Source organism: Anas acuta, chromosome 5 (genome assembly GCF_963932015.1).
Source record: "Anas acuta chromosome 5, bAnaAcu1.1, whole genome shotgun sequence".
Classification (NCBI taxonomy): Eukaryota; Metazoa; Chordata; class Aves; order Anseriformes; family Anatidae; genus Anas; species Anas acuta.
In genome coordinates, this window is record NC_088983.1 from 52,335,718 (window position 1) to 52,404,053 (window position 68,336).

Here is a 68,336-nt window from a genome sequence, read left to right on the forward strand (position 1 = left end):
GTGGCAGAGGTGCAGCATGCTCGGCTTCGCGCTCCTTGCTTTCGCTTCAGAGCATCCTGGCAGAGAAGGGTTAAAATATTTTGCTGTCCATCAGGTGCTTGGCCCATCAGTGGGATGCTGAGACTAGGAAGGAAAGGAGAAAGGCTGGTGAGAAGTGGTGCCATGGGCTACCTGTACGTTGGTCTCAGTGCCAGAAGGAAAGGAAGGTTACACGGCAGAGCTTAGGCACATCCCGGTGTCCTGGACAATTAAGGTCTGGTAATTTGGCGATTAATATTTTAGTGTTTAACAGCTTTGGTGGAGTGTTTTTTCTCTTTGGCTTTCTAGCAAGTACGCTTTTACACCCAGCTGTCCTGCGACAAGGAATCCCACAGCTTAGCTCTAGGCTGGATGAAGAAGTCTCTCTGTTTTCAGCCTGTCACTATCTGGCTTTGCCCAAGTCCCTTCCATTCTTGGAACAGAAAATTTGGTGAATGACCCAGGCAGCCGTTATTTGGTGGGCAAACAGGACAATTATTTATTGTCCTGTGTTCCCTCAGGCTTCTCTTTACAGGCAGCTGAGGTTACAACCTCAACTGGTGGTAAACCAAGGGGCCCTAACTCAGTACGTGTGTGTACCTTCCTGGCCTACACACACTCTAATTTTTGTTTTTCCTCCTTGGCATCCTTCTCATTCTAAATTAAAAGCCATCTTGAACAGAAACGAGGTGATTGCACTTTCCATGACATGATGAAGTTCAAAAGACACCATCTCTTTCTTGTTTTGGGAAGCAGGTACCCAGACCTGGTCTGGTCAAAGGCCCAGTGCTCCATGTGGTGGTGCTTCTCACTTCAAGATGAGCCAGGTCTGAGACAGATATCTGTCTGTGGTCAAAACTTGGTTTTTACCAGACAAGATGTTGAGGGATACACAGCAGGCAGAAGGAAATAATCATGTTGTCCCAAAGGGATCCTTAACACATGGAGGCTCAGACAAGGAGATCAGGTTTTGGGAATAAAGCCTGGGAGAATGCTGGCAGGGAAGGGCGTGCAGACATCTGTACCATGTGGCTGACAGACCAGAGACGAGCCAGGTCCAGAAAAGAGCAAAAAACTCACTATAAAGTTTAAAATAAAATCTGTGAAGGCCAGGAAAGGATTCCACTTTCCGACTCTCTGGGGATCTTTTTCAGTGAGTGCTCAAGACCCTTCCAGATCTTGAACCTCTCTTTGATATCTGGTGGAAACTAAAACCACTCAACACAGAAATTAGCATTAGGAAGAATAGTCCAAAGTGTTGGCATCCATTTCCCAAATGCAACTGGAAAACAACTATACACCTCTAAAGAGGGTGAAACCCCTCTAAGGGTCTGGTTTGCATGGCAGTGTTGCCTGCTGGACACAATCCTGGGAAGCTGGTAACTTTGTGCCACTTTTATCTGCCCCTTTCCATGTGGTCTTCTTGGTGTGTGGAGCCCTGAGACCAGGTGTCACCACGGGATGAGGTGCTCGGTGGTGGGAGAAGCCCCCAGGAGCTGCGTGGCTTCACAGGCAGCTAGGCCCAAATCGGAGTCAAATCGGAAAAAGGAGGTGTGCAACAGGCAGCAGATGACTCGGATAAGGTTTCTGGCTCACGATTTACCCACCCTTAGTGACAGCTGTTGGTTAACACTAGCGATAACCCTGGTGTCGTAATAAGTACTGAGGAGGCTTCCTGCAGGGGGAACAGGCTGCATGCAGCTAGGACAGGAGCCCTGACAGCGCAGCCACAGGGCTTCAATTACAGCAGATCTGAAAATGTGGGGTTTGTATCTGTCTCTTTGGTTTTAGCGTTAAAAAATGTTAACGCTTCATCTGAACTATTTTTAACGCTCTAAATGATCCTCTTTTTATGTTGCATATTTATGTCATTGCCTTACCTCACGGGAGCTGCCATGAAAGCTCTTCACGCTCCCACTCAAAGCTGCAGAGGAAAACCAGGGATAAAACTACAGATCCCATGATGCCTACACCACATTACGTGGTGCTACATAACTGCAGACATTGGCTCTTAAAAGTAAAGACTGACTTATGCCTAAAATTCCTATTGCTTTTTTCTTTTTTTTTTTTTTTTTTTCTTTTGAGACAAAATACCATTTTTTTTTATCTGAAAACCCCAAATTTAATTTTTCAGGAATTTTCTTTTCTAAAGGAAATTTGAAAATGTCCTAGAAATTACAGGCAATATTTTTAAGGACAGCTAGTATCTGCTAGGAAATAAATTAATATAAGGAAAAAAAAAAATGAAAGCCTACAAACATAGAAGCCCTTCCTCAGACAAGCACACATTTTTTGCACTCCCCCCAAAAAATTTTACTTTATAAAAGATTTCCTAATTTGAGCAATGTTATATTTTGACAGTTGTAATTATAATGGCCTGCAACCTTTGACTTTCCCTTCATGGAGCCTTTGCTGTTAATGCAGAACTGATTTAGGGACTGGGGTCCCTAACAGCAGCTGACTCTTATTAGGGCTTTCCTCCAGCAGTCGGAGAGTGAGGTGAACGGCCAGGTAGCCCAAGACAAGGCGGAGGAAACTCCTTGACCCGTGGCTATAGCATGGAGGAGGAGGATTACTCAGGACAGCTTGACGGACATGGGAATGCAGACATTGTCCTGGCTTTCCAAAGTGCCACGGATGCAGGCACCATGGGCGTTATAAGACAGAAATGAAGGTGGTGGCTTGTGTCCCCCAGCTTTGGAGCCTTCTGAGATCAGTTTGGTCCTTGCTGCTGGGTAAGGTCATGGTCACGAGGGCCGTGCCTCACCCACTTTGCTGTTATCACAGCAAGACATGGCAGCAGGGAATGGCAGAGGAAACAAGCCTCCTGCGGTACGTAATTTACCTTTCCTCCTCCTCTTTTGTTTTGAACCCCACTTCTATGGACTGTGAGCTCCCTTAGGGTAGCGTGGGAGTTCCCACGTTAGGCAGAGGAAGGAAGGTGACTGAATACTGACATTAGGTGGCTTTGCCCTTTGCAAGCAGGGTTTGTCCTGAGCTGTTAGCACTGAGCTCTGCCACTGACCAACACCAGGAGCAGGGGAGCTCTCTGGCCTCAGGGTCTGGTTCATGCCCATCCCTACAGATAACCTGAATGCTGATATTTTCTCACTGGGGCGCAGAAAAAGGAGGTTTCCGTACCCTCCTGGGCTGAAGCATTTCAGACTTTAATGACTCAAGTCTGTGGAACAGAAGCAATAAAGATGTGGGAGAGAAGGAGGGGAAGCAAACTCTCTCTCAAAGGTACCAAAGTGTGTAACACCTCGTAAAGCAGTGGGAACTGGAGCTCGGAAAGTTATTGGAATCAAGACTTTCATCTCCTGTCAATAAAGCGTTATCAGCACCGAGCCCAATTTTCGGCTCTTAATTCCAGATGTGCGCACTGGAACTTCGTGCCTCTTCTCATGCTGAAACCTGCAGCTAAGTTCAGGCCCCGGGGCAAATGGAAGGCAAACTAGAAAACAGACAAGTTCCTTCCACTTGTGTCCAAATATGGGAGTGTTAGAGTATGCGCAAGATTTAATCCCCATTTTCCTGGGTTCCAGTCAGGAGGAAAGGCTGTGACCTTGCAATGTTCCCTTATTGAGGGTGAAGTACACGGATGAAATAATAGGAAAGGCCACGGCTTCTCTGAGGTCTAAAAAAGAGGAGCCATTCAATATCTGGGATAATCTAAAGCCTTTCACTTGGAAAAAAATATTTGGACAAAGGCATCTGGCTACATCTTTTCTCCAAAAGGACCATAGTATGGACAGAAATGAAAGCACACAGAAGTATAATATTCTGCCATGACGCAGAAGAGGTGAAGGCAACAACATACAGTCTTTACTGCCTCTTATTCATCCCCATCACCTGTTAGTGGAATCACAACCATGCCACCTAGAAGTGTGTCTTTGCTCTTCCCTGCAAATCTCAGCCTTGCTCCTCAGTGCCGAGAAGCCAAATGTCAGAAACCATCACGAGTGAGTAGGAACCTTTATACCAGAAGGTGAACGTGGTCACCACAGGAATACCAGTGAGCACAGACACAGAGAATGGTCCATTGCTGCTCAATCAGAGGGCTGCAGTTAATATCTGATCCCCGTTGCCTGTGAAAGCAGGTGATTCACTGAACTGCCTGATTTTATTCACCCACATTAGGCCATACTTTTCCGTGAGAGTGAGCTGAGGGAAGGGCACAGCAGCGAGAAGGGCACCTCACCTGCTCATGTCCTGCCCTGCTTTAAGGTCTTGAGAGACAATGGAGTAAGCTGGAAGTCACACAACACTCGAGTTCACTGGCAAAAATTAGAATTTGACTCTTGTTTTTTTTTTCATTTTTACAAAATGTCCCCGCTGCCTGTGCCTGAGGAGAACTTGGGGCATACTTTGGCTCTCCATTGAGGTCTGTGCTTTGAGATCTGTGTTTGAAGTCACAACAAACGCAGACAAAATCACAGCAGGCAAGGGGTAAGAGTTGCACCAGGCAGTTCTGGCAGCCACTATACACAGTAAAATAATTAAATATGGTGGGTTTTGGTGTAGATGAAAGAGCAGTGCTCTTTTTTTAATCTCAAATATATATTTCCCAGGGAACAATCAGAGAACAGGCAGCCCTTTCAGTGGCAGACAGCCACACTTTTTAGAACCAAGAGCGCAGGGAGCTGAAGATATTCCCATACAAAATCCACGGTAAATTCTTTGGGAATCAGAGAATACAGAAGAAAAGAGGCACAGGGAGAAAGGATAAGGAAAAGGACAGGGAAATCCCTTGTGTGTTGCAGTAAGTCTTCATGTTCAAAGCGAAAGCAATAGAAACACTAAACATTTTATAGTGCAGCTTCATTTGTTTAGGCTTCCCTATTGAGCATTAAATTTTATGGCACTTTAAAGAGCTCTTGATAGTTTTGTAAAGCCCTGCATTAAACGCACACATACACACGCACATGCGCATGCGCGCACACCGAGCTGTAACAGTCCCAGTAACAGTGGCCCAGTCCATCCCAGTTTTACACCACGACCTTAATGCAAAACATCAGAAAACACCTTGCTGGGAGAGAAGTGTTTGATGCTCAAAAGGAGAGAGGGGCAGAAGGAGAGGCTTCAGCAGGAGGCAGACGAGGGTGAGGGATCCCACTCCAGCCCTGCCTCCTGGGCAGTCTCAGGGGGACCAGGTCCCATTGGTGAAGCATCCAGCCTGGCTTCCCCTGCCCCCAGATGTAACTGGATTTGGTGGAAGGTACCAGAACCTTTCAAAGACTCCTTTTCATGTGCCCTGTGTCACACACCCCCCTATGCCTTCTGCCAACGCTGAGATGGACATCTCGTGATGGGGCAGAATAATGAGGTAGGCCTTAAGCAGGTCTGAAACGCCAAAAGCTTCAAGGAAATGCTGGGGGCACTGAGGGACTGTGCTTCCTTGGAAACTCCTAATCCCCTTCAGATGAGAATCTTTAACCCCTCTGACCCTGTAGTCATGAATCACCCCCTAAAGGCCTGACCCTCAGCGTGCTTCACTGTCGGTTTAGCCATGGCAGAAGGGCTTTCTCTATGGTTTTCACTCAGGCACACTCTGTCTGCTTAGGACTTCAGAGAAAGGCCATTTATCAACAATTTTTTTCTACCCCAACCTCTCTCTGTGATACCCCGAGCTACTCCCAGTAACATGAAGGTGAACATCAAGCTGTGGATATGGACATTACCATGCTACCAGACATGGGGCGTTTCTCAGACTCCTGCAGTTCCCCCAGAAAGCTCTGGGAGATGGGAAGCTGGTGGTCTAAGCGAGCAGAGCTGCTCTTCTCACACTTGCTGAGCTGCAGCACAGTGTGTGTGGTGCTAATGGCACAAGAGAGGGGCATCTCCATCAGCATCTCAGCAAAGACTGAGTGGCAGGAGCAAGATCTGAGGGTGTACAAGAGAGCAGTTTTGAACTATTTGAGAAAATAGCACTGAACCACCAACCTGACACCAAGTCTTCCTTTGAGGGGGCATAGGGAGCATTTTGACACCATCAAGGTTGCAGACACAGCCTTTGTTGAGTCTCTCAGTCTGACCTCTTCTTGAGTCTCTCAGAGCTCTTCTTGAACTTCCTGGAGTGCTGGCAGTAGCAGAATTCTGCTTCCATCCACTTTATTTCAAAATATAAAACTCTTCTTTAGTCCATGCCACCTGTACTTGAGCAGCTGAGAAATGCAGCTCTATATGAAACAGTTTGCAAAAGACAATTTTCAGACTTGTCTTACAGAGCTGAAAATAACTGAGAGAAAATAAATATATTATCCCTTCAGGACCTGGATTTTTTTTTTTTTTTTTTTCCTTCTTTCTTTATTTTTGGGTTATTTTAAAAGCAACTCTTTATTAAAATGAGCATCCAAAGGGTATTATTGTAGAGATTCCTGTTACATCCTGAGGGGCTTTGATCTTGCAGACGCAAGAAGTACAATGAAAGAAGACTTCATACAATTATACCTAGCCAAGCTTTGCAAGCTAAAAAAAGAAAAGGCATGCTGCTCTGACCAGAACTAGCTTCTCTTTCATTGACAGTGATGTTGTGAAAACACTAAGTGCCTTTGGGACCTAGCTGGGTTTTTTGTCTTATCTACTGCTGTATACGTTTTTAAAACGGGGTGCTAGAGCTCATACAGGTTAGAGATGTATGAGACATGCTGCAAACATGCTCCATGTGCTGCATGTTGAAGTCAGGTGCTGTAGGCAGGGACAGAAGAAGGTGAAGATGGTATTTAAAGAGTAGAGAAGAGAAGTTTTATAGATGTTGACCAGGCATGCACTGTGTTTTGTAAGCATTTGGTATATTCAGGGGAGATTTTCAACAGCACAGTAGAAGTGCTTAATACCTACATTCTTCCAGTGAGCCAGTTACCTTTGCTTTTAATTATGTAGATTAAACACCTGTATGCCTTAATTTGTCACACAAGAGTTGTGTTTTGAGCATCCTGAGAGGCACAAGTGTCACAGAGGTTCTTCTCTGATGCTGCTGTCACACCATGTGGGAACATGTCTCACCAGCTTTCCCTATTAAAAAAATAAAAGGTCTCAGATTGGCACTGGGGGGCTGGCTGGCCCCCAGCCCTGGGGCAGGACGGACTTTGAAAGCAGGACTAACAAAGCCAGGACCAAGACTTGCAGTATGGGAGGAGTAGGGATATGGTTTAGTGGGGACTGTTAGCGTTAGGTCAGAGGTTGGACTCGATGATCTTGAGGTCTCTTCCAACCTAGAAATTCTGTGTGTGATTCTGTGTGAGAGTAGCCAGACTAAGGCCCCAGCCCTGGGGCGTACCCCTGGTGTAAGATGCAGTGTGACTGTAGCCAGAGACGTGAATCAGTGCAGCCTTGCCAAGCACATCTCTGTGCTGCAGCACGAAGGGAAAGCACAATATCCTCATTTGGTACTGGCCCCCACGATGAGTCGGCAGCAACGCCAAGAGCAGAGCCACGACTCAAAAATCCCACTCTGCCACTCTCCTCCCAGGCTGCTCCTTTATTGTCTTTGGGAATCCACCAGCAGGCAGGCAACAAATTATGCAGATAGGGAAGCTTTCAAAAACATGCTTCCAATTATTTTTGTGCCTGGTCAAAAGCCCCACACTTTTACTTGTGGTAAAAAATGGCTCATCTTTTTCTTGGGGCCCTCTCCCTTCCTCCTTCCTCTGTTTCAATTTCTTAGTCTTTCTGTCTCTCCTGGAAAAGAGGACTGGCCGTTTAAGCATCATTAAAGCCAACTACTTTTCACAAAATATGTTTGCAGGCATAACCCCATTGCACTGGGGACAAATACATCCTGGTCCCAGAGCTGTCATCGCAACCATATGCTTTGTACTGTGTCTCTGAATGGATTCGTCCCAAGGTGAATACGGTAATGCTTTAAAGTAGTGTATTTGTTAACTATTCTGTCAGGAGCATAAATCAGAATGGCACAGCGTCATTTCTACTGGACAGGCAGGATCCGAGTAGGATCCTGGAGCCGCACGAGCAGCAGTCACGGGGACCAAACCTCACACCACATCCTCGGCGGTCAGGAGGAGCTCAGGGCTGGCTCCTGGGGAGATGTTCCCAAAGCAGCACTCAGGAACCCCATCAAGGCCATGAATCCAGGCACGCAAACAGCAGTAGGGGCTGCGATCCCACCAGTGAAGGCAGACATGAACAAAGGCCCAGGAATCACTACTATAGTGTATTTTCTAGGCGGGTCATTCAAGGCAGCCTCGCACAGGTTTAGTCACCCCTTGGAGGACAGCATCTACTTTCTGTGAGGTTGTGCTGCTTCTGGGAACCATGACAGCACAAGCACCCAAATATTTCATGCCTGGCAAAGCCAGTCCATGCCTACGCTTCCCCACATCACTTCAAGTTTGGGATGTGGCAGCTGGGCATGCACCAGAAAGAAGCAGCCACAGAGCCTGAATGCTCCCCAAGTTTGGGAGTGCTCAGATCCCTGCATTTGCTTCAGTTTCCTCTCTGGCTTGGGCTGGGAATGTTTGTGCCAGCAACCTAGAGAAGAAAATGAAGTCCATTGCATACAGATGCTTGGCCAGCTCTCAGTAATGAAACACGTCTTTATCGTCCACAATTTTTGATTTAAGGAAAGGGGCAAAACTGCCCACAGTTTGCAGAGAAAATAAAATATATAAAAAAAGAAGCAAGCTCCAATGCTTAGGTTGTGAAATGCAGCTTCCTCGGGACAATAAAGACGTGTTTCATTATGGAAAGTGGCCGACCATCTGTGCACATTTGACTCGTATCCCTCAGATCTGGGAAGTAACAAGGCCAGTTTTACACTCACTTCGCTGACTGTAACTGCGCTGACGTGTCTGACTTTGTAAACACTGCCAGCGTTTTTGGAGCGAGGAACACATGCCTCCTGCTCCTCCGGGCACGCTCCTTCCGCGGGGCGTGTGGAGCCATCCCGCTCCCCTCCCGTGGGGCAGAGACCTGGAGCACACCACGGGGCTGCTCTGCATCGCCCCAAAAGGCTGTGTCCTGTGTGCCTGGCAGCTGGTGGGATCCTGCACTCATCCTGTGCATGCTGCTCCTCTCTCTGCTCTGCTCAGACAGATTTTCAAGCAAGAGAGAGGTGCTGGATGGATACACCAGGAGATGGGTGCTTCCCACCAGTAGGTAGCACATGGTACTGAAGGTGCCCATGCCATCCCTGGTCCTCAGCGCTGCCCCTCTGCTGCCTGAAGATGCTCAGGCATTTGGTCCTTGCCTGTCCTGCTGAAGGAGCAGCCCTCGTGCTGAAAAATAGAGAGAAAGGGACATCCAACACAGGCAGAGATGGGAAGGAAGGGCTGCAGCCTGGCGCTGCACGCTCAGATTGCTGCCTCTGGCAGCCAGCCCCTGAGTGACAGTCACCAGGCAGCCTGCACTGGTGCCTATTGCCAGGGGATGGGCCCTGCCGTGGGATGTGGCTGCTGGGGGACACATCAGAAAGGTGTCTCGTGTAAAATGCAGGATGGAGCTGAAAGCAAGACGGTCTGAGGCTGGCTCGATCTCAGATGTCAGGTTCTTCACGACATAGGAGGTTTCACCTCTCATAACTCTCCTGTTGAAGGCCAAACCTTTACATAGATCTCTGGCTTTTATGTTTTAAACATATCCATTTACATTTGCTCTGCAGTCTGTCTGTCCATCTCTCTCTGATGCTTCCCATGGATATCCAAGCACCAAGACTGCCACTGGTTAGGAAAAAGACCTCCAATTTCAGGATAGAGAGAGCTCTGGGAAGAGTCGATACCTACCAACATGATTGAAGATGTACCAAAATCCACTCAGGCTGATCCAAAATCCATCAAAGACAGCATAAAGTCTCCAGCTGTGACCACCAGCCCTTGGATCACGTCCTAAATGAAGCCATGTGAACTATCTGCGGACAGAAGAAACACAGCCCTGAGTGCGCGATGTGGCAAAGATGTGATGTTTCCCAAACAGCGGGAAAACTGATTTTTATTTTAAAAAAGAAAAAAGAAAAGGAAGAGAAAAAAAAAATCAGAGGAGTAGAGAGCAGAGCAGACTTCCCCCGCGCCTGTTAAGCACAGCTCAGGAAGGGTAATACACTACCAGGAGCCCTCATTTCTAAACATGACACGAGGAGATGGAATTGGTGTTTACACAGTCATTTTAGGGAAGGAAGAGAGTTTAATTTCAACAGCACCCCACCTACACGTGTGCCTGGATATCATTATTGGCAGGTGCATGTAATCACAAAAACACCAATCAAATAATAAAAACATTAAGTTTCAGCTCAAGATCAAAGGAGCGAACCAAAACCTCTCCCCTGGCTCAGCCCGACGTGTCAGCCACATGCCTCAGTACCTACGGCTTCGAGATCACTCCTTCCTCCGAGGCACATGTGTTCAGGTTGCTGAGAAAGCTGAGGAGCTTCTCCTCCTGGGCCCCCACCTGCGAAATCAGCCGGCAGCAGCATTCCTGGGAGTAAGGCAATGAAACCGAGCTAAGGGAAAATTCGGGATGGGGAGATCTCGTAAAGCGCCGTAGGCAGCAGCCCAAGCTCAGGTAATGGATACGGGTGAGCAGACATCCAGCCGTGCCTGCTGAGGGTTTGCCTTACCTCTGTGGGGACAGAGGTGGCTGCACAGGCTGGCCGGGGCCAGGGCCAGGTGACAATGCAGCATTATTAAAAACAGGAGAGGCAGTAGCACAGGACTGGCCCAAAAATAGAAGTCCTTCCTAGGCTGCGGTCATATGCCAATGTTTAGGTCATTTTAAGTCTAGATTAGATAAGGAGTCGAAGAAGACGTGGCCTGGATCAATCCTGCACCAAGTCCCCAGGGGGAATGCTTGAGATAGGATTTAATAGCTTTCTCCCCAATTCTAATTTCCACTAAATCAAAGGCTTCGTGCCTGCCAAAACCAGAAGGCAAGGGTTTTTTGAAATGCTTGGTTAAACGCTCCCCTCACTTGCACCGCGAGAAGCATGGATTTAATTCCCTGGCTATCACCGGTGCTCACCCAGGGCCTTTGGTGCTGGGGCAGGGTCCTGCCCGACATCCCCTCCCTGGCCCCTGCTCAGGCTCTCGGGGCCTCGTGTCCGTGGGATGCACGAAGCAGCTGCCCCTCGCTCTGCAAAGGTCGGCTTCTGTCCCCCGTGGGCCGTGGTGCAATGTGACTTTCCTGGGGTTTTGTTCTTTCCAAATTAACTAGCTCCTGGCCACTGCACGGTGTTTTCCAGTCACTAAATTGCAGCTGCTTGGCATAGTGTGTCCAGACAAGCGAGTTAAACAAGAAAGAGAGCAAGAGATTTGTGCGCTCAGAGTCCAGGTCAACAGTGGTTTATTAAGTCCCATTAACCATATGGTCACGATTATAATAAAAGTCTGAGTTATGGCCAGTGACATGTGTAACCCCCCCTGAAAACCCGATATATATATATATATGATGGGTGTAGAGTCAGTGTGAGCTCAGAACTATATCACAGTGCTTTTTAACCCTTTCTGGCCCCCAGGGAAAAGGCAGAAAGACACAGCCACAACCCAGCTATGTCTGATAACTCTGCAGCACTGCAAACCCTGAAGGTACAGCCTCTCCTGCTGCTGCTGCCCCTTCCTTCAAGGGCTCACTGCAACCATGAGGCTTGGGAGGCTGCTCTTCCACCACCAGACTGTGGTCACGGGGATTCTTCTCCACCTACCTGATGAAGTCCCCGCGTGGCTCCAGAGGGTTGCCCCAAGCAGCGTGGCTGTAATTCAGAGCAGAGTTTGGCCCTGCCTATTTCTGAGTAGCCTTGCATGGGCTGGCTGTGAACTGAAGCACCTGCAGGCTGACCCCGCGGGTGAGAAAACGCTCTTGATGCTTTGAGGACATCACATCGCTTTGGTGCCCACCACGGGGAGCGCTCGCAGTGCTCTGCTGGCATGGGGCCGCTTGACACACGAGATGCAGAGGTTCTCCAGCTATTTCACAGGTCAAAGAGCTGAGGTAAAACAAGCCATGGGCAAACATGGGTGACGAAGAAGGAAGTAGGAAGAAGCAGTGAACTTACTGAGGTACTTTCCTGTCCAGGCCAGAGTAGACAACAAACGGGGCCAGCCCCCAGTGAGAGAACTGCAAGGCAATTCTCTCCCTGCCCTGTCCTGCTGAGTGGCTGCTGAGCTGGAGAGGTTGTCCTCTCTCCGTGCTTCCCCCTTAGCTTTTTCTCTTGACCATTAAGCAACGACATTATAAAAGGCCACATTTGGGCCTGTTCTCCGCTCAGACCCCTCATCACCCCGCAAAGCAAGCACCACAGCCTACATGTGCCTCAGCCACGTCCCCATCCAGCCTTTCTTCGGACACCCCGCACGTCCAGCCTCAACCCAAAGTCCTACCTAGTGACCTACCCCTTCACCCCCTTCGCAAACACCCCACCCGCTTCAGCAGCTTCCTAAATCTCCATCCCGAGGAGTAATTTGCCTCAGGGACACCAGCTCTGCTGTAGAAAAGGCCTCTGTCAGGAGCTCACCTCGCCTTTCCATCACCGGCAGCCCCGCAGCTTCAGACAGCAAAGCCCAGGACATAAATACAAATTTGGCTGAGACAGCATTGGAAAGTGCCGGACGTGCAAAGAAATGACCTAAAAGGTAAAAGTCAAAGATAAATAAGAACAGTCCGTGTAAACTGTGTGCTCATCTTAACAATAAACAGAGCGGCTGCCGCGGGGGAACTTGAAAGGGCTGCGCTCGGCCAAGATGAATGGTTTGCTGAGCCTGCTCCGGGCTCCGTCCGAGGGGCTCGGCATGAGTAATTGGGTGCGAGAAGCGCTTGCTCACCAGGGCCGGAGCAGGCCCGCGCCGAGGAGGGGGAGCGCGTAATGACCGCGCGGGTTATTTATGGCTTCGTTTGCTCATTAGCTTGGCATCACCTTCAGTCTCCAGCCGCAGCACGTGACGGCTTTGAACTGGCGCCCCGGGTGTGGCGGGCGCTGTGACACGCGGTTTTGATGTGTGCCCCGCAGCTCCCGTAGGATTTCCGCTCAGCCCCGCCGTCCGGCCGGGGATAAATCACCCTCCCCTCCCCGCAGCAGCTCCGGGGCTTATTGGCATTATCTATCATTGTAGAGTCCTCGTCCGGACGTGCGCGAGCTCACCGTCTCTCAACAGTGAGGGCAGGGTTTCAGCGTGCCGGGAGAGCTGAAGCACGGCGAGCCGAAGCCTCATGGGCTTCCCCAGGCTGGCCATCCATCACCGGCAGCGTGTGAGACTGGAGATGGGTTGTGGGATGCAGTGCTGGAAGGGCTGGCTCCGTGGGGAGATGCAGCAGGGCCGGCTGGGCTCATGCACCTCCATGATTTCCCCTCGGTGAGGGGAAATCTCCCTCACGGGAGCTCCCTGGTGTTGGCAGTGCCGGGACAGAGGACAGAGGACACTGACAATTAGGGTGAATGTCAGGGGACGTTCATGTGTCCATCCAGTTCTTCTGAAAACAGGAGCCTGCAAAGAAATTGTGAGTTCGGGGACACCAACGTCAGCCCAAACAGCTGCAGAAATGCCAGTCCACTGCCTGCAACACTAAGTAGGCTTTGTCCGTGTCCATGCTACTGGCTTCCCAGAGCATACTGATGTGTGTGAGCATCGGGAAAGGAGCTTCTGGTAGAAATGGTCACGTCATCAGACTTGTGGATAGGTAGAACAAGTTCCTGATCTCACATATCCTATTGATAAATATAAAATAATGGAATGAGAACTCAGGTAAGTGAAACCCTTCTCTTCCTCCTCTCAGAAAAACCAGCTAGTTAGTACAAGCCAATGCAAACAAGCAAACCTTTCAACATGCACTAAAAGGCTTTCAGCTCAGCTGGGAGGAACCTCAAGATACCTCTACTGAGCAATTCCTGTGCTAAGACATGGAAATCTGGAGACCAGAGGCAAGAACCCTTCAGAAACTGCTAGGTATTGGGAGAGAGCTCATGACTTTAGCCTGGATCCAACACAGGAGGTCTAACACAACAGAGAACATCAGTAAAAGACTGATTTCTCAGTGGTGATGAGGCAGTCCTAGATGGTGGATGTGAGGGGCATTAGAACAAAATAAGTTATTTTTAAAGCTGAAGACCCATTTGCAAATATCAGGTGGGTTTTCTGTGGGTACCCACCCAGGAGGCATCACCCCAGCTTCCCTGGAGACAGGCAGAACTGCAGCGTTCCCAGGCATTGATCTGAGCATCCACCCCTGCAGAACCGCCCAGCAAATGCCTCTGTAGCGTCACTGGCAGTTTGCAGGCTCCAGATAATGCTGAAGCTTAACCACCTCCCCTAATTTCTCCCTGACTCCCTTCCCACCTCCCCATCCCATCTCCGTGCAACACAAGCAGCAGATCTCCCTTCTCAGGGCTGTTTTCCCAATTTTTTTCGCCTGTGATGCTCTGTTCTGGCATATGCCCCACACATGTCCACAGAGCTCAGCTCCTGGGGCTCCTGGGGCTGCAGGCAGGGGGGCGGCTGCATGGCATGGATGCCATTATTAACCCATATTAACACACCTCCTCCCCGGGCCACGAAACTGGATGTCTCCAAAATGCTCGGGGGGCAGAGGGGCTCTCTGTGGCTTCTCCTGCGCTGGCTGGCATGACCATAGGGAAGGGCAAAGCCAGGTTTTTCAGGGGCTGCTCCTTTCCCTTCTCGCTAGCCATCAGCACACCCAGCGTGTCCATGCCGGAGCTGTGCAGGCAGAGCGTGGATGCAGTGCCCAGGCACCCTGGGCCAGGAGGGGGTGAGGAGCCCCTCAAAGCCTGGAGGAGCAGAGCCCTCCAGCTGAAAACCCAAGTGCACCTCTGCGATGCTGAATGACAGACACATTAAAGGCATGCATTTCAGCTCCTTGGAGCCAGATGCCTCCTCCTTCCTCCGCCGGGCAGAGATCCGGCTCAGCATGGAGTATTCTCTCCCATTTCCTAAGGATGTCAGTCAAAGCCAGGCTCTTGGAAGTTCAAGCGTGGCCAAAAGGAAGCAGATTTCAAAACACACCCCTCCCTCCGTTCCCCCCTTCCTCGGCCTTTTGTTTCCAGTTCCCCCTCCTCCCATCAAAGACAGAAACAAGAAAAGATTCTGGAGTCACCAAGCCATGATCTATCATTCTTTCAGGGGAGTTTCTTCTAATATTAATCAACACAAGCCTCTCTCTCCCTGCCTCCTCTGCCCCAAGGGAGCAGCGGGCTTGGAAAGCTCAAGCGGGTTTCTGATGGGTCTTGCGGCAAAATTCCTCAGTTCTCAGCTGGAGCAAGATGGTGTTGGGGCAGTTGCCAGGCTTTCTGAGATTTTTGGAAGATAAATGAGATTCACTGCCTCTTGCCTAGTGCCGTGAATACATAAGACACCCAGAAACTCTGCTGTTTTCTGCAAAGGGACTGGCTTCTCTGTCCCATGAATGAGAGCCAGGATCCCCGCATCCCTGCCATCATCCCCAGCGAAGAAGGTGAGGCTCCGTCCGGCAGCTGGTGACACTTTCTGTGTTTTGCTTCTCGGCCCTGGACCAGATTGCAGAAGTGTAAAGATTATCCTAAATACGTCAGCTGCTGACAGACCTCCAGGGGTGGTCTCCCAGTAACAGAGGGTGAGAGTAGAGTTTCTCAAGCCACTTTTTTCCCTTTCAGTTCCCTCCCCTCAGTCTCTCAGGGAGGGCCAGCAGAGCAGGACAGGAGCAGGCTGCTCCCTGCCTGCGCCTGGTGGTGACAGCTTTGGACAAGAGGCAAGCTGGGGCTGTTTGGAGGGTGCAGAGGGACTGAAGCGAGGTGTAGAAGTTGCCTCATCCTGCAGTATCTCCTCCCAGTGCTGTATGAATGCCCCTGGTGCTAATCCCTGCAGATGAACCAAAGAATGTCCCCTCTGGTTGCCAAGTGGGACACTCCCATCTCTGCAGTTTCTTGGAGACACTGGTTGGCCTCCCTTCTGGCCAGGGTTCAGGTCCCAGATGGCAAGATCTCCCAGCTCCTCCTTACCAAGAGGTAAAGCAGGTGGCCAGTCAGCATTCAGTCTCCTGGGGAAGAAAAAACGCTTTTGGGTTTCCAGATAATCTTAGAAGGGTCTCTTCTCCCCTCTGTATCTGGCTCCCATGCCATGCTCCTCGCTGGGGATGGATTCCTTTTTGCTGTGCCTATCAATGCTGATTTGGCTGTTTTGCAGAACGTCCCTTGCAAAACCTCATACTCGTGCTGTTAATATAATTTTGCTGCTAATTTTACTCCTGGCCATTAAAACCACGGTGAAGGTGCTTCAATCTTCCAGGAATTTTCACAGGCTCTCCTGACTTCAGGGGCCTTGCCATGCTCCCTCCCAACTACACTTCGATTTCTCCAGCACTTGGCTCTGGTCTATCCTTTCTTTTCTTGTTTTGTTAGTTTAAGCATCAACAGCCATGAAGGCACTAAGCAATTGTCTTACTAATCCTCCTGATGGCCTTAAAAGTGCAGCAGACAAGAGGGAGAATGAAAGGAAACCTTCCAAAACCCCACACGAGAACCTGGGTGCTGAAGCATAAGTGGACCGCACCACCCCTGAGAGATCTCCTTGCGGGAGTCAAAAACAAGCCACAACAGGGCTGGCATCCAGAGAATTTGCTGAAAAAATAATACAACTTTCTGGCCAGTTCTGCTGAGAGCAGAACTATTCAGTCTGATGGATAAAAATGGTGACCTGACCCTCCTCCAATGCCAAGGGTAGGGCCTGCCGTTAAACCAGACCCATGTTAGTGCTCCAACTGGGGTACAGAAGTCATCTTCGTAGGCCTCGTAACAAGCCCTTCAATACATGCTATCAACGATAAGGAATCCTGATTGCCAGAACACTCTTGCCATATTTTATTCAATATTTTCCTCTCTCTACAAGGAGATGATTTCACATTCCTTGATTTCTCATTTTCACTGTTGAGGCTTTGCCCTGAGCCACCAACACAAAGTGAAGTTGCGCTGGGACACGTGAGGAGAGCTCGCTGCAGCTTTGCCAGAGGAACCCTCACCTCCGTGCTAAATATAAATATTTTAATATATATACATAGTGAATATACCAGTGTTTATAGTTTGCCTTGTGGTCTCTTTCATGGCTCAGAGTGCATCCCTGATACAGAATTAAAAACACAGCCCGTGGCTCGAAGATGTTACAGTCTGGCTGAGATAGACCCAAATGTCTCTGGGCATTTTGAGTTGAGGTCCAACCCTAATCTAAATTTCCATGAAGCCTCATCTGCTGAGGCTCATTTGAGAAGATTTTTGATTGGATGTTTGAAAGACTTTTCAATCACTTTGGGGAAAAGTGTTGAAAATGTATTGATTTTGGTGAAAATTCCCACAGAAAAAAAATTGATACTGCATTTTTCTCCAGTTTTAGAAACCATGCTGTAATTTCAGAAGTACTATCTTGATTCGTTTTGCTTTATTTCATTTCATTGTATCATTTGTATGTTCTTGTTCTTTCCATTATTTCACTGCACATCACTATTGGCAAGGAAGGCACATGGTAGTTAGGGACTCAAAACTAGCATTAAGAAAAAAATAAATAAGCAAATATAATATAAAACGGAAGGAATTCAAAATGGTATTTTGAAATTTGACGCATTTCCAAAACTGGAAGCAGTATTTTTTTTTTTCCTTTCCTGAAACAAAACTGTTTATAATGTCTGAAATGATCTTAAAATTCTGCTCCACGGAAAATCACAAACATATTAGTTTTCATTTTTGGTTTAGCCAGCGAGGCAAATTCATCAACGATGACATCTCCCGTACAAGCGATACTGGGAGGCCGAAGCATCCCCCAGTCTGCGTCTTTAAGAAGGAGGGATGACAAGATGCTGGCGTGCGGCGGCTGTTAGCATTTCCAAGATGCTTTGTATTATGGCAGGGCAGAAGAGTTGACAGTCTCTTCTCAGTTCTGTGGTTAGCTGGCTACAGGCATGCAGTCATTACTCTATATTAATGTGAGATGTGAACATCGTTTTGCTGGTTATAATTATTCTCCGAGTGGTACAACCTTAAAAATTACAGCTTTGGAGGATCTCTCCCTCTGTAGTTCTTCCTGGGAGTCCCTGCCTGGGTTGGTTCCCAATAATGAGATTTGCTAAGGGGGCCGGGAACGTATTGATTGATTTATTTGCTTTGGGATGCTAATTGACTTTGATGTTCTGCAGCCACGCTCCTGGCTGCCATGCTGCCTGCCGGGGAGCAGCGGGGCCGGGCCCTCACGGAGGCAGAAGGCCGCAGCGGGGCTGCGGTGGGAGCGAGGCCTTGCAGAAGCCAAGGCTGGTCTGAAGGGCTTCCACAGGAGGTCCTGGTAGACAGCAGCAGGGACATCCCACGCACCAGGCCTCGGTGGACGGAGACACCCCGGTGTGGGGCTGCCCGCCAGCAAACTGGGCAGGGAGCTGCCCGAGCCCCCCCCAGGGAGCCGTACCTCCTGGCAAAGGCTGTCCCACCACCACCAGGGCCCCCCCAGCTCTCCCTCCCTCCTGAACAAAGGAAGGCAAAGACATCTGAAACAACTGCTTAAGCGGTGATGAAAGGGATCAGCCTCCCTTTATCTCCGCAGAAGACACTGTGTCATCAGTCTTTGCACCATATTTCAGCACTATCCTCTCCACTGCGCCTGCCAGGAAGGGGCTGCGTGGCTGTACGAGCAGATGTGGTGATGGGCTCAGCGCTGCTGAGTCTCAGGCTTGGAAGAAAACCAACCTGCTCCTCTCACACAGGCAACAGCCTCCAGCAGCGATGACCTCCGGTAACACGTAGCTCTCAGAAGGACTCCAACCAGCAGCAAAAATCTGTCCCCTCCATCAGCACTCGTTGAAATGAGGTGCTGAAAGCCTAGAAGCCCACCCAAAAGCCCTGCTAGGCCTCCTAGCCTTACGCTGCTGTGGCACACCGGGTCTTGGGCCTGCTGAGGGAATTTAGGAAGGAATGTAGGTGGCTAATACCTCAGCCCAAAAGGCAGGTAGCCATTTGCAAGCTTTCCAAAAGTGGCTGGCCTTCAGCTACAGGCCATGTGCTTCATGGTCTGTGAAAGGCTGCGGCATCCAGACTGCTTAAATGCTGGCAGTGCAAAAACATACTTCTCTTCATTACTGCCCTGCTCCTTACTCACTCTTCATTTTGTTTTAGTGCACAGTAAGGTGAAGTGACATAGGAACAGAGGGATATACTCATTTCTTCTGGTAATGGAGAAGAGAGGTGGCCTCTTTAGCAGCGCAAACAACCCTGATCTTGCAGAGTGCCATTTTAAGCACCCTCGCGTTAACGTTTACACGATGCTGCATCTACTGGAGCAACACATGTGACACCCACATTTATGGTAGCCACCTCCTCAGCCATCATTTTGCCACACACGTCACAAGTCAGCACGACCTCCTGTGTGCTGCTCGTGGAGCTCTGGCTCTGTGCCTCTCCCTCAACCAATTTATACCATACCCTGAGCATTGCATGGCTTGCCACAATGTGGAGCCAAGCCATAAATCCTGTATGGGGATTCATGCTGTAAATGCCCACTTGGAGCTCTGCACCACTGGGATGAAGAAGGCTGACCCCTAAAACCACCACAAGTGGCCTCTTCCCTGTTCCCAGTCATGGAGTCACCCCCAGCATGGGAAGGGCCAGGTGCCTGCTTCTGCTGTTTAGAGAGGATCCAATGCATCTCGAGCATGGTGGTGTGTTCAGTAAATGTGGACAACTAATTCCTGAGCAGGATGTAGAGAGCCTTGCTGAACTTACAGTGAGACAATAGCAGCTCTCCTCCACTGGGATGGATCTAGCATACGTGGATGGTCCAGCAAAGCAAAATCAAATGCTTTCACACTGCAGTAAGAGATGAGAAGGGACAGGAAAAGCTATGGAGATATCCATTCCTGACCACTACATGGAATCAGAAGAAAGCTGGTGCTGCTCCTCAGCCGGATAGATGCAAGTGTCCCTCCAGAAAGTACACAAGTAAAAAGGTGCCATCGTTTATTCACAGTTAACCAGATTCTGGGCTCCTGCCTCCTTCTTCCTAATGCAGGCAACATCCCCCAGAATTATTCAAATATCTAACGCCTGTTTAAACTTAAAATTCCCATTAATGTTAATGAAATGTTCCTAAATAGGAGACAGATGCCTAAATCCTTTACAGGACCTGGGATCCTGGCAGTCACAGATTTCTGTCAATTACCTCATTTTTTCTGCTGATGGAAGTAAGAATTTAGCCCATTGCTCTCTGAGCACTCAATGGGTACATGTGCTGCTGTACCTTCAATGAATAGATAACTCCAAACACTGGGATGGCTACATTTTGTTCTCAGCAACAGCAGCAAAACCTGATTCCTTTCCAAAAAAAATATTTCTTTAGAAGTCTCTGATTTATATTTCATCACCCCTTTTTGAGTATTCACTTTGTGTCTTCCATTTAACTGCACTCTCTTTCTTCTTCCTCACAGTTTCTGTCTTGAGATCAGACCTGGAGGTTATCAGTTTCCATGTCCTTCTCCATCCTGGCAGATCCATAAGGTCTCTGAAAGAAAACAAGGAAGCCAGTAGAGTAATTTTTATTCTTCCAGGGAAGACCAGTGAAACCATCAACCTTTGTCCTCCTAAACTTTCTGGAGCACTGCAGAGAAGCAAAATGCATTCACTCACAACAGAGTACTCCCTTTCTCTGTATCTCCCATCCCATCCGCTGGATGGCTGAGGTATGCGGGATGGATGAATCCATACCTCACAGTGTCTGCGGTAGAGTACAAAACTGCCTTAATGCCTCATGGCATTTAATTAATTAATGCTCAGGACCAGCAAGGTAACCCCCAAAGACATGCAGAGGTCTCCAGCAACGTGACACAAATGTTCAAAATCAAGCCTCGAGTGTCATTTACCCTGTCTCCAACACCACCCAGTCTATGTGAAAGACTTTGTGAAGCAGCAGCAGCTGAGCTGGATTTACCAGAGCTCTTTTAGTGGCCATCAACTGCACTTGAAATCCAGATATTGGCCAACAGTCTGAGCTGTCTGCAACAAATGACTGGGTGCTAAGGGATCTTTCTCTGAGCTCTCAGACAATGAAAGGACTTGTTTTTCCCAAGCTTGCTCACTGACTGCCACATTTAATGAAGACACATATTGGGACAGTCAGCACCTTAGGTGGTGAGACCATCAGTTGTCTTCTGCAATGAAAGGGGCTCTTTTTTTTCACCCTTCTAGTTACTGGAGATTATTGAGAGAGACTGCAAGAGATGAATTATCCCAGCTGAAAAGTCTGGGCCTGTTAAATCTTGTAGGGTGGCTAGCTGGGCAGCACTGTTGCAACACGGAGATGACTCAGCCACATAGCATCTTTGTTGGCATCCTATTAGCTGCTGCGGAGACGAGTATTTCTTTATTGCTAAACAGAGTCTGTCAGTGGCTTGGGGCACTTATGTGAAAAATGTAACAGAGACAGAATAATAATTCAAAACATGCCAGACCAGAAAGCCATGGCTCATCGTATCAAGCTCCTTCTGCCTGAAAATCAACCAGTCCAGATTGCTCGGGGTGGGAGACCCAACGCCGCAGATGCTTGTGACTTCACCAGAATCAGTGCATCCTTCCAGGAAAGCAGGATCCCCTTCTTATACAAATGGCCTTACCAGTAACAGAAGCAGAAGGGAGCAAAGAAATACTCTGAGTGGAAGCTACATCAGCAGCACTGACTCAGAAGTTTGCCTTTCAAAGATTTCCACGAGGCGTCAGCCGCTCCTGGGTGAAGTGATGCTAGCAGGCAGCGTCCCAGTTACTTTCCCACTGTGGGAACTGAGCCCTTTTAAAGCTGTTTTGACTGTAACCAAGGAATTAGAGAGATGGATGAAGCCAGCCGAAAGTGTGACAATCTCCTAAAGGCGCACAGATGGTGAGCAGACCCTGGAAACTGATTCACTTTGAGCGATCGCTTTCCTGAAGCACATTTTGGACCATTTTCAACCTCTCTGAGGACCTAAGAAAACCCGTAACTTCTCTGAGGCAAAACGGGGGGCATGGGGGAAAAAGGGAAAAAAGCATGATTTTTCCTCGAAACGCACATTCCCATATAGTTATTTATTTACTTGCCCTTTGACATGGAGAGAAGCTCATATCTCAGAGAACGATCACCCGTGGCTCAGTGCAGATGGAGGTGGGATACAAATTTCATTGCCAGTGCTAACCATGAAAAGATTTTCCTGTTTTACCAGAAACCACAATCTCCCATAGTTCCCAGACTGCTCAAGTGATGTATAGCTGGGTAATTGTCCTGAAAGATAAGGGAAAGCCTCCTCTGTGGTTGCATTTGATATTGGCCTGATGTATGGGATCGCTCAGTGCCGGCTTGGTGGAGGGTGTCTCGAGACAGCGTGGAGTATGCCTCTGCCTTCTTCTTCTCGCTGGGGAACCTCTGCTGGTGGCAGGCAGGATCCTGAGGGATGCAAATTGCTTTCCCACATCTAACATCCCTTTCATAGCAGCCTCAGCCAGTTTTTGGCATGAGGAGGGGAGCTACAGAGTGGTTTATAGCCGCTCTGGAGCCTCCTCTGCAGTGCTGCCACCCCCGTGGCACCCCTGCGCTGGGGACGGGCAGGGGGGGAATGAGGGGTGGGAAGGGGAAAGCCTTGCAAGCAGAGGAGGAAGAAAAGCTTCTGGGGAGAGAAACCTTCACCCATGGAAAGCAGCAGGAAACCCTTTCCTGGGTCGGTGCTAGGGGCACTGGACAAACCCTCCACCCACTGAGTATCGGCTGTGGTCAATCCTGCCAGCCATCCACAGCCAGGTACAGAGACCTTCCAGCTCCGTGCTCTTTGGGAACGATAACCCACGTGAAATTTCCCGATAAGAATCTGCTGTGCTTAATTTTCCCCTTCCCAGAGACAAACGAGTATCCCGTTAAGAATTTGGGCTGCCATAGTCCAAGCTGCGCTTTCATGCTACGAGCACTATGGGGACGAGCAGCCGCTAGATGGCACGTCCATCCTGCTGCAGCCTCGGCATCCCACAGCCACGAAAGTCCAGGACGTGCCTCTCATCCCACGCAGGCACAGTAAAAGGATGAAATGTTATCTCAGCGTCTGCTTTTAGCAAACGCTGGCACGCGCTGCAGTTATTTTGCGTCGGGGATCTGCAATCTGATGAACATTCCTCTGCGATTTTGAAAGGGTTTAAAAATAAGCTACACGCAGATTTTGCAAACTTGCTCTCGCTGGTTTCAGTGGAGATGTACTAGGACTGCAGAGAGCATTTATGTGCAAAACAGCTCGTAAAAGGAAATATACAGTGCTTTGTTCTCCCACAGGAGGGCTAGTGAATTATTTGGGTAGAACCCACATGAAGTAAGAAGTTATTGGTAGATATTATTTTCCAGATCCTCGGCTGCTGTTATGTGGTATACTTCACTCGTTTATACTAGCTGAGAGTCTAGTCTCTAGGTCTCCAGATCAGAATTAAGCAAGACACCAAGAAGGCTTTGGAGAAAGGAGCTTTTATTTGAGGGGACTGCCAAGCACATTAGATCTGGACCACTTTCTCTCAGAGATTTAATCTCAGGGGAGCTGGCAAAACAGAAAAGGTCCAGAAATGGGAGTGAATCAGGCACATTAAGGCATTTATGCTGCGAGCTACAGTGTTTTCCATGTGCAAGTATCTAAAGAGTTTCACAGCAAAGAGTTTCAGTGTAGTTTTTGCCATTGAAAAGCTGGCTTGTACTTCATAGCAACTGAAAAGGAAGCCAAGCTTATGGGTTTCCATGTCAAGTCAGTCTAATGTACCGTAAAGATGTTGGGTTCTGGTGCAAAAAGGTTTAAATCACCTTCCCTCCAACCCCCACCCCCATTTTTTTTTCCACTGCAACATGTAGAAGAATTAGAAGCATTGTACAGTGTTTTTAAATTCTTCCCCATGTCCTATGTTTGCACCAAGGACAAAGGCAGCATTTTAATGCGACATTATTTTGAATTCATCCCTTTAAAAAATGCTATTTTGTGGATTCAGTGAAATAATGCTTTGTGTTTCACTTGCATGCCTGTAAGCTCTCGCGCTGGTGAGAGGGTGAGGCAAACCAGCCCTAGCCTTCTGTATCATGGATTAGACCGAGTTGCACACAAAAAACTGCTATTTCCATGAAAAAAAAAAAAAAAAAAAGGCACACAAAAATAAGTATTTGAATTTTCTGAACACATTTAAAATGGATGGGGAGGGTGCAGCAACACTATACTGCCTGGGAGAAGGGGAAGGAGAGTCTCATGTTCTGATGGTTCTGTACATTGCTGATCCCTATGGAGCTGTGCTGCCAAACCTAAACTTTGGGGTACTTCTAAAATGCAAACAACAAATAATAGTCCCCCAAGAGAGCAACACTGGAGATCCAGCCCCAGATTTGAGACTAAAGAGAGACACCAAGTGGAAGAAAGGCACAAGGGCAGTTGCAAGTCACCCGCAGGCCTTGAGGTTGTGATTTCTACCAGCGGTTCGCTGCAGCTGTACGAGCATCAGTAGGTGACCAGGGAGGTATTTTGGCACTGCTCTGCCCACGTGGACATTGAAACCTATATCTGTGTGAGAAGGAGCAGGGAGGCAAAGGCGGAAAAGAGACTTCTTTCAATGCAAGGTTTAAAATTGGCTCTATGTAGAGAGGTACTTGGATGCCTTCAGAAATGAAATTGGAGGGAATTAAGTCTTTAAATACTCCAGTGGATCTGAGCCTACGTGAGAAGTATTAGTGTCATAGGATTGCTTGTTCCGCTCGCCTTGCTCCTCCAGGTAAATCATGCCAGTGTTGCACACATTTCACTGAGAAAATATTCAGCCTGCCAATGTCAGCTCCCGAGAGTTTTCATTTCTTCTGGCAGCCTTTAAACCGGGTTCTCCTTCCCGAGGTTTTCTCAAGTGTTTATGTTAGCTGGACTGCAAGGGACAACTTCTCACCAGTCTCTGGGGCCGTGGGGTGTGGAATTCATACTGCCAAAGCAACAGCATCTGTCCCAGCTCATCCCCAACACAGACCAGCAAGGAAACCTCTCTCTATTTCTGGGTAACATTTTCTCCTCTCAAGCCAAGATGCTTACTTCAGTTCAGGTGTTTATCCATGCAAAGTGTGCAAGGATAATTGGAAAATTAGGCTAAGTCCTACCTCCACCAAGGCCCACAAAGTCACACCATGGCTGTTGTTAGCCCAGGCACTAACCGGAGCTCAGCAGCACCAGCAAGGGCTCTTTAAGTGACGATGATTTCTATAATTTAATGACGATGAATTCTGTAATTTAATTTGATGATTTAAGTGACTGCGATGATTTCTGACACTCACCTGGCATTTTCTGACATATCCAACTCAAATCAGCAAGCCCCTAAAAATAATGATGGGCTCTTCTCAGTCCAGAGATGTCTGTGACCTGCTCACACTCTGTGGAAGACCTTTTGAGATTTGTTCGTATTATTATTTTTTTTTAATTATTATTTTTAATTTTATTATTATTTTTAACAGAGAAATTCTGGAAAGCACAGGATGGTAAATCTTGATGACACACCTTGTTCCAGCAAGTTTCCCATCCCAAAGGTTAGACAAACATCCACCTCATGGGGGCACATGCTCTCATACTTTCCAGTGCTCAATGGATCGCGAAAGCTCAAATCACGTAGTGCCTAGGAAGACGCGTCCCTGTGTGCTACATTTTCCAGCGCCCATAGCGGGGGCAGCAATGTTCACTTGCAAAATACTGAGTTTGGGGGTGCTGAACCCTCCTGTAGCAGTCAGCTCCGAGGTACTCCCACCCCGGTCCCAAACTAACAACCTACAGAAGCTGCTCCCCGGTTCTGGGGTGTCTCGGGGCACCAATCTGGCTCCCTTCGCCTTGCCCAGGTTTCACTTCTGCTGCAGAATTTCAGTTGCCTGCATTCCTCACTCCAACCAGGGGAGGGCAACTGGTCATCAGGAAAATTATTTCAATGTACTGCAGCTCACTCCTTTTCTCAGAAGCCATAAAACTCAGAATTGTTAGGAATAATTAGTCCTGAAATAGAACAGACTACTTTAAAATCGTACCTTTTGGTAAACATGTTTTTTCCCTAATGTGAGTTAAAATAGTCTCCACTTGCCTCAAGTGCCAGCAACCACTGCACTTTTGTTGCTGTTCACTCTAATCATTATTTTTTTTTTGTATACAATTAATCCACATCCTAGTTTTGCTAATAAAAGCACAGCTTTGGGCAAATAAAAGGGGTGGATTCCACTTACAGTGCCATGAAAGCACTTCTGCCAACATTAGACTTGACAAAAGCTATAATCTTCAACCATGCTTTGCAGTCTAGCTCTTATTTTACCCTGTGCTATTAAACAGACACTAAATGTGGACTGTAGAGTGTTTTTTTGTTGTTGTTGTTGTTTGTTTGTTTGTTTTAACCTGGAATTTAAGCAGAACAAATACAGCAGTTCTTAGCTCTGTTTTTGATTTTTTTTTTCTCTTTAGGAGATCAACATCAAAAGCATATTTTTTCCAAAGTAAGGCGGTGTGTAGGGATTGCTACAGTGCATGTCACTGTATCCACCTAGCCCCTCAGTATTTGAAATCCTGCCCCTCTGAGATTAACAGCAATTCAAAGATTATTTTTTTTAAAAAGGAAATAAATCTGGAAACGTTATGGATTCACATATGACTTTCTCCTAAACTCTGCTGTCCTTAATGCCAAGTATTTGTCTGAGGCTGCCTAACAGTGGCCGCAGCGTTAGGACAGCTGCTTCGGCAACCGCTGCAACGGTGAAGGCACAAACCCAGGGCTCATTTCCTGCTCTGGTGTTTGTCTTGTCAGGCAGCAACCTGTGCCAGCTGAGCCTCGGCCCCCTTCTTCTCAGAGAGCCTCCAAGAGCAGAGCAAAGCCATTTGAGCTCCCCTCTCATTTGAGCCGAGCTTGCTGCAGGACACCAGCCCTGAGACCTCCCATCCCCGCTGCACAGGGAGCACTGCCTGTGTGTGCAGTGCTGGGGACGTGCTTGCTTGCAGCCCACTGTCCCAGCATCGTTCCTTCCCAGCCAGGCATGGTTTTACCAGCAAAGAAGGGGCCGTAGCTCCCTCAGCACCGTACACAGGCACCTGTGCAGGGCCCGTGCTTTACATTGCAAAGCAGAAGGGCTCTGAGGGCTGCGCAGCTTCTCACAACGCACAGCAAGGCTGCAACCGGCTCCAAAGGTGCAGCAAAGCCAGCTGTGTGGGGCATTAGTAATGCTCTGTGCAGGCATTAGGATTCCCCGTGCTGAAGGGACCTCCTGTACTACTGAAACAGGCTGCATCCCAGGGACCTGGGCTGGCGAGAAAAGGCTTCCCCTGGTTCCTCGCAGAATAGGCCATCGCTTGATTGAGTAAAGAGATTAATTCCTTCTAAAAAGAAAGGAGTCATCTGACAGGGAACGGTTGTTTGGTTTGCAATGAAAATGACCCGAGGCCAAAGCAGATTGCTTGGCTGAGTGACCTCTGGGCGGGCGTCTAGCCGCCTCCGAAATGGCATTCGGTCTTTGGCGTGACACACCACATAATGGTGGGTTTCTCCATTCCGTGTGTTTTCTTACAAGCACTTTGGTCTAATCACTAGCTGAGAATCCAGCCTACTGTGTACATTGTAAAAGACGCTGTTTATACTTGGGCTTTTAGTTCACCATCTGTGCACAGCTCAGCTGCAACATCTCCGCAGATCTGTTTCTGCACCATTGCCAACTCCCTGTTGCAAGCCCTCAGAAGAGCATGATTCACATCGGACTTTCCAGCAAAATTCAAGCTCGTTGCGAGCTATCTTTTAAAGATCTATCCCCTGTCCTCAGAAAACTCAGTGATACAGACCTAATGCTTTTCTACAGCCTCACTTGTTCATGTCTGAGCAGCAATGAAGCATAACTAGCTATACATGCAGCCACTGATGCATACATACCTCCACGCTGCTGTTCCTAGCATGTATCCTATTCTCAAAGCCATTGACACAAATTCATTTGGGCACCGGAGCTGCTGGCACACGAGCAATCCATTTGCGCTGCGCCTTGCAATCTCTTTTTATTTTAAAACCAACTCCTTTTTTTAAAAAAAAGAGCCTTTCCACTAATCCTCAGGGGCAATATTCTGAGCCCAGACTTCCTTCCTCAAAGTAGGACACTTGTAAAAATCAGAAACAAGCTACGTGCTCGGTGTGTATAGGTCAGACACCTGAGCATGAGGACAGGCAGGCTCCCCCAGACCCCCCACACCTTTACAGGTGAGTTTACTATGGGCATAAGCCTGACCAGGTGCTTTAATTAAGGACAAAGCCTATTAAAGAGGGAGAGGGGGAAGAGAAAGCCCCCTCAATGTGCTGTTTGAGCATTGGTGTGGTTTTACTCAAGGTTAACTCTGCTCAGAAGGAGATGCTGGGATGCTGCCACCTTCCAGGACAGGTAGGAGTGCGATACTAAGGGCTGGCCCTAAACGTGTTTCCAGATACTGCCCCAGCAATTCTGACGCAAAATGCATCCTCTGCTTCGGCAAACAACACTTTTAGGGAGAGAAAGGAGCCTGAGCAAGGCCAGGTTTCCGAGACAGTTTGTTTTCAGGCTGGGACTAGCCTGTATTGCTGCATACAGCTGCAAATGGGGGTGCTGAGACCGCGTGAACCTCCAAAACCCCAGTGCGGTGTGCGTCACCCCTTTCACTTCCACCTCATCCTCTCTGTTCAGCCTGGCACCTGCAGGCCGGGCACCTTCCCTGGCCAGCCCACAGCACAGCTGCAGCCCTCAGTTTCGCCCTGCTGGCCCTCATGGTGTGCGTGAAGGAGGCTGGGGGCTCACGTTTGCCCACCGTGTGGCCACAGCTACGGGGCGAGGGGACTCCCCACCTTCCCTTGCCTTAGGGCTGCTGTGGTTTTACAGCCTGCTAGAGGAGGGTTTAAAGTTCACAGAACAGCAAAATGCCGGGTATTTAGCAGGTCGGGGGGCTCCCTGCCATTCTGGGGAACGGCCTCGGGCCTTTGCTTGGCACATGGCGGAGCTGAGGGGGCGGTGGGTGAGGGGGAGCCCGCCCCGGGGCCGGCCGAGCGCAGCCTCCAGCTCCGCCCCGCGGGGTTGGGAGCCCGGCCGGGGACACGGCACTGGAGGGAGGCAGGGAAGGGAGGAAGGAGGCGACACAGCCCAGCACAGCACAGCCCAGCACAGCAGGTAGGTGAGCGGGGCGGCCCGGCTTGTTTAGGGGGCGAGGGCTGCGACCCCTCCGCCGGGCTCCGAGCCCCCCCCCCCCCGGTCCCCCCCGGGGTTTCTTCCCGGAGCTTTTCGGGGCTTTTAGGGGATTCCCGAGCTGGGCTGGGCCGGCAGCGGTGTGCTCCGGAGCCTGGCAGCCCCGCTGGGGGTGGTTTGGCGTAAAATGGAGCAAAGGGGACAAAAAAAAAAAACCTGCCCTGGAACCGAAGCGTTGGTTTCTGCCTTCCTGAGCTGCACGGAGCTCGCCCGGGATGGAGCGTGCCGGGGTCTGGGGCCAGCTCTGCTGTTTCCATCTCCTGTTTGAGCTTGGAGCTGGGGCTGGAGAAAACCCTGCGGGGTTTGCTGGCTGTCCAGGAAGCCTGGAAGCCCTGCTTGAGCTCCTCCTGAGGCACTTTCCAACCATAGCCGTGGGTTTCGGTGTCTGGTGGGACAGTGGGAGGCATCCAGCAGGGGTGAAGGCGGCTGCTGCGGCAAGGACTTCAGGCACTGGTGGTCCTGGACCTGTTACGGGAAACCCAAAGTGAGGTTGGGCATGTCCCGTGCTATATGACATGGTCAATATTGATTTGCCTGAGTGGTGGCTGAGGTGTGGCAGCTGCTGCAGTCGCTATCTGAGAAGCTCTGTCTTCTCCTGGCTTGGATGTTGACCCAAAGAGGGGCTAAAACGAAGCGAAGGTGAAAAATCACAGGCTGTTCCTTGGCACGGGAGAAAAATAACCCTGGAAGCGAGGCCAGCAGTTCCTGGGTGAGCAGTCAGCTGTGGCAGAGCCTGTTTGCTGCCCAGCTCCGTGCTCTGCTCAAAGTCCCCTGGATTATCAGGGTGAGGAATGCTGAGGTGGTTAACAGCAGGGTCACCAGTGGAGCACCGGGCACTGCGTGCTGGAGATGGCTCAAATCACTGCTCGCACGCACTGACAGCTTCAGGGCTGGTGAATTGCCTGGAAGACAGATAAAGCATTGCTGTGGGCAGCTCTGTGAGAGGGGCTGGTCTGAGGGTGATAGCAGGGGAAGGGGATGAAACCCAAGCCTGGTGAGATGGATGGGGACCAGAGCCATGCTCTTGTAGGGTCTCATCGCTGTAATCAAGCATGCACGCAGCAGAGCCAGGGAAGCTGGGCTGCTCAGTGCTCATCCAAGGTAAATACAGGGGAAAGGAGGGAAGGAAACTAAGCCAAAGGCAGGCTTTCTCCTGTGGGAAGAGGCACGCGCATGGGCTGCCTGGTTCTAGTTCTTTGCTCTCCTTGGTGGAGCTCCAGAACTGGGACACCACCGATTAAAAGCGAGTCAAAGCAAAGCGTGATGCACGTACACTATTTCTGACACTTGCCGCAGAGGTAAGCGGCCTGCCTGTCTTTAAGGAGCTCAGCAGCTCTGCTATGCCATCAGGAGCATTTTAAACAGCAAATACCACTAGTCCTTTGCCTGGGGACACTGCTGGGCTGTTGTTTTAGTTTCCCTGCAGTTCAGCAAACAGGTGCCTAACGAAGGGCCTGTTACTCATTACTGCAAAGTTGTTGCCCAGCTGCAACAGACTGCTGATCTCTTGAAGTACGATGATAATCCCGTGGCCATGTGTACTGGAGAAATGCTGAGCTGAACAAGAGCTACACACGTTGGGATACCCAGCAGCCCAGGGATTTGGAGTTATATAATGCAGAGTTCCCCTCACAGGCAAAAATAATCCCTCTGAAGTCAGGGGGAAGAGTCTCCTGAGCAAGCAAAGGGAAGGTTGAGACTTGGGAGCAGCAGCTGTGCACCTTTCTACAGCTTGAATCCATCCTCTTCCTCCCTGAGGCTGCCCAGTAGTGGCCCTGGAGGTGATTTGGGAATGGGGAGGGAGAGCAGTGGTGTGCTGTGAGGCAGTCCTGCCTGCTGGGAGCAAGGGAGCCTGTTTCCCAGGCTTGCCCTAGAGAAGGGGTTTGTGGTCACTGGATGTGTCTGTGTCCTCTACCAGCACAAAGGCTGCTGCTGTCATCCCATCCTATAAGAACATGTAAATCCCGAGCACCCGGAGCCAGCCTGTCTCCTGTGATGGATGAGTAGCAATTTGGTTGGAAGTCAGTAGTGAAGCCTAACTTAACGAGGGGAGCTCTACTGCTGCATAAAATGGCTGAATGCTGCCTTTCAGACATTCACGTTAGTCCTTTCCAGGACATTCCTGCAGCTTTTATAGCATTTCGGTTTCTGGGTTGCTAGGTGCTCTAGTCCTAGGCAAAAATATCCATGCTGGGAATGTTTTATCCCCTACCTTATTTTTTTCTGATTTCTCCCTGGTCCAGCAGCTGGTTTAGCATTGCTTGGAACAGGGGGCTGTGTAATGTGCAATCAGAAACTGAATGTGGAGGGGATTTCCTATACTCAGTGATGTCAGTATCGAGTATGTACTGGGACTTTGGTCCCTGGAGCTCATGTGCTTGTTTTTTGAAACGTGTCCTGCGATCTGCTCTGCTCATCCCCGTCCCGCTTGTGATCGAGCAATCTGTAGGCTCCTCTTCATGTCAGAGGATACTGTGCTGGCAGGATGCCGTCCCTAACGCTATGGTTATAACTTCCCACTGGGTCTGAGGCTTGTTTCATGCTGGCGGTGTGGCGCAACCGGGGCACTCTGAGTGCCGTGGAGCTGCTCATGTGTCGGCGTGGACGGGGTCACTGGCAGTGAATCAGTTCCCCCCTGCTGTTGTCTTGAGTTTTGCACTGACCAAGCAGAGCCAGCGACTGCTTTACAGCATCCTCACCGTGCTCAGAGGGCAGGCGGCGATTCTGATTGTGCTCATTTCTGAAGTCTCTCTGGGAAAAACCACTCAGACACCAAGGGACTGCCTTGAGGTACCTTCCCAACAGCCGAGGAAGCCACTGAGCTCTTTGCATTCAGTCTCCTTTCTAATGCAGGCTTTGCAGAGAATACCGCACGTGGAAGAACTAAAGAGCTCTCCGAGTTGTGCAGTGGATCCGTGTATTCCCTCAGGAAGCTCTTTTAATTAGAGAAGATCTCTGCTCAAAGGCTGCTGTGCTGAACAGCTCGCCGAACCAGCAGCTGCCTGCAGACCGCGGTGCTGAGGAGAAGCCCTGGTGGTGGAGCATGTGAAGCGAGGTGATGATGGCACAGCCTTCCTCCTCCCACTCCTGCGAGGCTCTGCTGCTCCTCTCCAGGAGCTGGGGCTTCCCAGAGCTGCTGCTGAGAGGAGGAAGAAGAGAGGGGTCTGCTCCTGCCTGCCCTAGGGACCCGGCACGTCAGAGCTTCCTCTCGCCCACTGCTCCCCGGGGGCGAGGTGCTTTGACTCACAGCTTCCTGGAGAAGGGCTGGGGGGACTGAAACACTGCTGCCGAAAGTACCTGGGGATTTTTGTGTGTTGGAAGTGGCTGCTGCCTTGGCACAAGAGGCTATTTCAAGGGAGGGCTATTTCGAGGAACGGCAAGCGGCTTTAATGCCCAAGACCTCAGGAGCTCCTTTGATGCCGTGGTTCTGTTTGTGGTTTCAGAGGCTGATCGTTCATTCCCAGCCCGTCATGTTGGAGCTTCAGAGCCTCCAGGGGAGGCTAGCCTGGGCTGTCCCAGCAGTGCTTTACACTCGATGGTGTTGTGAAGCAATCAGTTCCTGCTTCGTGTCCGTCCCAGGTGGATGGGAAGCTTCACACCCAGCCCAGCTGGTGGCTACGAGCAACACCTCACAGAGCATATACAGCTCAGTGCTGTGCACCTGGTGTTGGCCCATGGGAACCTGAACAGTTGCTCCATGTTTGCTCGGAAAACAGAGGACTTTTGCCACGGGGTGCTTGCTGTCAGGAGAAGAAGCCTGCAGAGAGGTGACCATGTGCCTGCCCAGCATCTTGCTGAAGAGCTCCGTCTGCCTGGGCTGCGGTCCTGCATGGGGTCATCCTCCTCCTGGCTAAGGAGGAGACCACTTGTCATAACTCGGTGGTATTACCAAGTTTGGCTTGATAAATATTGCTGAATTAACGTGAAGTGGAGATGTTTGCCTTCAGGGAGTGGGCTGCGGAGGAAAGAATGCCACATGGTGGGACAGAATAAATGTTATAAATAAATAAATGTCTTCAGCTCTATTAAAAAGTAATGTTAGCCTGAACCATGGTTTACTGATTAAAGACAAAAAGAGAGCCTTGCTTCTTTTTCCTCCCCAAAAGTGGGATCATTTCCCTCTGCATTGAGACTTAGTTGATGCTTGTGAATTCACTGGTTAATCTGGATGAAAGTTCATTCTTTTTTTTTTTTTTTAATATTTCCAAACTGCTATTTTCCATCTCTTCCAGCTTTGTTCCATCAAATAGTCTTCCAAAAATATTTGTGCTCTAAATTTGGAAAAGGAGACCCTTTCTGGCAAGCCCTAGAGGCCACCCGGCCTCCCCTGGTTCTGGTGCAGCCCAGCCCGTGTTGTTCCAGGCGGCTGCAAGCAGAGCACCGTGCATAAATCCCCCAGGACACAGGGAGGCCCCTCCTTTTCCCTGAACAGACCCAGCTCTCGAAGCCTTGCTGTCTATTTTAACTGCCAAATTCCTGGGGAACTTATCCCATATGTCTGCTCCTCTTGGCTTGAGGCAGCCCTGTCCGTAGCCTATGCGTGCGGTGCTTGGGAGAGTGGCTTGGTTTTTCATCTTTTTTTCTTCTCCTGCTCGGTGTTTGGTGGAGGAGTGATCCTAACTGCAGGTGGCAGGTCTGAAACTGAGTAATGTTCTCACGTGGCTCCAGATAAGTCTGCCGTGACCGCCTGCCTGGTAACCCAGCACTCCGCCAGGGAGCAAAACACCTGTGTGCAACCGTGTGTGCAGTGCCCTCTGCCTCTGCTTCCAGGGCCACCTCCGTCAGAGCGAAACTGAAAGGTTTGGAGCCTCTCTTCCAGCTGGTTGAGCCTCGTCCAGAGGCAGTCTGTGTCTGTTTGCTACTCCTCGTTGTGGCATTTCACTTCTGGAAAGGCTCAGGTTCAGAATGAAGGTGCTCTGCTGCAGCCTCTGCAAATGTTTCAACTCTTTCAGTGCTGCCCTTTGCTGTGAAACGCTGCTTGCTGTTCCAGTTTATTCCCCCTGTAGGAAGGGCTTGGAGAGAGGAGACAAATCTGCAAAGGTGAAGGGGAAAAGCGCTAGACAGAGCTGCAGTAAGTCTTGGAGACTGCAGGAGCTCCTGCTGGGACCAGCACGAGTTTGCTTCTGAGCAGCATCCTCAGAGCCGTCGGATCAGCGAGCGGTTTGGCTGCTGTGGCCGGGTGCTGCCAGTCACAAATCTGAAACAGGGATCTTGGAGGGGGGGGAATGTGGTTGCAGGTGGATATTTTTTATTAGAAGGGAACAACTGAAAACATCTGTGCTCTAAACTCTCACACTTAAGGGCTTTTCTAACCCTTTGCCCTCTCTGAAGCCTTGTTTTGGAAGGAAGGCCTGCTTGAGACAAGAAGGGTCTCACCGGCTTGAGGTTTTTTTTTCGTAGTGCTGCCTTTCCCTTTTCATTCGTGCCCGCTGGTAGTGTCAGGCAGTGTCTGCGGCCTGAAAGGCAGGATGTTGCGAAATGTTTGTCCTCCTGCTGTGACAGCACTGCTCCGTGGGGTGTAGGTCTGGGGCTGTGTCCGTGTGGCTTCGGGGCAGCCTGACAGGGATGCCAGGGCATCTGGCGAGCAGCCCCAGGCATCTTCAGGCCCTGCTGAGGAGGAGTGGTGGTCACAGATGTCCAGCTACGGTCTTTTGAGCTATATTGGTGTGTAACGGTGCCAATGTCCTCAATATCCTAGCGTGAGAGTATGGAGGTTGAGCAGCTGTAGGCATACAGGCAGCTGGTAAATGGGAAATGGGGAGGGTGCTGCAATTAGCAGATGGTGTAATTGTCCAAAACAAGGCTCCAGAGATCGCAAATAGCAAGGAGCGTGTTTCTGGGAACCAGCCAGAAAGTGCATCCCTTCGTGGGCTGAGGCACTGCGGTGCCAGTGGGACTCGTGCCCCTTCCCAGCCCTGCTGGGCCTGCCCGAGTCCTCCAGCTCTATGGGGTCTGTGGGGTGAAGGGTTAACGCTGTGGGTTCTCAGGGTCAGTGCCTTGTTGTCAGCAGAGGATCCAACACAAAGCATGTGATATGATTAGGCTAATAGCCTGTCTCATCCCCGCTGGAGAAAGCTGACTTAAGTCTGAAGCTCCACAAATCATTCCAAATAACAAGCTGGAGGACTGTCCCGTTCGGTGGTTGTTGTTCTTCCTTTCTTCTGCTGCAGGATCACGTGGATGGGCCCTCGGGGGAGGCTCCTAGAGCCAGGAGATCTGCAGCCCCCTGGAGAGCTGGTGGTGCCCAGCAGCAAGGGAGCTGCACGCCCCAGAGAGTGCTCAGTTAACCTGGCAGGGTGTCCACGTTCCTCCCGAGGCTCCATCCCGGGGAGCAGGAGGGAGTGCTCGTCCTCCTACGCTCCCCTGGGCAGGAGCTGCCTGGTGCTTGGCTTCCAGCAGCCTCTGGCTCCAGCTGGGGACTGAACTCTTGGAAACCCTGCTATTGCTGGGAAGGGCGGTGGACCTGCACAGCTGGGGTTAGCTTCCTTCCCATCAGGGTGCCGGTGCCCTGCCTCTGCTCTGCCCCCTCCGCCAGTCTGCAGAGATGGATGCAGCCGGTGGGGAGCTAGGGAGGGTTTTGTCTTCCCTGCCAGCTGCACAGCTTGTCTAGAAAAAGCTTCCCATCTCTAAAGCCTCTCCCTCCTCACCTTTACTACATCCTCGCTGATTCCTGGAAGGAACCCCAGAGGATAGGAAACCTCGTTTCCCGGTTGAGGCAGATGCCTGTAGCTTTTCAGAAATTTGTTTGGCATGGGTGCGCTGAATTTAAACACCCTCTAGTTATCTGCCCGAACATCTGAGAAAATGGAAGTGACTGAGAACCAGTTTGTTTAGAAAGGGAACTTTAAGAGTAGAAAATCCTTGAGTTTGACCTCTTGCATCCTATGGTAGGAGGAGGCAGAGATAAAAATCAGTTTTACTACCTGGTTCCTAACCGCAGACTCGGGGAATCTGTCCCTTAAGCTGGAGAAAAGCTCACGTGAAGGCTTTCTCCGCACCCACAGAAGTGCTTGTGCCACGGAGCCCCGGTGATCTGGGCAGGCAGCAAAGGCTGACGGGTCTCAAGGAGGTATCTCCAAGCCAAGTGGCCTTGGGAGGCATTGTGCAAGCTCTCAGGTGAGTCCCTGGCCCCACTGGTGGCTTTGTGGGTTTCATTTCTCCACGGTGAGGCCGTGGGGCACAGCAGTGCTGGGGGCGCTGCCTGTGGTATCTGCTGCAGAGGTCGGGTTTACAGCATAACAGCTCCCAGTAGGAGAACAAAAAGCTGACCTGGCTTGGCTTTTGGAGCCATTAAAAACCCGGCGTGGTCGAGTGACAGAGCTGCCCGACCAGTTCCCTGAAATGCCTGCATTTTTCACTGCTGCGCGCTGTTTGTAGTCACTGTGGAGACCTCCCCCTGGCCTCTACCTGCAGTGCTTGCTGTACAAATAACAATCTGGTACGTGGTAAGCAGGAAGCAAAAAAAAAAAAAAAAAAAAAAATTCCACTGTACTACTTTTGGCTTTTTCTGCTGTCTGCTATTTCTGGTAAGTTTTCTGTGTTTTTTTGTTTTTTTTTTTTGAGGGGGGGTTGGCAGGGGAGGAACCAAAAGAGTTCTGGGATAGGTTGTACGTTTTTTTCCCCTTTTTTTGGCAGACCAGTACATTTGGTCTTGCTGAGTGGAAAGATTTGCTTAAATTGGAGAAATGGAGTGTCCTGCAAATATTGTCATGCTGTACGAGCATGACTGTATAGACTGAAAATAGCAAGGAACTTTCCCCATTTCCAAGCTGTAGGGACTCAAGGCATACTTAAATGTGGGCTTTCAAATGAAAGCGTGAAGTCCAGATGTCCCTAAAATCTGACTGCATCCCTTGCAAATATGCAGAGATGTTAATGGGTGCTTCTAAAACCTGCTTTGCTCTTTGATACCAGAATGCGGGCTGGTTTGTTTTTAGTGTGTGACAGCGGTTTATAAATATCTAATCACTTCCTCTCGTGCATCAGAAACGTATTTCTAAAATACGTATTTCCGTTTTCCAAAATGCACAATGTATTTGCTGTTGCAAAACGTGCTGAAAAACCTTCGTGATTATTGACAGTCCTGAGGGTGCTTTCTAATCTGGGATCTCACAGGATGATAGCGTCAGATTATTGAACCTAACAGTGTAGTAACTACAGAAATGAAGCAGAAAAAGCTTCGTGTCTTATCAGATACACTGCTGAACTAGATTTTACCCCCCATGCAAGTTGATAGAAGTTGATTCCTGAGAAATCTGGTCTGTGAGTGACATTGCCAACTCTTCTTGCTCCGGTCTGCCCCCCTCTTACTCTGGGGATAGGAAGCATGCAAGGACTGCATGCATGCCTGAGCCTCTGACGATGTGCAAAGGTCTTGCGCCTGTTTCGAGGCAGGTATGGTGACACCCTGCTCGGCGAGCGCTAGCGAGATCAAAGTCTGCTGGCTGCAGCAGTTACAGGCTGATACAGCTACGCTGCTATCTCCCCGTGGTGAGCCCTCATCACAATTTCCTCTAGCTTAAAGCTAGAGGAAAAAAAGGCAATGGTTTAAAAGGCAATGGTTTCCACTTCAGAAGCAACTAGCTCTAGCGTAGATGTAATGACGGAGTTTCTTCTTCATAACTTTTTTCCCCCTCCTGTTTCCAAAGCTTGTATTACTCAGAAATACTTTTTTTTTTTCTTGCTTTGCCCTGATGCTTTTATTAGAAACTGTAGCTGACAGGGTGACATTACCACATGCATAGATCTGCACCCACAAAAGTGGCCGGTTTGAGCTGGCAACCTTTAATTAGCAGCCATAATTTTGGGAGTCCAGTTTCTCCCTCAAATCCTTCTGCTGAAACTCAAGAAGAGACACCGGTTGGAAAATCTGCACCGTGAACATGATCATGTTTACGCTTTCAAGGTCACTACACCGCTGCTATTATCTCAGTGAGCCTGAAGAAAAGTTCATTGAATTCAGACCCGGATATTTTATTGGCTCAGCAGTTATTTGCTCACGGGAGACAAACTGTACTTCCCAGGTGTGCCGAAAGTCCAAGACCTTTGAATTTTAATGTCAACGAGATGAACTGCATTGTATATTCTTTGTGCGTTACCGGAACCGTGCCCTCAGGGCAATGTTGTACCTGGTTACTGGGAGGCTTAGCAACCCGTTGTTCATTAACCTGTGAAGCTGTCAGGGCTCCCCTGCCAGTGATCAGGAGCCCTTCTGACTGCCAAGAGCTTGTTCCTTACCTTCTTGGGTAGACAAATGTTCCCAGCAGCTGGGATCAGTGGGGTGGCTCTCTCCTCCCTTGCTATGGCAGATCGTGCCCCTCTCCAGGTCCCCTGGGAGCAGGGGTGACCATGTTGTGAGCAGCTCCTGATCCTGGCCGCCTGCTGTCCCCTAGTAGGTCACAGAGCTGGTTTCTGGGGTAGGGAATCCTGCAAAAAGGCTTTGACCTCCTCCTAACCCGGTGAAAGCTGGTAGCAGCGTGTCCTATGGGGCCTGCCTTTGTTTTATATCCCCTGGGGTGGTTAGAGCCTGAGAGGTGGTAGCAGGGAGCAGTTGGGTGAAGGGCAAAGAAACAACCTGCAATTTCTTTGTTCCCTTCTCTTCAGGGAGAGATTTGAAGGGAAAGGGACCAGCACCTTCCAAGCCAGGCATGTGCATTCAAACACGAACCCTCTTCTGCCCAGCTTGGCGTGTCGGGGCCGACTGTGCTCTCTGAGAGCCTGTGGGAGCTTTGGACTTGCAAATGTGCTGAGGTGATTTCCACAAGCTCATCTTCTCTGGCTGGTGTTAGGGTTGTTCCCGTTTGTCTCCTCTTTCGCTGCTCTGGTAAATGAGTCCTGTATTTGTGCTGCTCGTTAACTTGGCAGCCGAGGTGCCAGAACTCACCAGGAAGCCACCCGCACTAAGGAGAGAGGGCAGGCACGTACTGCACTGCCCCCAGCCAAGGATCGCAGACTTCAGCCAGCACCATGCTAGGTATGGGCTGCACAGGATCGAGTTCACGACAGCAGAGCTGCAGTTGGAGTAGCTCAGCCTCTCTGCACCTCGACTGATGTGGTTACGACATCCGCACGCTCGCTCCCTCCTGCCTGGCCGCGTGGTCGCGGTGCTGCTTGAGGCGTCCTCGCCACAGCCTCTTCCTGAGAGAAAGGGGCTGGGGGCTCTGCTCTGGGGGCTCCTCTCACAGAAGGAGCTGCTCCCTGAGCCCTGGTGGCACGCCTGTGCGGCTGCTGACGAAGCCAGAGCCTGCCTGCCCCTCCTCACATACATATCCTGGATTTCATGCTCCACGTACCAGCTTTGCTGTCGTGGCTCTCTCCGGGAGGATGACAGGCCTGGGAGCTGGAGGTGGCAGGATGCCATCTCTCTGTGCTGCTTAGCCTGTTTAGGCTCGTCTTGTGCCTCACCTGTGGGAAACCCCAGCGGCCTGGGTCCCCTAAAGCTTCCCTGCTGCTGTTAGCCCTCCCTCCACATCCTGGGGCTGGAGCCTGGCTAAGACAGACCTTTGATTCGGCTACACCAAAGCGAACCAGGTCATGTCAGCAACCAGGATTGTACTGCAATAGTGCCTCAAAATGGTGTGCTGCCAGATGGCCATAAGCAGTCCCGAATACCTTTACAGGATGGGACACGAGGCGCTGGGAGAAACGCCACCGTGTAGCTTGACTGTAGGGTCTCTTAAGAGATCCTCTGCAGAGCTGCCATCAAGCTAGAGAATGACATGGAAAGTTGGAGGCGTGTCAGCAGGATTGCTGAAAAGCCTGGGTGGGACCTCTTAGTAAAGAAAGGATGTAGTGGAAGCATGCACAAACTTAAATGGTTAAAGCAGTTGGGGTGGGGAGGAAAAGAAGGAAACAAACAACCACGGACAAACAATTGAATTAAAAAATTGCAGACGTTGTATATTAAACCTTTGCATGCCTTTCTGCAGGATGTTAAGGCTCAAAAGTTATCCAGCTTCAAGAGGTGAATGGTCAGCTCTGACTGCCATAGTGCATGGACAGCATTTTTTTTAGACTTTTTTTTTTTAAGAATAACAGAAGAATTGGAAAATGTAATATTTCAGTATGTGGAACCCTGAGGTATGCTGAAAGCTCAGAGGAAAAAAAACTAAAAACTTGTTTTGCTTCTGGCTTGAACTGTCATTTGAATTATTTCTTTATGGCCAGAAGCTATGAAAGAGGTATATCTCCCTGTGGCGAGAGTGGTGCATAATGCTGCAATGCACAGTTGGTTTTTGGGTTCTTAATAAAATATTAAAGCTAGCGTGCCTTACACAAATAGCTGGGAGTAGATGAGCCTTGAAAGCAAATCTTTTACTCTGTCACCTCAGGCACAGCTTCTTCCCCTGCAGCTCTTTTCAACTTGCATGACAATGTAATTATCTTAGATAACTATTGTAATGATCCTAATAGTTCTGGAAATCTGTTTTCCTGACTAATCAGAATAGCACGGGGCCAAGTAAGAAGCAGCACGTGGCTACTCAGTTCTTGGAAGCAAATATACAACTGCTGGGAATTGCTCCTCAAGCTTGGAAATAAGGTTTGTACCTGGGATGGGATGTCTTATGGGAAGAAGGCCGATGGCTTGTGCAGGAGCCGTCTAGCTTATTTTGTGGCTGGGTTGAAGAGTCGAAAAGCTCTTGCATCCCCCCACAACAGACATTCATCATCGCTTGGGGACCTGGCTGCCTAAATGTTCTGGTTGGACTGCCAGGCTCCAGTTTGAGATACTATTAAGAGGAGATGTGTTCATGGTGAAGCCAGAAAGTAAGCCAGCTGGACGGGGAAATTTGTCTTGCATATCCTCTCCAACTACAGTCTCAAGCATTGGTCCTTGCCAGGATTCGTGGCCTGAGAAACCATTTCTCCTCCTGCGGAGGGAAGGAGGGGAGCAGAGGCTGGAGGAAGCAATGTTCGTGCTGTCTCTGCTCAAGTATTTGCTCTTTTCTGAGATACCTTCAAAGGGCATTGTACTCTTTAGGTTACTGCTGTTGTCTGATGGTAAGCTGGCATGTTATTTGTGGGAGGAAGGTGTTCTAACTTAAGTGAGGCTTATTTAATAAACTTGCCGCTATTAACCAAGGGTGAAAATCTACTAATAGGGTGTCTTTACTCACTTTTCAGAGGTTGGTAGTGGTGCAGCTGCAGTACAGTTCATCTCTTGCAGCATTTTGACCTGAGGAGGTGATGGAACAGAAGGTGATGGAGATGGTGCAAACCAGTGTGTGCAGCTGGGGCTCCTTTCATGTGACAATCTCTGTATAGATGGGATTTTTTGAAGGTCAGCCTGTGGCACAGCTGGCTGACACTGAGGTGGGAAAATGACCCAGAAATGCAGTGGCATCTTGTGAAGTGCTGTGCAGCTATGGGCTTAGTGCAGCTTCTAGCTGTGGCATCCCTTAAGTCCGAGCAGCAGCGTTGTCTCCAAGCACAGAGCTCAGTCTCTGACTCCCTCCTGGTAGATGGAGGGTGACCATTGCTCGGTAGCAATGCTAGCCAGTTGCAACGAGGCCTTCACGTCAGTTTAGCTCCAGAATTAACCTAAATTTTTAATAAGATTAAGCAAAAGCCTTTGATTGAAACAAAAGAACGTGCGGTGCTCCAGTGACCCTCAGTACACCCCGGCTGGTGGCAGGAAGCCCTGCTGACCTTGCTTTCCACGGGGCTGGTTCCTCCCAGCCTAGTCCTGCTCTGCCTCTGGGTGTTGCTTCTTAGTATATTTGTGATCAAGTCCCTTCTGGAACTTCGGATAGCGTGCTCTCACTCTCTAGGAGATTTTGGCAACAGCAGCTGTTTGTATTTTAATGACTGTGTTTGTTGTGCTGCCCTGAAAAGGCAGCTCAGGTGGTCTTCTGTTGAGCACACGCTTCTTATACGCTTGTTCCGAGGCCAGCCAAGAGATCCCAAGCTCTGCCTGGGGTGTAGGAGTCATTCAAGCTGCCTGGGGGACTTGACACTAATAGCTGGGTGTTTTTCTGCTTTCCCTTTAGATCCTGTGAGTGAAAGAAGATGGGGTCCGGCTGCCTGAAAGTCACCAAGTACTTCCTCTTTCTCTTCAACCTCCTGTTCCTTGTAAGTATTGTGGGTGTCTGCAGAGGAGATGGAAAGGCCTGAGCTAAAATTAGCTGGAAAGGTGTTTTTCCTGGATGCTGGCCCAGCGTGTTGGCTAAATAACAGAGCCAGAGTTTTTTTGGAAGAAGGGAGGGAACCCCTGAAGCTGAAGGACTTCAGAGCTGCTGGGTGACTCCGAGGCATGCTGAGTAGCTCTGCTCCCAGTACCCACCTGCTGTCACCAGTGCAAACAGCTCCCTTCCTGCAGCGGGAAGGGAAAACCAGAGCTGCTGGCTTTTTCTGGAAGGAGAGTAGTTGTAACTTCCTTCTCTGCCACATCTGGAGCAGCAGCTGAGCTGCCCCTGAGCAGCAAAGCTCCAGAACCTGCTGCGTAACAGCAGTGCCCTCCTAAATAGGCCAGACAGGGCTTCAAAGAGCAACTCTAATTTTGTTCGAGTCCCAAAGGCCGGTTCTGATTTTTAACAAGGTGAATTAGTCCAAGTCCCTTATTTGAAATGGAACTGGTTGGTAGGGGAGACTGGGGCAGGCACGGCTGGAGAAACACAGCAGCCCACTGCATGCAGCTATTCTCAGGCGTGAGGCTCAGCAAAAGGTGGTCCAGTCTGAGCTCCTTTTTGGATCAGATTGGGTCTAGGAAGGCACACGTTCTCATGTGCATCCTATTGTGAAGTTCAGGTACTTTGTGTCATGTGAGGAGTGAATCTGTGCAGGGCTAGTGGTGGCACTGCTGATGCTGCCCTCCCAAAGTGCGGTGGTGTTCTGGGGAAGGGCATGGCTTCAACTTTCCACATACCAGAAAAAAAATAGCCTGTCTGATATGTTACCCTCTGTGTAGCACTTAAGGGGAAGGAAGGGCCGGGCAGGGAGGTAAGTCAAGCGTGGTAAGGTGAGCACTGCTTTCTGGTCCGTCCCTGAACACAGCCTCACTCACCCTTCCTGCACGCCTGTGCTGTGCTGCAGGCACTGGAGCATGGGCTGAAGGCACATCTGGATCTGGTTGCTCGTGGCTTTCTCTGCTGGCTTTTTCCTCTCGTGTGCTGCTCCCATTTTAAGAGAAGTTACCTACTGAGGGCTGACAGTCTGGGTGCTCAGAGCAGTGATGGGGTGGAGGGGAGGGGAAAAGGCTTCGAGTGACACTAGATGTTCCAGATGATTTGGCCTGCTTTGTGAAGTGACAAGCACAGTACCAGGACTCAGACGGCTCATAGACTAGCCACAATCTTTACTCAAAGCACTGTCCTTTATTTCCTCTTCAGTGGAAGCTTGTCTTCTGTTATTATCTGTTGGCAACTTGTGTCAGAGGGGGGGCAGTAGGGAAAAAGAGCTCAGCCTGCTGCGCAGCATGGGCACCATCTTCCCATCAGACTGCTCTGGGGAACGAAGGTCTTGTGGCTGCTCTGTTCTGCTGGGGAACTTGATGCTTCTCTAGAGCAAAGATTTTGAGCATGTGCCTGTTGGAGCTGATGGCAGGCTTTTTGCACGTGCCAGATACTGAGGAAAGCGGTATCCCTTACTCTATTGCTGTCATAGGAAGTACGGGACATGAGAAGCTTTTTCCTGTTCACGATTTGAATGGGGATGCTCAAGCTTATACACTGTGGGTGCTTCTGGATCAGTGTTACTCTACTGGAGAAACTCCTGGGGAGTTGCTGCCTCTGCGATCGCACCCCGTGTGGACCAGCCCTCTGTCAGGAGGGTGTTCTCCAGCCTGACGGGGAGCTGATGAATTAAACCTTTAGAGACACCAGCGACTCTTCTAGGAGTTAATCACTGAAATAGCATTTCTCTACAGCTCGAGGACTGTGAGAAGGTCCTTTGCCGTAGCTGAAGTAGTTCAGGGACTTAGTGGCACTTTGCAGCCTTGGAGTCTTGTTTCAGGGGAAGATTTGACCTGCTTTGATTAAAGAGAAGTTTATTTGAACTGCTTACCTACTTGCCTCAGAAGATGCCAAAAACATAACTTTAGGGTATAAACTTAGTTTCTCTAGTCAAATCTTTACACATCTCTAGGCCTTGGGCTCAGCTGGGCCTGAAGTCCAGTAGCAGCGTGGTCCTTCTGTACCTTTCCTTACTGGACTCTGCTGTGGGAAACTGCCTCGAGGGAGCTGCCTCCTCCTGGTTTGGGTTTGGATGGGGATCTTGGTGAAGTCTGGGGTGAAGGGGAGACATCCACACACCGCTTCAGGGGTGTAAAGCAGCAGAGCAGAGGAATTCAACTCAAGGGGCAGCAGATGTGGTCCCTCTGTGGAGGGTCTGAAGCCAAGCCGATAGCAGAAGCAGCCTCATCAGCTATGGAAAATCCCACAGACACTGAGCACAGATACTATCCCGCTAGGAGGTAACAATCCCATTGTAAACAGAGCAGTGTTTTCTCCGTGTGCTTCCTTTTCTTACTGCCTGCCCCTTTTAGTGTTTTCAACAGCAGCTCCTGGCAAATGCATGAGCTGCGGACTAGAACAAGATCAGAGTGAAAACAGGCCTCGGGAAGCCGGCGTAACCTCCTAACAAATAACTTCCCGGGACCCCAGCCCGGCAGGAGCTCTGTGCTCTGTCAGCAACACCAAAACCGAGGTGGCATCTCAGGGTCAGCGAGCCAAGAGAGATGTCACATAAAGACGGGTTTGCGTCTTTGTTCCAGGCAAATATTTTATTACGACTGGTTTGAATGTGAGCCTGCCTCAAACTGTCAATTCAGCAGTTCCTGTGAATGCAAAGTTTGAGAGGAATTTTTTTTTTAGGAGCCTCCAGCTGTTGTATGTACAAGGGGCCTTTCTGGTTTGATCAGCAGATGCGGTGCAGCACGTCAAGACATGAAGCAAGAGGGGATTCTTGTTACTGTCATCTTGTCGAGATTTTTATTTTTCCTTCCTGGGAAACAACAGCAGCATGCTCTCTGCTGCTGAGTCAGTTGGCTTCATCACTCTTTCAGGCATTCAGAACTTGCTTGGTGACTTTCTAATCCAGCCACCAGAGCTACCTTTGTGTTATGCCCGCTGCCAAGCCAGGAAAGCTTGCAAGCAACTTGTTTCAGTGCTGCTGTGTCTTTGCTCTGAAAAGCATCTTTGTATGAGGAGCTGAAGTATAATGTAAGCTTTCAAAGTGCAGAGACAATGCCTGGCCATATAGCTGTCTGCCAGCCTGCTTCAGGTGGTGGTTTGACACTTTCCTTGTCTCCCAAATGTCTGAGCACTATCTGACGAAGCACAGGATTGCCATCTCTTCAGACTTGTTGATTTATTTAGTGTTTTTCTTCACCCTATTCTGAAATCCTGCTGGTGTAAGAACCACTGCCTGCAGCTCATGTCCTTTGGAAGCACCTCACTTACTCTCCGTGTCCTTCCCCTGTTTATTCCGGGTGTTTTAGATCTTTGTGCTTGTGGTTTCCAACACTTTGCAAGTTTTAGTTGTCTGAAGGGCCCAAGTCTTGGCTTCTTACCAAACCTGCAGACTTAAAGACTTCCCAGCATAACGACTTTATTATGGTTTAATGGTGTTCTGCTCCTGATGGGGGAGTTGGGGTGACCTCCACGTACCGTGATACCTAGACGCTGAAGCAGCATGTTCCCCCACCCATGCCCCTCCTTCAAAACAAGGTGGGAAAGCTGCTCTCTGCCCTTCTCAATTCAGTGTCTGGATTCAGCAGAGCACTCACAGAGGCGTACTGCTCTATTAATCCTTCCCCTAGATAAATCTGGGGAGCGGGGCAGAGGCTGTGGCTGGTGTTTCACAACAGCGGAGTCTCTTTCGGTGGGAAGACGTTGGCTGGAGTACTTGAGGGGCTTAGGTATTCTGGCATACAGTAAGGTCACAAGCCAAAATGCCAAAGCCTGGCTTTGGAAGAGGAAAAACCCTTTGCTCATGGGAACCTGTATGCAAAGTGAATGCTACTGTTTTTGTGCATTTCTGTGGGCTGGAGCAATAACATCGTAACAGAGCCCGACAAGCCCAAGATTTCCTTCCTGGGAAGGTTCCAGCTGCCAGATATCTAATCCTTCAGCAGCTGGCTTCCAGCCTGGTCCCATACGGTCAAGGATTTCTTTATTAAAAAAAATGTTTCAAATCACATGATAGATGTTCTTGACCTTCTTCAGAGAAGCCATGCACTTACCTTGTGCAAAGTTCTAGCAGCATCTTCTCATCAGTCTGTCTCGAACCTTCCACCATCATGTGTCATGCATCATGTACTACTTAAATATGGTGTGAAGGTCTGCCAAACAGAACCTGGGGTTCCTGTGTAGTTGGCTGAAGCTCTCTTCCTGGAATCATGCTAATCCTGTTTTTGTTGGGAGGAGTACCATGGGGGAGATGGGTGGGAACAGCAAAAGAATGGTTGTTTTCCTCTGGAAAAGTGAAGGATGGTGACTGCTGCTTCTTATACCTGGCTTATTATTTTAGACAAATACTTATTTTTTTTCTTACTCTTTCAGATCCTGGGCGCTGTGATCCTGGGTTTTGGAATATGGATTTTGGCTGACAAAACCAGTTTCATTGCAGTTCTACGTAAGACCACATTTCTTTATCACCTTTCTCCTTTTGAATTGATTCTAGTCCAAGGTTCTGCATGACCACTGTTTAGTTTGGGGGTGGCAATGCAGGTTTTGTGACCTGAGCAGTAACATGGTATTATAGCAAGAAGAGACCTTAGCAAAGACAGGGTGAAAGGGAGCGACCCAGGAGACACAGAATTTCTCCTAGTCTTGTGTATTGCAACAGCAGGGTCGGACTGAGACCTCCTCACCCGTTGCCTTTTCACCCAACTATCCATATACTTCATCTTAAACCTAAGGACTAGTATTTCATCCCATTTTCACTGCACACTGTGTTTCCACAACAGCTCTGGTTGTCACCAAATTAGTAGTTCAGCTGTCTTCAACAAGCTCTGTTTCCTCTGTGGCTTTCCCTAAACAGGGCTTCATACAAGTTCAGTTACTCATAGCTAGTACCTCCAGAATTGCCACTGCTCTCACTGGTATCAGATGCTGCAGGACGGCTGTGAGCAGGCTGCTTGCAGCCCCAAATCTGTTGTCCAAGGAACGAGCAGTAATGACATTTGTAGTCCTCTTCCCAGCTACACTGATCCTGCAAAAGGCTTTATCTCCTGGGTCCTGCTGAACACTACGGCCTGCTTTGGGAAGGTGCTGGGTGGTGAGAACGCCTGCACTAATGCCAGTATACCCAGACTCTGCTGTGTGCAAAGTGCAGTTATGACCAGAAACATACTTAAATGCATACTTGAGATGGTCCAGCAGCTGTTCCCCCAGGTGCCACCGCTGTTTGTGAAGGCGCAGAGCAGAGTCCCTGGGTTTGGCTCCATTTCTTCCCATTTTACCTAGAATCTCTGCTAGCAGAGCGTTTGAGGATTTAGCTTCCTTCCTGGCAATTTCCAGCCTCAGCTCTTTCTCCCTGCCCCCTCGCTTCCTTTCCCATGCCTGCCTCTCCTTCCCTGTGCCTTAGCACCCGCACAGTGTCGAGGCAGCTCTGCAGCAGGGCCTTCCAGCCAGCTGCCAAAGGGGCCGCTTGTGCTCCTTGGCCGCCAGCCCAGCACAGGGGAAAACACGGAGCCACAGCAAGCAGGGCAGGAGCTGTCTCAGCAAGAGAGTCCCAGGACTGGCGAGGAGGGGAGCAACGCCCTGGTTCCTGCGGTGTAAGTCCAGGCAGGGAGAGTCCAGCTTGGAAATGAATCAGGGCTGAAGTGTCTGGTTTGACCTGTGCAGCAAACAGGTCTGGTTCTGTTGTTTTTTGTTTTTTTTTTTTTTTGATAATTGCTTTCTCTTCCCTCTGTTCAGCATGTTGTAGGGAAAAAGTTTTGAAGCTGGTCATCACTTTTTGGTGTATGTCAGAAGTGTGGGAAGGTGGTTTCATTGGGGAGAGGGGACAGGATGGGCTGACAGTATTAGTCTAGATTACGTTGCTGTCTTGTTTTAACCTATTTCTGGAGAAGCTCAGAGGAAGCTTGTCTCTAAGGACTTCTTTCCAGGAAACTAAATGCTCTAGGAACATTATTTTTATTAATCACTGGCCATTCCCTGGCACTGTGCAACTCACAGGTTTAAGAATGATGATAAATAAGGTTTCTGGTTAATATTTCCAGATAGCATCTCTTTGACTTTCTCCTTGCTTCCTCCAATCCTATTTTGCAAGAAAAAGTTCTCTGACCAACCCAGATGTAGAAGCTTTTTTCCTTTGTTTCTTGCAGTACCAAATGTTGGTACTGTCAGTCCTCTCCTCTCAACATACATGAAATAACATTTTATCAGCTATGTCTAGGTAATATTTTGTGTGAGAGAGCACAGTCATTCCAGACAATAGCAGGAGACAGCTAAAGGATGTGTAAAAGTAGAGAATTTGGGTGTGATACTTGTTTAGATCCCGGAATTAACATCTATTTGCAGGGGTCATACAGAGGTTATGAAATGAGTGCACTTGTTTGGAGTTACCCTGAGTCCTCCAGGATATAAGATAATGGAGACTTACAGGTTGACTTTGAAAGTCTTTCCTCAACAAAAGACACACAGAAGCTGCCTTCTGTCTGAATGTCCAACAAGCCTCCATGCAGCATCTTTGTAGAAGACGACAGACTATTATGTGAATATAGAGGCAATTCTCTAGATGATGGCAGATGTTATATTTGTCAGTAATTATTTTTTTTTCCCTGTCCTGACCTTTACAGAGACTTCATCTCCCTCCCTGAAGAATGGCGCGTATGTCCTCATCGGTGTTGGGGCTCTCACCATGCTGATGGGCTTCCTGGGCTGTCTTGGAGCTGTCAATGAAATCAGATGTCTCTTGGCTCTGGTGAGAGAATTCGTGTCTCTTAGATACTCCTTTCTAGATCACCCTTTGAAATCTTTCCGGCGTATTGTTGGATTGTAGTCTGGGGCTCAGGTCTCCCTGGGGACAGTACTTCTGCCAGGTCAGCTCAGAGCCAGTTCTTTATCTGTGTACGTTAAATTCTTGACAGCCAACCCTCTGCAGCAGCAGTTCTGCTTCCGTGGAAAGTGCAGGAGTTGAGAGAGGCTTAACCAGGAACACCCTGTGTGTTACGACCTTTTTCCAACTGCTTCATCTATATGAAATTTTCTCTCTGTGAGGGATGAGGTGCAACCTAGCTTCATAACCCTCAGCCTGCTAATTGGCTCCTGCTTATTTGGAGCACATACATATGTGAAGCTTGGTATGGCCACGCCGTGTGTCCTGGCGTTGGGAATGTCTCAGTGTTCAGTGGTTGTTGAGGCCTGGGGGGGGACAGATCTCAAACAGGAGAGGTCACAGTGGACTGGTAATGGAGCTGGGGGTGGGAAGGGGAGTCCCAGCTGGAATGACACATGCAGATTGTGCTCATAAGCCCTCTGCCTCCTGAAGTCTTGCTGTTGTTGGCCTGATGGGAGAAGTGCTGAAGTGCACAGGCCTCGTGAATTGTAGCTTCACTTTGTACTTGTCCTTAAGCCTTTCACAGGGGAGAGCATTTCTGACAGCAGAGCTTGCCTGGAGGCATTGAAAAACATTGGCTAGTTGTAACTTTCAGTGAGATCTCGTATACAGAAAAAGTTGTGTTGTTACGTGCAGGCTTCCTAAGGGCTGATTGATAATGGTCCTCTCTTCTCTTTTTGTTTCCAGTACTTCACTTGCCTCATGGTGATCCTCATAACTCAGGTGGCTGCTGGGCTGGTTATCTACTTCCAGAAAGACGTGGTGAGTGTTTCTTACTGTGTGTGTTTTCCTTGGTCTTGGTCTGAGGGGAACAAGAGACACCCAGAAATTCCCTCATCCAAACACAAATGTACTGTTAGCAGGCATAACTGGAACTGAACTCCCAGCTCCTGGTGCACCCCCAGTCTCCTTGCTGGCAGGGCAGCATGAGAAGCTGAGTAGTCCTTGGCCCTGTGTGAGCACTGCTCTGCTCAGACACAGCAGTTTGTTAGCAGCAGTGTTCTCATCCTCAATCCAAAGCACAACTTTCTTTCTCGTAGCTGTTATGGTGCTAACTCTGTCCCAGCTGAAATCAGGACATTCCCCAAGAGCAAGCACGCTAAAACTGTGGTGTCCCTGCTGGCTTCTGTCCTGGTGTGCAGGTTTCTGGTACCAGTTCTGGGTGACCCTGTCCTTCGCCACATGGCTGTGTATCCATAACCCAGTGATGCTGAGCTTTCTTCTCCCAAGCCAACCTCTCTGCTGGTGTTCACGGGCAGGGGGTGGTAGAGGAAGTTACAGATGGGGCTGGGAAGTGGAAGGTGCTGCCCCGGTGTAGCTGATGTGAGCTTTGTGCAAGCGGCTGTGGTAGCTGTGAGGGGCTGTTGGCTAGGTTCCTTGCCTAGAGGGGTGCAAATATAGCTCGCTTTTTGGGCTGGGTAGAGCTGGAGGAGAAATCAAAACGCTGTCTATCTGCTGTGGAAAGTTCAGCTTCAAACAAGCTGCTGACTTGCAACAGCTCTGACTAATGTAGAGGAGGAGGCGTTGTGACGGGCATTCCCCTGCCGCTGGGGAAATGTGACTTCCCAGACTACAAGGTTCTGTACCTTCCTCAGTATTTCTCCTCCAGCTGTTACTTTAGGAAATTCCATTTTTTCAGCTGTAACTCTTTGTTTGTGCCTCACTCAGACCAGGGAGAGAATGAAAGCACTGAGGGTTGTTGTGCCCAGCCCTTAGACCAGCGTGGCTGAGACCATCGCTTGTCCAGATCCAGCAGAACACAGTTTAAGGAAAGCGAACACAATTTATGGAAAAGCTCTTCTACATACAGCCCTTGTGTTTTAGGGATCATCTGAAGCACCTGCCTGAAACACAAAGAAAAACTGTTTCAGGAAGGTCTCGGCCGAAACCTCTCACACTGGTTTGTGGCCACGCTTCGGTGATGCTATGTGTGTTGCTCTGCTTCACTTGTTATACATCATCGCAGGGCCGCACAGAGCACTGTGAAGTAGACTGAAAACTGCTCAGGATCTAATCCCTTGGTGCCCATTGTGTTCTTCGTGTTTATTTCTTCATTCTGACTTCAGGAAGTTGGCTAGATAGAAAACAAGGCATAGTAAGAGTTGAGGAAAGAATCCTGGATCCAGACTGCAGCGAGGTGATGATGCTCCTCTCCTTGTTGCTGAAGGCTTTATTTCTCCTACCGGAGGAGAGGAGATGACTGCTTATTCCTCCCTACCTGCTCTCTTTTGATTAATAGCTACTTGCACAGATTCACTTGCTTGCCTATCTCCCTGGCCTTACAACAGGATTGATGTTTTTGTTGAAACATCGGTTTACTTTCAGCATGCAAATCCTTCCCCACCCCTGACATATTAAAATATGCTGGAATAGAGTTAGGGTAAGTGTAAAAGGCTGAGTCTGACAGGAAGGCTGCTGTTGGGCCTCCCTTTGGGGCATGGCTGTGGGAATGCCCCATCACACTGGAATTGCCCAGTGCTGGGACGATGTTGAAGGAATACCCGTTTCCCTACATCCCTTAGCTACTGAAACTTTGTGGTGGGGTGGGTTTTTTTAAGGTTAAAGGTGATAGTAATGTCACAAGTTTTACCAGTGGTGTGGCAGTCCCTGAGGATCACACCCCTCTGGACCTGTGAGAGCCTGGGCAAGATCCCTCTGGCCTAGTTCATGCGGCTCTCTGCAGTGTGGCTCTGAATGCTTTGAGCAAAAGAGAGCAGTGGTGGCCTTTTGGGAATTGCCCTACTTGCTAGCTATTGTTTGGAGCAAACAGCCTTGCTGGGGGCTGCAGAGCGTGCATTAGCTTCAGGACCTGCAGAGACTTGGGGGTGAGGGCCCCCTCCTGCTTTTTGAGCCTGTTCTTGCTTTCAGGCTAGATGCTAATAAATGTCCTGGGGAAAGGATCTTGCTTGAGTCTCAGAGGGATGGGATGGATGATGGATGCTCTCTGCCAGTGGAAGAAGCATGCATGATTCATTTTGTGATGAAGGCTGCAAGCAAAGACCCATGCTCTTGCCTCTGGCACTCAGTTTTTCTCCCTCTCCAGTCAGCCCATGGGAAATGAAGACTGACAAACCCTGCTGCTTTCTGGATTTCCCTGCCTTTCGTGTCCAGGCTTCAGACTCCCCTGCAGTGTGGTGGTGGGGTTATTCCTTCTGGCTCCGGCCACAGGCGGCAACTCTTTGGAGCAGTCATGCTCAGTGCAGCGCTGTGCCCTTAATGGGTGAAGACAGGAGAGGCGCTGAAAGCCTGCCGAGGCTCAGCATGCCTTTCTAGCCTGCTGTGTTTTGTTTCCCTGTGCTGAGTGCAGAAGGGCGTTCAGCTGCAGGTGCCTGCTTCCCCCTTGGGCTGCTGTGCCAGTTAAAGCTGCCAACAAGCTGTCTTTGTCTGTGCTCTTCAGACCTGCGCCGTTGTTTGCGTAATAACCCTCCCCTTTCTCCAATTACTTTCCAAAACACCTAAGAATCCCTGTCTGTCTTTCATTTCAATGCCTCAGCTTTTGAAGCCAGAGCTGTTTGTAAGACTCCTTGTGTAAGAGTGTAGGAAGAGCAGAGATGCAGCTTCCTACACAGCTGCGCTTGGGGATGTCGAACTCGGGCCCCATGTCTGCTTGTGGCATGGCCCTGGGATGGAGAGCAGAGGCTCTGCTTGGGATCCTGTCAGGAGCAACCCTTGGCTCCATCTGGCCTAACAGCAAACGGGCCAGTGGGCTGTGGGATGGTATCCCCACCTCTCCTTGCCTCCCTCCCGACGCGCAGGGCAGAGGTGAGGGTAGGAACGCGGAGCTCCGTAGCTGCCGAGGCTTACGGCAGCAGCCGAGGGCAATCTCATTAGTAGGAACCAGGTCAGGCTGCCTTGATTTGAAGGGAAGGAAAAGGGGAAGCTAAGTAATTAAAAGAGGAAGAGTCAGACATCATGAGAAGGAAGGTCACGCAGCTCCCATCTGTCTGGCCTGACGTAGCTGATCCCCGTGAGCTGTGCCCAAGTCTCCCAGGAAGAACTGCTGGCGTAGCAAGTGAACGAGCCACGGCCTGAAGCTTCCCTCTAACAGCAGGCACTGCTTTCTGTTGCTGGCTGGGGTTTGCCATAGTCATCTGCAGTTCTTAGCAGCAGGAGGAAAGAGGAAAACCTTTTACGCTGGCCTGAAGTGTACTGAAGCACTACAGACAACAAGGTAACACGCAGGGGTGGAAGCATCCCAGTGCTTGGGCTGATCTAACTGTGTCCCATCCCTCAAGACATCTAATGATGCTTCTGTCCAGTCACTTGTGATCTGGGATTGTCCTTAACAGCAGCAGCTGTGTTAGCTGTCCCCTGTGTACAGGGTGGTCGAGAAGAGCTCCAGAGTGAGGTGGGAAGAAGAAGGTTGAGGAGCCTGCTGGGTGGTAGCTTGCACCCCCCCATCAAGCTGAGGGGTGCTGTAAATCTCTCTGGAATAAAGTATGGGGGTGAAGGAGTGATTTTGTGATTAGACTGTTAGCGGGCAGTTTAGGCAGATGTAGTACTTTCTGTCTCAATACAGAAGCAGCAGCTGTAGGAGTCTGGGGAGAGGTAGATCAACACCTTGTGAAAAAGGGAAGTTTCCACCAGCTGTGTGTCAGAAAACCCAGATGCACACACACAGCAGCTGAGTGACTCAGAGCTTCCCCGAGAGGCAGCAAAGGGCCTCGGCTGTATGGGAGACAAACTGCAGTGGCTGAGATCCTACATCAGGCTCGTTTGCAGCACAAGGTTAGAAATATGTTGCCCGTGAGTCCACAAGGCAGCGCTGTCCTTCACCTTGCACTGATCCTTCTGTCTTACCCATGGCAGGCAGCAGTTGTTCAGCCTCTGTCCTACCAGGATAACCATACTTCGTTCTGTTTCCCTATTGCTCATCGGGTTCGTAGCCCTTCTCTGTGCCTGCACGAGGACTTAGCAAAGCTGCTGTCTCAGCTTCCCTTCAGGACTGAGACTGTGTACCTATATCCCCTTATTTGTACTTGTTACTTGGTAGCAGCTGCCTTTTTTTTAAATATTAGTGACTCAAGCTGCATATAACACTTAGGAAGAAACGCAGTTTGTGCTTTGTATACTTGTTCTACTATTTTCCTCTCTCTTATGGAAGGATTTTCCTGATGCATACTAGACCACCTGTTTCTGTTCCCTGACTCTGTATCACTGAAGCCTGTGGATTGTTTTTTTTGTTCACCTTTTTTTGTGGTCACCGTGAATCCCAAGCTTTTTGTGGGAGTTTTTCAGTTGTCTTCCATACACTGTAACATTTATTTGCCAATGACTTCATGGCTTTGCTTTCCTGTGAGAAAAATTTACTTCCCTTTCTATTCCGGTTTTAAGGGGTTGTATGATTGCTGAGTCTGATGCCTGAACTTTGTGCATCAGAAGTACTTCTTAACACTATAACAAATGTAATGTGTTAGTCAGAACAGGAAGGAGTTTATTCCAAGCTTCAACTTCTGAGGAACAAGAGTAGCAGTCTCTCATCCGCTCAATAAACCTGAAGTAACTGATTGGCGGAGGAAATGGGACTTTGAATTAACTCACTTTCTCCAGAACAACTTCCCTCTTACGCAGCAGCAAGGCCATACATCATTGAAAGCTGGGGTGGATTTGTTGTGTTTACTTCTGCCTGGAAAAAAATTCTCAGCAAGAAATACCATCTGGTCACCATAGTGGGATTTTTATCTTGGTAAACCCATTTTGTATTTCATCTTGTTGATCATATTTATCACCTGTTCTCAAAAGCGTAGACAAGGCTGCAGAGCAAGATATTTCGAGGTCAGTCTGGGGGATTTTCCACTGTCTGGCTGCTTTTCTCCTTATTGTTTATGTGCCAGTTACAAACAGCAATAAAATTATTGGGAAATAAGTATCTGTCTTTTTGCTGCAACTTAAAAAATGGAAGTGTGGTAGCCTGAGCACCTATTACTGTCTCCTTCAGATCCTTTGGAAAAGGGCTAAGCAGAAATTACTGCTAGTTCCACTTCTTTTATAGTGCTTATAATCTCCATCTGCAGTTTGTGTCTTTGCTCTAGCCTCATTCACTGGATCCTAGAGCAAAGCAAAGTGTTTCAACACCCATGACTGTGATGAGCCCATGCTCCTTGCTATGGGAGAGGCAGACTCACAGTAGGACTAACACAGCTGATCAGGAGGAATGTCATGTACACTCCCCCCCGCCTCAAAAAAAAAAAAAAAAAGAGTACAAGGAATTGACTAATCTAACTCTCCTGCCTTTTTTTTCTTTACCAGCTGAGAGATGAGTTGTCCAAAATAGTCGGAAACCTGATTGTAGACTATGACCCTGAAAATGGTGATGCAAACTTACAAGACGCATGGGACTATGTGCAGAAACAGGTGAGACAAGCTGCAGCAAGGAACGGTAACGTGCTATTTTGCCAGTGCAGCAAATGGCCTTTAAAACTAGGCTGAGGACAGGGAAGCAGGTATTGCAAGAGGCCTGACTGTGATTCTCAGTCCTTTGTCATATTTGTCATATCTTTCCAGTTCTATGTGTTTAGGTTACTGGTGCTCACATCTATTCCTCAATGTTAACAACCTCCAAAGGCTCCCCCATAGCCCGTAGTCTGTCCGTGTTTCTTGGTGGTGGACAGCAACCATCTCCTGTACTACTTAACTCTCTGCTCTACACCCATTAAATGTCTTTAAAAGCTACATTTCTAGCATACTTGACTGCTGGATAGCACTATGGCACACTGATTTGTCTGATCTATGAACCTGCCTGTGATAGCTGGTGTCTGCAGACCAGAAAACTGTCTTGCTTGCTAGTGCTAGGTAAGACCCTGAACCACTCCTGCATGCTGGTTGTTAGGACTAGCTAGTATTGGCTGCAAAGCCCAATGTGTCTGTTTTATCAAACAGTACACCAACACTTCTGCTTTTCATCTGTAGTGTCTCCAGAGTGCCTTAGTCTGCGTGAAAGTCACAGCGCATGCTATTTTTGTAGCAAGTAAAATCCCTAGCTTATTGCTAGGCAAGTCAACAGCACTGGCTGCCTTACTACTTGGTGTGGGTTGCCTGCTTACTCTGACAGCTCCTTTGCAAGTGTCAGCGTTTTTGGGAGCTATCCAACTGCCCATGATTCCTGCTTTTAGCATCAGGGTCAGTGCTTGAGCAACTAGGTCAGTGTTGAGCCACACTGGAGTCATGGTAGCTGCTTACTGCCAAACCACAAGTTTGAGAGCTGGCTGGCTGCTGTGGTTAAATACATGACCAGCATGGGACTGATGTGTAATGAGTACAAATAATAGCATTTTCCCTTCTGTTCCTTACTGCAAAACACTGATCTGCAGTACTCCTCCTCCTTGGAGAAAGATTCGTTCATGTTTTATCACTGTACTTGCAGCTTCATGTAGAGGAATCAAGAGAAGGCTGAGCTTACTACAGAGAAAGGATCCTACATTTCTTATGTAGGAGCAGAAGAAAAGTGTTGTGGAGGAGTGAAGTATTAGAAATCCAGTTTCCCTCATACACCAGAGTTTGCATTTGAAAGGGGCTGGGGGGAGTTGTTCTCTCAACCAGTGACAGGCGTTAAAGTCCAAATCTCTGTGAGGCAGAGGTAGTTCCTTCTGGAGGCTGGATTTTCAACACTTGTTTGGAAACCAGTTGCTAATCCTGGCGTGGGTGTTCAGCTGTTAGTACCTCCACTCTCCTGTACTTTATATGAGACTCAAACATTACATTTCCCTTCTGAGCAGAGGGTTTTTTCCTTAACTTCCACCTCAAGTTTGATAGCCTCTGCTCTGGATCCCCGTGCTTGCGTGGTGCTACGTGGTTACAGATAAGATCGCAGTCTTCGCTGGACTTCCTGATGTGCTTTCCCCTACAGCACTGCAGTTTTATCACGTGAGGGTATAGGAATGTAAACGTCTCTTCGGATGGAAAACTTTCCTCATCTCGACTTCCAGCCAGTCCCAAACTGCAGCCAGGCGTGTGCAAGCTAGCTGTAGCTCACTGGGGCCTGGCAGCATGTCCACGCCACCGTGTGGTGGCCGGCTGCTGGTGTGTCAGGGTGGACAAAGCTAACCTGAATGGTACCTTGGAACCAGATGCTGAAAAGTTCTTGCTCTGTGTTTGTCTGCCCCTACTTCCCGCTTGTTTTCGCATGCAGGGTGTTACCAGTGTGAATTGTATGACCACAGTGCTCTCTTTGCTTATTAGATCTTCTGCTGTGGCTGGAATGGACCAAAGGACTGGGAAGATAATAAGATTATTAAAAACCAAAGCATGCTTCTGTATCCCTGCTCCTGCAGTAGTACTGAAGTGAAACCTGAAAGAGGTTTCTGTAACCTGAATGGCCCACAGAACAGCACTGAACCATCTGATGACTGGCCTGTTCATCAGCAGGTGAGTGAATGTCTGGTGCAGGTGAAGCTTTTGCTGAAGTCGCCTTGTCCTTCCTCCTCTGGAAACTATTTTGGAGAATGTTTTTCACTCTAGTGAACAGGGTGACAAATTTCTACTGGGAGATTTGGTATAGCACGTAACTGGGATAATCTCTGCATGCACGAGAAGAGATGTATTACAGATCTTTACTCCTGAAATACTTGGATTCCTGCTTCTTTCCCCTGTGACCATACTTTCTCCATAGGGTTGCATGGATGGGGTACAGAATTGGTTGAAGGACAATCTCGGTATCATTCTTGGGGTCTGCACAGGTGTTGCTGTTATAGAGGTAAGTCACTCCCTGATACGTGATCATACCCTCTACTCCTATGCATGTTCTTTCAAAGCCAAAGCTATTGTATTTTTTTTAGTAGTAGACACCTGGTTTAATGCAGACAAAACTGCTGTTTTTAATAATAGGCACCTCACTTGATGGCAATGCAGTTCTAGCTCTTGATGTTGTCTACCCGGAGCTTTGAACTGTTCCTTGCCGTGACTGGATTAAGCCCTGTCTACTTGTGGTTCTTGCTGCGTTGTTTGGTACTTCTCTCATTCTTCCTGGCTAGGCATGCAGTGAATTGACAAGCACCATCCCACTGGTGAAATCCCACCTTTTGCCATAAAAAGCCCATAACATAGATTCCAGATGAAGGCATGTATTTTTGCAGTAGAATATTTTTGTCATCCAGACTATTGCATTTTCCTTGTATGCTGGGTCAACTCTGTTCACCTGAATAAAAGGAAACCCTTGTGTTCTGCTCCCCTGTACCGCCCTCTCTTCCCACCTTATTGTCTTTGTCTGGTTGCTGACTGACTGACCATTCCTTATTACTCGTTCCAGCTGCTGGGGATGATACTGTCCATTTCACTCTGCAAGAGCATACACAGTGAAGACTACACCAAAGTGCCCAAGTCTTGAGTTTGCTGACTCCAGAGCTACGGCACCACAGAGAAAGGAACAAACAGAACATTCCTGCCTCGCACCCAGACTGTCCAACCATTGACCATTATTCCTGTGACATCCTATTTCTGATACCACTCTGCTAAGAACTATTAGAGTTGCAATACAGCCTGATCTTCTGGCAATAGGGCCCTTGGGCTACCTGCATCCTGCCTCTGGATTATTTCTACTTCATGAAGCAGAACTTAACTGTCTCACATCACATGAGACACCTGATTAACCTGAGGGGACAACGCTTTTGCTGCCTGCTCCATGTTAAATATTATATTCATATTTCAATTCTACAATCCACTTGGCCTAACATACTGTAACTATTCCTCCTTCCTATTTTCCCAGTCTTTCCCTTCTCCCCCAGAAGAAATACTTCCCTTTTGTCCCATGAGTCAGGATTGCTGTTGAGATTCCAGTACTTTGGTATCTTTACCTGCTTCACTGGTGCAGTGGTGGTAACTAGTTGTGCTTTATAGGCCTTGTTCCTTGTGATTAACCTGATTCTGCTTCTACTGTGCATCTTCCAACCTAGACTCTCATCTCAGCTATTGAGCACTACCCTCATAATCACTTCTCCTGTGTCTGGAGCCTGCCAAGAGCTCCTCCTTCAGTGGAGCTCTTCCCTTTGAGTGTGACGAGCCACAGGTAGAGAGCCAAGCCAACTTGTTCCTAGTGTGGCCTGGCAGATTGCGGTGGTGGTGCTCAGCTGCTTTTGGAATGGGTCTCCTGGGTTCTGGGTCTGATGCTTACAGTCTCTCCCATCTGCCTCTCTCTTCCTTCCTCCACTTCTAGCACTGCTTTTCTGGTTCTTGTCAGCCTGGAGGCACTTTGGAGAGTGCTGCACGGTGTAGACTCAGCCCCAGGCTGGCTCTGCTAGTTGCATTCTTGGGTTGCCAATTTTTGTAGAGGTTATGATTAACTGGATTCTTCCCTGTTATGAAGTGTTAACTTTTTTAATAATGAGTATGGAGGGATCTGACTGGATTGCAGGCATTGTATATTGGACATATCACTGCTACCAGTGCCCAGTTTAGGTTCTGTAGTTTGGATGCAAGGATAAACTGCTTTTATTTTCAGTTGTCCAGTCTTCTGACTCCACTGTGGTCTGGAGCCATGACTGCTAGTGGCTGGCCTTGAGCATAAACACTGCAGCAGAGAGAGAGCTGGTTTCACATTCATGCAGGCTGGGTGGTTTGTGTACTTTGTGGCTGGGCTGTTCATTCCTTTCTGCCAGCGGCCAGCAGCAAGGAGTGGTGTAGAGTATAAGAAAGTTAAGAAATGTGAGTGGAAAAACTGCCCCAACTTCTTAAATAAGGGAGCTGGGCAGATATCCTCAGTCCTTGAGGTGGCTTGGGCACAACAGATCTCCTGCAGTTGCATATGCATGCAATAAATACCTTGGCAGCAAGAAGCTGTGAGGGAGAGAAGTGGATGGTCCTTGCCCGAGATGTGATGCGAGGTACGTGGTGAAGAGAGCCTTTGCCTTACAGAAATGGTCCCAGGACAGTCAGCCCTGCTCTTGTCAGGGCTGGGGTTGGTAGGAATAGCCCTAGCAGCAGTTCAAAGGCACGGCTTCCCTACCCACTCAACTTCCCTTCTGGCAAGAAGGGCCCGTGCAGGGGGACAGAGCCTCAGCAGTGGGTCCCTGCAGTGTCCTTTTGTCTGGACTCGGTGGTGATTGGGGAGAGTAGATATGACTGGACAACTGATTTATTTTTTTTGGATGTCTGATAAGGCTTTGCTACTCTGAGACCCCTGCCCTCTCTTGCACAGACCCTTCCAGCTGACCTTTGCTATAGCAGAAGGCACCTTTCGTAGCAGTAAAGCTTGCTAGCTTCCATAGTATAAAGTCTATTCTCTAATGTGTTCTTATTTGCAAGATTCCTGTTAAGTTACAGATGCCAACGCTGAGCAGCAAGTAAAAAGAAGCCCATGCTGGGTTTCCTTTTTTTGTGTTTTTTTTTTTTGTCTGTTTTTAGCAACATCTTCCGACTGGAAGAAATGCATGTACAGATGTAAAAGTCTAGAGGGTGAATATTTCTGTAATAAAGACTTTGCTAAAAAAAAAAAAAAAAAAAAACTACTCTGGCTAAGCCTTGTGCATTGTAGTGGTTTCTCCTTCCTTCCTCTCTGTCCCCTTCTGCTTTACATGCAAATCACTGACACCTTGTTTGTTTCAAGTAGCAAAGGCCCTGCCAAAAAGCAGGAAGTATGTGCCATTACCCTTCTGAGGGCTTCAGAAGTTCTTCTGCAGTCTGTGGGTGAGATTAGTGTGGCCTATGAAAATACTGCCCCTCAGAGGGAGGTGACAATTTTCCTAGCTGTGTGTTCTAGCGTAAACTTTTGCTTTAGAAAACATCTAATTGTGACGCAAGTCCTCGATGTTCAAAAAAAGCAGAGTGAAGTTTGATGAGAATGAAGTGCTGGGGTGCTCCCAGTAAGCACCAGTGGCAACTGGTCTGAAGTCAAGACTCGAGTTACCCTGATCAGCCAAAATGGAGCAAGAGGTGCTGGAGGGGATCTTGGACTCAAGCAATATGCACTGACCTGTCTGATTTGGGAGCAGAACTTGCTCCTTCAGACTGTGCTGGGCCCCAGCTGCCTGAGCTGTGGAAACCACTTGCCTTTGGCCACTGGAGGGAGGTGTTTTACCAGGAAAGCTCCAGCCTGAGTGCTGTGGTATCACCAGCCTTGACTGGTCCCTTGGGGGGCGAGATGATGACACTGATCAGTTCCTTCTGCTCCTAGTTACTCCTGGCAGCAGGGTAGCTAAAATAACTTGTAATTACAAATGTATTCTCATAAACGATTTGCGCTGCCTGCTTGGCATTTTAGGGATAATTTTTCCTTCCATCTCTCGGAGCAGCACGCAGTTGGATATTTTGCTGTGTGTCTTCTACTACTGTATATGGGTTGTGCTTACTTCTGGGGCTTCTGCCTGAAGTAGCTCTGGAAGCTGAAGATAGCACAAGGAGCCTCTGCTGCTGCTTTTTTTTCTTGTCCCCATCTTTTTCTTGTTTTCCTTTGGAGGGTAGGTTGGGAGGAGGCTAGGAGGGGATATGATATTTATGTGTCCTAAAAAGCACTCTAGAAAAATAAAGCCTTCAGACTGTCAGAGAGCAAAAACCCTCCTGCTGCTCCTGAGGTGTACTTGAATCTTGGGCCAGGCTCCTGGCTTATCTCTGAAGGTGAAGGTTTGCTGCTGGAACTAGAAATCAGACAGACTTCTTAGGAGCTGCAGTGTTTGTCTAGCAAAACCCAGAGTACCAGCGTCTGCAGTAGCTCAGCACATGGAAGTATTTTGTGTGTAACGAACAAGCTGCTATATAGCTGTCCCAGGCCAGTAATTAATATTGTACGAGTACAGTTGTGACCTCCCTGTGGCCTGAAGTAAGGCCCCTGGTAACGAACTGGTGACATTCTTCGTTCTGCATAATCACGAGGAACTCGGAAGCTGCTATAACTCTTCCCGTGAGGCACTTTCCCTTCTGGAAAGAGAAGAGGAATTGCACTAGAGTTAGCATGGGTAAGTCTGCAGGTCACAATGCATCTTGTTCTTTGTCATGGTTTCTGCATGGCACGTACTCGAATGTGATGTGTGGCAGCTGCTCTCGTCTCTGCAGCTCTCCCACGTGGTGGTGTGCCTGGTCCTGGCCAGCTGGACTCAGGATTGAAGATGGGTTTGATAGGAGGCCGAATTCTGGTTGCTGATGGACAGACTGCAAGAGGTGGTGTCAGGCTGCCGTGGCTGGGAAAGGTGAGGAACAGCAGCTATCAGGGCTCATTGCTGGAAAGCCTGAGGACTATGGGATTCCCACAAATGCATTTTCACAGCCAGTTGCTGCCACTAAATGCCATAAATGGAGAACACACCCTCAATTATTCATGGTCTGGCTCTAACCCATTAGCCTCTGAGACTCTTGGCTCTAGCCCTGGCCTTTTATTACAAAGAATAAACCTCAGATGGCAGCCAGGGTTTCTGAATGAGATCTTAAGCCAGGTTGATGCTAAAAACTTGTCAGTGCAAAATCTGCTAACGTGGAAGTCCTCAAATATTTGTAAGCTTGCAAAACATGCCTAGCAAGAGCTACGCTGTCAGTGAACCCAAGCTGTTAGTAAAATGGTGCTAGTAAAGCTAGCAAGCCTGGTTTGGTCATTGTAAACCATTTCTAGGAGTGGTGTGCTGGTAGAGCACAGGCAAATTCTTGCCACGTGGTAAGGATCTCTTCTGCCAAACAGGGGAAACAGCCTTTGCCTATGTAGATTGTATAACCCTAGCCGTACATTCTTATTTCTTATACGTAAGAATGTTCTGGTTTCTCCCTTCTAAGCTCCTAATAACATAACTGGCAGGGATGGGCGTGCTGTTTGGCTTCTGTGGAGAGGGATTAAGGGAATAGTGGATACTCTGGATCTGGAGAAAAGGTATTCTCACTTCTCCAGGCAAAATATTACCCCTTTTTAACGTAGGGATTTAAGAGAAGGATAAGGCTCAAAGTTGTACATGGATGCTCTAAGAAGCATGGAATCTGGGAGGGAAAATCCTGCTTTAGACCCCAAGGATGGTATTTACTTCAATTTAATTTATCTTTGGTGTTGTCTTTCCTTTATGTCCCTTACAACATCATGAGGTGACTTGCCTGCCCACAACAGTCCAGAGTTAAGCTGAAAATCTAGAAACCTACTACAACAGGTCCCACCTCTAGAAAACTAGAGAGCATTTCCCTTTCATCCTACAGGCTTCGGGTGATACTAACTCCAATTTCTTCACAGTGTTCTTTTGAGCAATGGCAGCAGGTCAGAGGTTATCTTGATACTGCTCTTTGTTCTGTGAGTGGTGTTGAAGTGGTCGCCAGGTTAGGAACTATTCTGGATCAGACACCAAGTAACTAACCCCAAAACAACAGTTGTGACAGTCTGGTGCATGTTCCTCTGATCTCCAGCACTAACTTTTACTTCTTTTTGGCCTGCTTAGAGTTGCAGACTGGACATATGGAAGTTCTTCAGAGACAGCAAGAATCCCAGAGCACGTGTTCGTATGAATTGCTTACCCAGCATGCTTCCTGGGTATTTTCTATATAGCACTTCTGGAAGCTATTTAGGATTTACTAGGGTGGAAATGTGAGGTCCTGTCAAGACCATGTTATAGTACAGGCATGTGCTTTGGGCAATGCACTTGCAAAATGATGTCAGAATAACGTAACTCATGCCGAGATGTCTGCAGACAGCCTGGAACAATAACCCAGCAGAGAACAGACCTTTAATTTTGGTGGAGGCTGTTTCACGATGCTCTTAAGTATTTCAAAATAATTTGTCCTTTTAATACCATGTTGTAATTAACTCTGGTTAGCACTGGTTGGAAATTCTTTTGGCAGAAGAGTGTTTCCCTGGAGGGTGTAGGTTCTTTTAAAACAAAGTGGGTTTTGTTTTGTTGTTGTTTTTGTTCTCCTGCTTAAACAGGACTGAAAAAAGTTTGATAACTTATAAAGAGGTTTCTCCTGCTTCCTTAGTGGATGCTTTGAGGTAAACATTATGTAAAAGAGCTGGAATTGGACAAAATAGAGTTGTAAAACCATATTCTAAATATGTGACCTAACAACAGGATGTATTGATATTGAGAATATAGACTGGGTTAGAAGGGTAAGTTCTCTCCCATGTGAATAGTGAAGAGTGTTGGCTGCATCTGAGAGAACGGGGTAAGTTTTTGCTTTTAAATACATGTTTCTTAAGATTTGGGGGTTGAAAGGGGGGAAAAAATAAAAGTAACTATCCAAATTACTACTGTTGCACATAGGCTGTGTGGAATTAAAAATTGGGAGCATTAGCTGCTTCCCCTTCAAGTAAAGGCATCTGCAACAAATCTGTGGGACAGGCCCGCTTTGACTTTTCACTTCCATAGAAGAAGCAAGCTGAACACTTGCTCTCTGTTTTGGAGAGACTCCTCTAGACCTCTGTAGGCCGTTCTCCATACCTGCAGGACTTGGCCAGGCTCAAGCAGTGCAGAGCAGCAATCAGGTGGCTGCTGCATGGGGTCTGAGAGAAGCCGCTGGGAGCAGTCAGTGGGGGCCCTTTCCTTAAAACTCATGTACTTGATGTAGTCACCTGGAAATAGCAAAGTGTTTGCAGGACCTATGGGAAGCACAGATAGGAAGCATCCATATACTCTGTTAAAAGTAGTACCTGTACTCTGTTAAAATTTCTCTTTGAATGCAAGAGGATGAAGCTGTGTGGGGTGGCTTGGGCTAGCCAAGCAGGAAGCTGCTGTGCCCTTCTGATAGAAAAGTCTTAAATCTCTCAATGCCCAAAGAGTATTTTAAACCATCTCTGTGTTCTGTGAAGAATTTCTTCTGCACTGGTGTGTGATGGAGATTCATCTCTGGGAAAGAAGGAACACATGAGATCCTGGGAACCCAGTGAGGAAGGCGTGAAGGACCATGCTCAGGGATGTGTTATGAATGTTTGTCCTTGGAGGTTTATCATGGACTGACTTGCAGGGGTGCTTTGAACATAGTCTGCCTAACAATAAAAAATCTGATTATTTTTAAAACAGAATGCCACGAGTCTGCTGCATGAAGTTTGCAAGAAAGCAGTGTTATGGTTTAAAACCATGTAAATAGGAAACCCCAATCTGAAATGAAATCCTGACCTGAAATGAAATCCCATCTGAGGTAAACCCAGCTGTGTGCTGCATTGTGGCACTGTTTAACTGAACGTCACATGTTGCTCCTGACGCAAACGTTAATTAGATGTTTACTCAACCAAGGGAGGAAAGGGATCTCTGTTATGAAATCAAACTTAAAATATGATACTTCAATATTATGACAAATTTAAATGCATAAAAATCACAGGCTCCTGCTGCCACTGTTGTGTTTTAACATCCCTTGCTGCAACTTCTCCAAGCAGTGTGTAAAATTAGGAAATGGTACAAACCTATTATAAGCAAATGATGCGATTAATTCAGCAACTCTGAAGGGCAATATCCCAGGACTATGTATGTCTGACATGCTGACAACAGCATTTCGTCAGTACAGGTCGATACATATATAGTATATATACGACATGTATATTTATATAATATTTTTTATTAAGTGAGAGCACCCTGTTGCCACACCTGTCAGGGCAGAGGGACAAGAGACAGTGAGGAAGTCTTTTGATCTTAGCAGCAAAATGCTGCCTGGTTTTGTGCTTGCACAGGGCTACTTTCCAAATGAGAAAAAAAATTAAGTCCTCAAGAAACATGTTGATCTTGAACTCCCTAGCTGCTTTAAGGCAAACCTGTGCTCACAGTCACCTAAAATGGGCAGCCACAGGGCTGGGCAGCATAGAAGGCTCTGGAAACCTCTGGCAAGGGCAAAGGCCTGTGGGCCCAGGCAGGAGGGGCACCCACTGGTGAACACCATCTGTGGAGGCCAGAGAGGTGGCCAGGGCTGCCATGGGGTTCACCTCAATAAGCAGGGAATGAAGAAACCACAGCACCTTTATCCTTCAGCATCTCTGCCGCCTTTCCCATTCGCTTTAGGATCAGTGTGAAACCAGTTGTTTATAAAACATTCTGCTAGATTGCCTGTGTTGCCTTTTTAGTACATCCAAGTGTTGGCACTCTGATACTTTACACAATCTCACCGCAGCCTTTATGGAAACAATCTTCTGCCTCCCGTAACACCCTGGTTTGAATGTTCTTTCTCACAGATGCTGGCTGTTCCTGAAGTCCCCAACAACTCCTGTTTTGGCTAGGAAAGTGCCCAAACTTGATGAAGATGTTTGGCTGAAGAAAGCGATGGGCTATAAGCTCTCAGTAGAGTCAATTTGCTTCCTTGATTGCAGAGATTCTCCCTGGGCCGACGAGCTGTGAGCAAAGGTGGCAAGACATCCACACAGGACCATGGCTGCAAACCTGAGCAGTGTCTAAGAGTTGGAAACCCTCTCTTAATTTCCTCGTAACTTTTTCTCAGTATCACGGTGATACTGAGATAAAAAGAGCCTGCACTGTGTTAGAGTAGTGAAGAAGCTGGTTACACCAGCTTTTATATGATGAGAAGATGCAGAGAGCACATTGCTGATCAGATGACTATCATAAAATTGGCAATTTCATGCCTGGCTGTAGTGGAAGCTAATTAGCTCAAGGCCATCTCTCATCTGAGCAAGGCAACAGCAGGATTACATTGTATTCCTATTAGGCAATAGCCTTGCCTGACATAAAATGAGATGTCTGGCGATTCTCATAATTGCATACAGCTATTTATTTTTACCACAGCTAGATTGTCTCACTCTTTAATAGGCAGCAAAATGGTAATGAGATCTTTTCTCCTTTCTTCTTGAATTCATTGCAGGCCATGCTGAAGGCTGCTGTGCTCCAATAGCAGACGAGGGCAAAGCAGAAGTAGAGGAGAGTGCAGTCTTCTAGTCTACCTTGAAACCAGCTTGGTAGGAAAGGGTAGTCTGCTAGTTCCTCTCTTGACAGTGAAATCTGTAGGGCAACTGCTTCCCGCTCCCAAACTTTGTTCTCCCAAACTGACAGAACTTCTTTGTTGCTTGCTTCTGTTGGTGCCACCAGGACCTTGTAGGAACTTTGTAGTGTTGCCAACAATTCAGTGCCATGCAAACCCAATTCCAACCCTGTCCTTAATGTGGCGGCCTCTACCGCCCTCTCCTACTGTGTGTGTGGTCATGCTAGAATTCAGCATTAAAACTTGTCTGTCTGCAGGGAAAGGACTTCATCTGAAGAATGTAGTTGGTTTATAATACGCAGACATGTTTCACACAGAGATAAGAACCAAGGGCCAGAAGGGTTGTGAGAGTGGCATATTTCAGGATCCTTGACAGCTTGCAGTGTTTATGGCTGGTGTTGTCAGATTCCTGCAACAGGATCCATCAGTAAAGCAAACATAGCTTACTGGAGAGGAAAGATTGTGGTCAGGATCCAGGCAAGGAAAAATAAAAACTTGTTAATACCGTAGAGTTCACCTGTTTATAATGGACTAACTGGTGACAGAAACAGAATGTCTTGGTAGTCTTTTAGGGGGTGGGGAAAGGCTGTATTTGTGTCATAAAGCCTAAGCCTAACTGGCAACACTGCTGCTGTGAGACATGCTTAGGGGAACAGCCCAACATGCCATGTCAGGTTTAGGGTTATCCAGAATTTGGGCAGGAAGTGTTTGAAGTGCTCAATGTGCAGTAATGAATGAAAAGTGTTGATGCAGGATCCAGCAGCCAATGTTTCTTTGTGGAGTTCCTTGCAACTAAGAGCTACCAAGAGGATTGGAGCAAGAAACATTGAATCTGGGATTTGCCAAGTCCTCAGGAATGGATGAAAAGTGTTGATAGGATTCAGTGGCTTCAGTAACTTTTCCTTCACAGAAATTAAATGAGACATGAGTTAGCAGTGAAGGATGAAAAGCAGTGTGAGGAGGTTTTACTTTAAGAAAACTTGTGCTAATGGAAAATAGTATTAATCTGTGGATAAATTTAAGGTTAACTTTGTGCTTTGGGATGGCATAGATTGAAGAACACCTCTTATTGTTGAATTCTTTAAAGAAAAAAAAAAAAAGCCCATGACACTGGAAAGAGAAAGGTCAACTTCTTGATTGGCTTAGGTCTAGGTAGTAAATATAAAACATTTTAACATTCTAGAATCAATTGGGTCCAAAGGTTGTTTTTTTTTGTTTGTTTGTTTGTTTTATATTCCAAAAGTGTTTAGTTGGCCTGCAAATAACATTATACTTGGATTTGGGACCGAAAGGGATGGAACATTATCTTACAGAAATAAGTACAGTGTTTGGATT

General features: G+C 48.5%; 1 protein-coding gene across 4 annotated transcripts; it reads left to right on the forward strand.

Moving 5' to 3' along the window:
- The first annotated feature begins 28,967 nt into the window (after nt 1–28,967).
- Nucleotides 28,968–60,634, forward strand: CD82 (CD82 molecule). Of its 4 annotated transcripts, none has more exons than XM_068684713.1 (9): nt 28,968–29,123; nt 42,188–42,269; nt 46,697–46,769; nt 48,940–49,064; nt 49,887–49,961; nt 55,449–55,553; nt 57,378–57,563; nt 57,808–57,891; nt 58,444–60,634. In XM_068684713.1, exons 2-9 carry the CDS (start codon nt 42,207–42,209, stop codon nt 58,519–58,521), a joined length of 789 nt encoding a protein of 262 aa, XP_068540814.1. In that variant the 5' UTR covers nt 28,968–29,123; nt 42,188–42,206; the 3' UTR covers nt 58,522–60,634. The 4 variants fall into 4 exon arrangements, with proteins under 4 accessions (XP_068540814.1, XP_068540817.1, XP_068540815.1 ...); XM_068684716.1 differs by having other exon boundaries at nt 29,083–29,106; nt 42,186–42,269; XM_068684714.1 differs by lacking the exon at nt 28,968–29,123 and adding an exon at nt 36,197–36,314.
- Nucleotides 60,635–68,336: the final 7,702 nt, after the last annotated feature.

What these genes read in the sequence shown, in the direction of transcription:
- CD82 (XM_068684713.1), top strand. Translation starts at nt 42,207, where the DNA reads ATGGGGTCCGGCTGCCTGAAAGTCACCAAGTACTTCCTCTTTCTCTTC. An exon ending in CAGTTTCATTGCAGTTCTAC is followed by an intron (nt 46,770 to 48,939) that starts GTAAGACCACAT and finishes TGACCTTTACAG; the next exon opens with AGACTTCATCTCCCTCCCTG. An exon ending in TCTACTTCCAGAAAGACGTG is followed by an intron (nt 49,962 to 55,448) that starts GTGAGTGTTTCT and finishes TTTCTTTACCAG; the next exon opens with CTGAGAGATGAGTTGTCCAA.